This window comes from Mesocricetus auratus, unplaced genomic scaffold (assembly GCF_017639785.1).
Source record: "Mesocricetus auratus isolate SY011 unplaced genomic scaffold, BCM_Maur_2.0 Super-Scaffold_100007, whole genome shotgun sequence".
In the NCBI taxonomy this organism is placed as follows: Eukaryota; Metazoa; Chordata; class Mammalia; order Rodentia; family Cricetidae; genus Mesocricetus; species Mesocricetus auratus.
The window spans coordinates 38,380,418-38,439,650 of NW_024429191.1; the positions used below are offsets into that span (position 1 = coordinate 38,380,418).

Consider the following 59,233-nt stretch of genomic DNA (forward strand, 5'->3'; position numbering starts at 1 on the left):
GTTCTTTGTTTCTGACATCTGTTTGCCCCACCACGCGACCCTGGCTGCTGCCTGGCACCAAGTGGCACCATCATAGGTCTGATGACCTCCAGGGTTTGGTCTCCAGCTTTATTCCCAAGCCTGTCGCTGAAGAGCGGTCTCCTCTCCCAGCCTCCCTGCAATTAAGCTGCCCCTCCCCCCAGTGAACTGCACTGGGTACATTTCTGAGTGCTCAGACACAGAACCACAGCACATGGTTATACACGCTGGGTGCACAATGACCATCAGACATATAAGCACACATACACACTTGGCTATAAACAAAAAGTTAGTTTTATTTAATTTCATTTGTTCCGGAAGTTGGCTTTAAAACAGGGAGAAGGGCGCAAAAGATGGGGACAGGCTCCCCAGAGCTCTAATTTTTCCAACATGGCCAAAACCACAGCCCTGGACCACAGCCTTATGAATCTAAGCAGCAAGGCATGACAGAATTTCCAGGGTGTCCTAGAAAAGGCCCATGCCAGGCTACCTCAGCTCAGGGAGAGGAGGCTGTCCTCAACCCAGGCCTCCTTCAGGTCTCAGGCAGTTGTCTCAAACAGGGAATCAAGAGCTGGGAGCAGACCAAGGCTGTCGTCTGCTTGTCCCTGACCTGGGATTTCTATGGCTCTGTAAGGGCTGAAGGGGCTGCTGTTTTAATGAGGATAAGCACAGTCCCCAAACAGTTCATGCCAGACACCTCCATTCTATGGGGAAGCTACAGGTGAGCCTAGGAAGAAAGGCTGGCATGCCCAGGGAGGGGTCATCCTGCTTAACAGCCTAGAGGGGCAGTCAGTTCCGAGGACACAGCTCTGCCCCGTCTCCCCCTCCTTAGGAGCTACAGAGAAGACCCTGGTGACGCCCCTTCCCATCCTGCATGGGGGTATGGAGCCAGTCCCTCTTAAGGGCCTTCTGCTTCCTTTTCTAAAGTCCCGTAAGGGGGATCTATCAGCGGCCACTGGTTGAGAACAGAAAGATTTCCATTGAACCCTTATGCCAGGCACTCCCTGAGCTCTCCCCTATGCCCTCAGATCCACACCGTGGCCTTGCCATCCCTGCTGCCTGTACTGCCCTTCTCAGAGCCAGCCCTGGGCTTAGTAGCCAGCTGTTCCTGAGCCCCCGGCCGGCCCTGCTCCCCAACGGTGCCCCCCGATGTGGCGCTACCGGTTCCGGAAGCTGGGCCGCCCACCCTGGGTGCCCCCCTAGAGGCTGCATTGAGCCCTGAACATGGCGGGCTGTCCCGGTCCGCGGTCACCGCCGCCGCTGCCGCCCCATCGCGCAGTGCCTGCAGGGCCAGGTTAGCCAAATTCTGGTCGTGCGCCCGTGCCCGCTCAGCCGCGCGCACCACCAGGCTGTATTCGGGAGGGCAAGCCAGGCCGGCGGTGGCGGTCGGGAAAGCGCAGGGCGGCGGGCGCGGGACGGGGCCGGGACCTGGCGCTGAGGCTCCCCGACGGCCGCGCACAGCATCCTGCGCACTGCCGAGGCCCAGGTGCGCCATCTCACAGAGGTTGAGCAACAGGCAGAGGCAGCTAACCACATACATGACCAGCAGGAAGACTGTCTTCTCGGTTGGCCGTGACACGAAGCAGTCCACCACGTGCGGGCAAGGCTGGCGGCTGCAGGCAAAGAAGGGCGGCACCTCGAAGCCGTACAGCAGGTACTGGCCCACCAGAAAGGCCACCTCGAAGGCCGCCCTTACCACCAGCTGGGCCACATACACGCGCATCAGGCCCTCCCTCTGGATGCGCCGCCGCCCGTCGTGCTGCCCCGCTGGGCCAGGAGTCACCATCGTTTTGCCATCACCTCCGCCCCCCTTGGCAGCCACATCCTCTGCGCGCTCCTCCTCCGTGTCTTCCCCAGGACCCTCGGGCGCCCCTGGCTCCTCGTCCTCCTCTTCCTCCAACGCCAGTATGGGCTCCGCCTCTCCCAGATCGGTGGTGTCCGGCCAGCCAGGAGGCGGTGGTGGCAGCTGCGCCCTGGGCACACGCCGGGGGCCAGGGCGACGACGCAGGGCACGTCTGCGCTCCTGCTCCGAGGCACGCGCCAGACGGTGGACTGCATAGCCCAGGTACATGACAGATGGCGTGGAGATGACCACGATTTGGAAGACCCAGAAGCGCACATGCGACAGGGGCGCAAAGGCATCATAGCAGACATTGTCACAGCCCGGCTGTCGCGTGTTGCAGGTGAACTTGGATTGCTCATCCGAATAGATGGACTCTCCACCCACAGCTGTTAGCACAATTCGGAAGACCACTAGCACAGTGAGCCACACTTTGCCTACGAAGGTGGAATGATTGTGGATCTCCTCCAGCAGCCGCGTCAGGAAGCTCCAGCTCATGTTGGTCATGGGAGCAAGCAGGTGGGACCTACAGGCATGTATGACTGGTGGTCAGCGGGGGTGGGGGGGGCAACTGGGAACTGCTGGTGTGCCCAGAATTGAGGGGGCTGCAGGCTCGTCCAGCAATTGGGTTCTACTTACACACACCAGATGACCTTGAGCTCATGACTTTGCACTAAAGGTCCTCATCTGCATTCTCACCCTATGTGCTAAGGATGGAGACAGAGCATCTCCCACTGACCCCTGCTCCTGCCCTCCCTACCTCCTCTTTCCCAAGGCTCCCCAAGAAAGATCCAACTTGTGAGAAGTGCACCTCTGTCCCAGGCCCCTAGGGCCAAAGAGCCTGTGTGCTGCCTTTATTGGCAGAGGGGAAACAGGGCAGCACCAGTCCAGCTCAGCCCCAGACTGGATGCCACTCTCCTGGTGCTTACCCCAAGCCTGCCAGCCACTCAGACCTTCACAACCTCTGCTGCTTTCCCAGCCCTTATGGTCAGAATAGTACCCCACAGTCCTGAGGCCCCCATCTCCAAAGCATACATACCTTTTGGCCCCCAGCCCTCCCCAATGCTTTAGATTCCAACCTTCCAGCAGCACCAGCCTTTCTCCTTCCTTACCCTGCAAGCAGTTCCAGAAGTCCCTTCCATAAATGACCTTTATCCTCCTGCAAACCCTTTGCTAGTCCTGCAGCACTTAGCCTCAGTTACCCTTCCCACTGCTCATAGACCATTCAGGACTCTTTAACCAGTCCCAGATCTGTCCAGGCAGGACCATGTCTGGTGAGACTACAGACTGATACACAGCCACACTTGGGGACCTGTGAGCCTCAGAGATGGCAACATCTAGACCAACCCATTCTAGAACAGACATGTATCAGAGAAGGGCTCTGTGGTTCCTCGATGCCCGCCCTCCCTCCTCACAGCTATCACAGAGTTAGTACCTGCTGCTGGGAAGGCTTGGGCCAGGAGTCCCCCAAGCATTCAACACTGACACTTCAGGCTCCCTCCCCCAGGCAGGTCTTAGGTGGTAGCAGCAGCAGGTATGGACCAGCATCGGGAGTGGTAGCTCCAGGCCTCTTTATGTAGCTCGGGCCTCTCCTATCAGGGCAGGAAGAGGGGGCAGCCAGCAGGACAACAGGGGTTCCTGAGGAAATGCTCCCACATCCTCACATCTGTGAATCCCCTCTTGGGACCGCATATAGGCAATCAGAGGCACACACCCTCATGTGCATACACACATGCACTCACAAGTGTGTGTGTTATGTATGCAAGCATTCATGTGCACATACAGCATACACAGTTATCTTCATATGCACACAGGTGTGCATGACATAATGCATACTCATATGCATTCAGACACAATTGTACACACAAAGATGTGCACATTCATAAATACACATGTACACACACATGCTGGCACACACATTCATATATACTAACGCTCATAGACACTTATTTACCAACCCAACCACACATGCAAAGAATCAAGACTTAAATATCCAAATGCTCATTCATAAAGAAGAGTGAGCTTATGTGATCAGTTACACATGCACACATAGGAACACACATGCATACTCCCACAGCAAGAATGAACACACCCACGCACGCACATTCACAGGATGTTACACTTTCAGTGCCCACCCCTTCTGCCTCTCTGCCTCACACAGTAGGGCTACCTGGTGCCCTCTCAGGTGTGGATTCAACTCTCTTATCTCAGCTTCAGTCTTAGCCACCTCTTGAGATCTCAATCATAGGAGCCTAAAGCTTACCAGCAGGATCTGGAACAGGAGTTCCTGGGTAGACCTACCTAGCCACGTGTAGTATTTAACAACTGGATCTCTGTTAAAGCCTTGTTTGACAGTTTGCCATTTCTCTGGTATACCTACTTCTGTCATTGTAAGATGTGCACAGGAAACAACAAAGACATTGAAGCTTAGCTCTGGGCTGACTTTGGTCCTGGACAATGGGACTTTGCTTTGGAAGGACCTGTCACTCAATGCATGTATGCACAGTCATAGCTATTCACTCTCGGGCATGGCACTAAGAAGTGCTATGGTTGTAGAGCTGCCCTGGAAAAAAATAGAATCCTGGGCTCAGGCCATATACAGGGAATCTTCCAAACTTGAACCTCTAGCCTGTAACACTTTCTGCTAGTCCTGGCACTGGAATACCAGCAGGCACCTCTCATATGTCAATCTCCCTCTAAAGTGACCCCTCCACCCTTGGATTACTTTACCTGAATTGCTGTCCCCCGCACATCTTGGCTCCATCAATAAACCCTGAACCACCCACACTTGCCACCTGCACTGGCCTTCCAGTCCCAGCTGCTTCATTCTTCCCTATAAACCTGGCCCCATGCCCACTGGGGCACTTTGGAAGACACGACGACCAGATTACCCCTGCTGCCCATCAATGGCATTTTGCTTTGAGACAGGGTTTCTCTGTGTAGCTTTGTAGACCAGGCTGGCCTTGAACTCACAGAGATTCACCTACCTCTGCTTCCCATGCACCACCACCGCCTGGCTCTCAAAGGCTTTTTTTTAAGGCAAGGTTTCATGTGGCACAAGCAGACTTCAGACTCTTTATGTACTGATTTGTAAGAGTTCAGATGACCTTGAACTCTTCATCCTCCACCTTTACCTGCCAAGTGCTGGGATTTTTAGGCATATACTCAGCTCCTCCAGTGAGTTCTGACTAGGGCACACACTAGCCACTTCACAGAGAGAGAGAGAGAGAGAGAGAGAGAGAGAGAGAGAGAGAGAGAGAGAGAGAGAGGGAGGGAGGGAGGGAGGGAGGGAGGGAGGGAGGGAGGGAGGGAGGGAGGGGAGGGAGGGAGAGAGAGAGAGAGAGAGAGAGAGAGAGATTGATTTGCACCTGTGTATGCTCATTACTCTAGCCTGCCCGTCAGATGCTTCCCAATCACTAAAAGGGTTAATTTTTTGTACTGGGGACTCCAAAATGCATTTGTTTAGCTTGGTAAAGACAATACTTACAAACACACCATGGAAACCTGTAGTGTGCATATGTGTTGAGCCTAAGAAAGGCTTGGATGTGAGGCCCAGTGTAAGCTCCTGAGCCTGGCTAGAGTTTAGCGACCTGTCTCTAACCTGTAACCTCCACGTGGGGGTGACTCAGCCAGATCTGATACAAAATTGCCCCCTGCCTAGCTACCTGCCTGCTTCATGGAATCCTATTGGCCCCTAAGTCCTCATGTCACCTTACCCTATCCTAAGATTCCCATCCCCTACCTCAGTCCTGCGTGTTGGAATAGATCGAGATCCTGCTTCAACAGATTCCCACTCGTTAAAGGGCTGGACTGGCCCTTCCCCCGCTCTACCTGCAGGGAGGACCCTGCACATATGTGCTCTGGTTGTATCTTCTGAAGGGCCCTGACTGCAGAAATGCTTGAGTAAGAGCATTTTCTGAAATGGGTATGCTCATGCTGTCTACTATTCTAGTACTTGGGAGGTAGATGTAGGAAGATCAGGGTTTCAAGGTCACCCTCTGCTACATGGTGAGTTTGATGCCAGGCTGGACTACACTGAAACCCTTTCTCAAACCCCAGTCATAAAGTAAACAAAGAACCCATCTAGGTCCCAGGTTCTGGTTTCTAACTTCTCATCCAACAAGGACTGGGATTCTCCGGGGGAAGTGGCTGGCCAGATGGTCAGGTAGAGGAAACAAGAGCGTGGAACAATCTCAAAGAGGAAGAACATGCTAAGCACTCATGAACATTGATATGTGGATTGGTCACACTGAAGTTGCAACAATTTAACCACTAGACTAAGTAAGACTACAGGCTGCAGCTTTGGTCATATACCCTAGGTGACAGCAACTTCATGTTAGATCCAAGTGTCCAACACAGTAACCAGGCTGAGGAAACATGCCCTGCCTCCATCCAGAGGAACTGCCGACCAACCACTCTCTGCAGTATACACAAATATAGGAAGCACACACACACTCCAGTGGTTGCAAGCGGATAGCAACATCATTATCAGAGGACAGCATGAAAGAGGGACGTGCACCTTTGCAGCGACACCTGAGCCCTGTGACTCAAGGCATCATGGCCATTAAGTCTTGTTGATGCCATCTATAAAGATGGCTCGTTACCCTTGCAGTATTCTTCCTGAAACCCACAACCCCATCAAAGCAAGAGAGAACACAGGTCAATTTCTGAGAGGGACGTCCTACAAAATACCTGGGTGGTGTGCAGTAGCCATGGGTAGCTAAGACAAAGAGACTATCTTCCAAGAGCTGCCCCAGTGTCAGGAGGGGCCAAGTGAATGTAGGAATCACCTGGATTATGGCCTTCAGCTAGCAGAGGCTGCACTACAGTTTATTTTGGCGACATTTCTTGCTTATGGGGCCGGGGGAATGAGGTCCTCTGGGAACTTTTCTGTACTGTTATCCATTCTGTTATGACTTTGAACACGTTGAAGATACAGGGCTCCACTACAGAGGTGAGGTGCCATCCCCAGGATTCACAGGAGCTCCTGTCCCAAAGCACCTCCTACATTTTAGTCTAGAATTAGGCCCTGTGGTAGTGGTGGTGGTGCACTTCAGCTTGAGATGCTCCACACACAATACATAGCTCATTTGGCCCTTGCCTCTTTTGGAAAGCCTCTCCAGGTATAGGACTATCAAGAAATCCAAGTGAGGGGTGCAGTGACAGTTACTGTGACCAACAAGCATTAGGACTTGGCAAACCAGGTCGCAAGCTCTGGGTATCCAACAGAAACTACCCACCTCCTCCCCTAGGACCTGTGGGGCCAAACCTGCCACCTTTCCCCACTCGCACCCAAGCCACCCTCCTGGAAGCTCAAGCAGGCGGAACTACCTGTAGGAACCAGAAAAATAGATGGGCCAGCCTTGTCTGGTATGAGTCACAACTCTGAGTCTGGATAACTCCTACAGGTTAAAAGCTGCCTTCAGCTAAACTGCATTCCAGAAACAGAGGTGCATGCCTTCTTTTGGAATTGCCCAGGGAATACATTTGTGCCCAGTTCCTTGTAGAAAGTCCACACTCGCAACTCGCAGTGGAACCAGCATTTATCCCTAGTGCACGAACTGACTTCGGGAGCCCATTCCCTATGGAAGCATACTCTCTTAGCCTAGATACACGGGGCAGGGCCTAGGTCCTGCCCCAAATAACTTCACAAACTTTGATGATCCCTCATGGAAGGCCTTACCCTCCCTGGGGAGTAGATGGGGGGATGGGATGGGGGCATTGGTGAGGGGCACAGGAGGATGGGAAGGAGAAGGAACTGGGATTGATATATAAAATAAGATTGTTTCTAAATAAAATTTATATATATAAAAGTCCACACTCACCCTGATGCTTGTCTTTCCTCAGTCCTCCAGCCACACCCTCCAGCCCCTCCCACAGCCGAGCCAGGTCCCCCTGCCCACCTCTAGAACTTCTTCCCCAGCTGGGCCACTCCATATAACAGCAACTCCAGCCAATAGGCAGCAGGCCCTCCTGGGAAGGACCCCACCCCCACCCCATCCTTGAACTTGGTACCACCCCTTTTAGTTACCCATCCTCAAATCTCCCCCCTCTGCAGTCCCTGGACAGAGCAGGCAGGTGGGGAAACACTTAGAACAAACTTCCATGGCATCAAGGATTCTGTGCCAGGTACAGGGCCATACTAACCCAACAGCAGTTGTACAGGTTCAGCTGCTGAGAGGGTCTGCTTGGCAGCAGGCAGGTGGATAACGAGTAAGTTTGTTTAGTGTGAGGAGACTGGGCCTGGTGCCCATACTGCTCCCCTGGACACACTGCAACTGGCTGGGGTGGAATGGCCCGTCTTAAACACCCTGAGGGGTCTCAGCTGCTGGGGGAAGGACTGAATGCATCCTGGTTAGTTAGTTCCCCTCCCCCCCTCCCCCACCATGGGTACAGTTACCCAAGAAGAGCCAAGAAGCCAGCTGGACCCAAGCTGATAGATACCCCAAGTCCCTCAATACAGTGAAACAAGGTCTGGCCAGAGCTCCAGTGAGTCTTCCAGGGTAACACTGCCTGTGACACCCACCAGAGCCTGAGAGGCCAGTGAGGATAAGGGGGCCTGGGAAACATCACATTAACCATCAGAGTATAACCAGACAAGGCCTTGCCTATTTGCAGCCCCAGCAATGCCCTCCCTACCTTCTCCAGGCTGGAAATGCAAGCCTCTGTCTGAGCCCTTCCACCTGCCGGCTGGGTGCTGGTCCTCACTAAAGGCATACTGCCGGACTAGGGCTAGGGCCACCTCTCGCCACCAAGCACAATGGGGGGGTGGAGGAGAGGCCCTCAAGGGCTCCATTGTTCCCCCCAGGGTCTGAATCCATGATTGTCCCTGGGGGTGGAGCAGTGAGGAGCTAAGCAGGCCTGCTAGGGGCCTAAGCAGGTCCTGGCCCTCTTCTCCCCAGCCTCCACTGAGGTCCAGAAAGTTCTGGCTCACCCTTCTTGAGGAACATCTGTACTTTTGGAGGCAGCCCAGGGCTCCCCGGTCTCTCTGGCTACTTCTGCTTCAGTACCTGCCTGCCCTTTTCACACCCATATCCACCTAATCTGCCCAAGTCCTGGCCCAGGAGCGGCCTCACCTGGAGATGCACAGGGAGAGCTGTGGCTGACCACCGTGGGGGTAGCTGGCAACAACCACTGCCCTCACTGCAGGGATTGCTCTCTTGGGCGGAGCCAGGCAGCCTGGGCTGAGTGCCCAGAGGAAGAGGGGAGGACAGCAAGACCAGACACTCAGAATGTCTCATCTTGGGCAGGAGGGGAGGGACAGCAGCCCTCAACTTACAGACTTCTCTCTCAGGAATGCTGCACCCCGCTACAAGCCTAAGTTCAGAACCCTGAACCTCTACAAAGGTCCCAGGCTCTGCCCCTGTACTAGCCGGACAGGGTTCATTAGTCCTTTCTCGGGGCTTGGCTGGCTATCCACAAGGACAAGAGCACACAGCACCCACAGGTCCAAGGGCCAGCATTATGGCCTCAGTTTTCATGCTCTTCCTCTGTGGCTGGGCACTTTCCTTCCTGGACAGTGGTGCCTGTCACACTGGGTCCTCAAATGGCTCAGAAACAGCTCAAAGAGTACCAGGTTCTCCAGGGCTGAGCCACATTCCAATCCATGCTAGCAATCCCAGCTGCCTAGCTCCTAGGGAAAGAAGTGATCACAATCAACCCTAGCCAGCATTCTGATGACTGGTGGGCCCTGGATATGGGCAGCAGCAGGGGTCATCAGATATATGCAGAACCCCCTTGGCAGCCTTCATATGGGCTGACCAGATAGAAGTGGGCAGCCAGGGGTCATAGGCCCAGTGTGGAGGGCTCTGTCACTCTAACCCAATAGTTACTTTATTAGGATGTCAGTCCTGCTCCAGCAGGAGGACAGAGATGGGGGCAGGGAGAGCCCAGAGAGAATAAATGTGGGTACATTTCAGAATCCTTCAGTTTCAGCAAGCCAGCATAGGATAAAGAGCCACCATGTGGCCAGACAAGTGGCAGCTCCTCCTACTCCACAGTGGAAGCCTATTACAAGTCCTTGGTGCCTTTGCAAAGATCACCCCACTTCATAACCCAGGCAAATTTGGGGCACCGGCATCATTCTGGAATGAAGCAGGCCCTCAGGCATGGCCAGTTCCCTGAGCTTTCTTGATTTCCTGCCAAGGAAGAAGGAAAACAGAAAGTCAGAAGAGGCAGGGAAGCAGGGAGGGTTGGGTCTCATAGTCTCCCCTGGCCCCCAGAGACTCTTGGACTTTGCGCCTGTACTTGATCAGTCTGGCAAGTGGCAGAGCCTCAGCTTCTTATAGTGCAGCAAGGTGTGAGCCTTGGCCTCAGCAGGGTTTGCTGGACTCACGGGATGGCTTGTGCAGGGGACTGCCCCAAGAGAGGGCAGGTGGGGAGGGGCCCACCTCAGAGAGTGCCTGCTTCAATGTTGCATAGGCTTTATCCAAGTTGTCATTGATGATCACCAGGTCAAACAAGCCAGGCTCCTTGCCTGTGAATGGGACAAGACAAGAGTCAGGGACACATGGAATTTGGCCCTTTCTGGGCTTACACCATTGCAACAACCTGCTACCTGGCTATGTCTACTGTTGCCGGCCACTGAGTAGGATGGCCAGGGCTGGATGGAGCTCTTTCTTCCTTTCCTCTAGAGAATCTCAGCTGTTCCTGCTCCCATCAAGTTCTGAGTATGGACCATTGCCCCCTCCCCAGGCCTCCATTTAGAACTGGCACTGCATATGACAGGCTGCCATACACACACAGGGAAACAGCAAAAAGTCTCAATGACAATATCTGAATGTGGGCCAAGCTCAGACCCAGAAGCAACAGCGCAGCTGCAAAAAGATGCCTACAACTGTCACGTCAGTAAGAAAAGTGTGGCTGGCCCCTCAAAGGCTCTGCAAACAGGGAGGTCTGGAGCTCCTCCATCTTTGTTTGCCCTTGGTCCTCCCTGTCTGCTGATGAACAGGCTGGCCACATGCTCAGAAGGTATAAATGGTCTGAATGCACTCACTGCTCTCCATGTCAGCCCGTGCGGCTGCCAGTCGCTTTGCCAAACTCTCCTCAGTCTCAGTGTTGCGCAGCCGCAATCGTTGCTCCTGAAATGCAGGCCTTTTTTGGGTCAATATTCTCCAGGTCTCAGGGCTCGCCCTGCGGGTCTCCCCACACCAGGTACCCACCAGCACATCCAGTGAGGGAGGCTGCACAGAGATGTAGATGGGACGCAGATCAGTCTTCTTGATGTTTCGCACACCCTGCAGGTCAACGTCTAGCACGCAGATGCGATTCATGGCCTGCACAGCCTGAACAGCCGCCTTGCTGAGAGCAGGAAGGACAGTGAGCAGATGTTCAATGGGACCCAGGGGAAGACCTGGCCCTTAAGCCCTCATGAGTTCTTGCCTGCTGGCCATCCTCAAGAATGCATGCACTGGCTGCTAAACCTTGAACCCTGGTAGCTTCTTAAGGCTTCCAAAAGCTTCAGAGAAACTCGGCCCCTTCCTCCCAAGGCCCATTCCAAGCCTGGCCTGGGTAGGGCAGAGGCTCATTGAACCCAGCACCCTCTATATTTCCCAAAACTTCGAAGCATACCCTCGGCCCTTTAAGGCCCTCTGACAGCATAGCCCTTTGTAACTGTCCTGCAGTCAAAGACCAAACAAGTTTGGGCTTTTGGTCAGGTGAGCTGCCTGTCACTGCCTACCTCACCTATGTGAGGGATCTCATATGGCTCCTGCCACACAGGATGGCTTGAGGACAGATGAGTCTGGGGCATGACTGGGCCTGCCTGCTCCCTGGAGCCTATTAGCTAAGCTCAGAGACTAGGGGGAAATCAAGTCAGCCCAGCCAGGCAGGAGATGGGGAGGACATCATATGACAAAACGGACAGGCAGAAGAGCTTCCTTCTGCCACACTCCTGGGATTATCCTGATCCTTAATCCCGGACCCACACCCAACTCAGCCCACCTTGTCCCATACAGGTTCCCCGAGAACTCAGCATGCTCAATGAAGTCCCCTGCTGCAATGTCACGCTGCATCATCTCCCTGGTCACAAAGTAGTAATCTGGAGAGGAAGAGGGCTTTTCCGAGGATACCCAAAACCCAGACCTGCCTGGCCTGACCCCTCTCTCCATCCTACACAGGACTGCTATGGTAGATTCGCTGGAACAGACCCCACTGTCCCCACTGTCCCCACTGTGGGGCTGGAAATGGCCAGGTTCCACAGGCAAGTGGGACACTCCTGTCATACACCAAGCAGGAGAAGGTCCAGCCCTCACTCTGAAGATATACAGACTCTAATCAAGTCACTAGTCTAAAGGCAAGAGACACTCTCCTGCTGGGGACTACAGCCAAGGCACAGCGCAAACCCCCATGCGGCTGCCCCCCCCACACACACCAGTTCATCCACGAGACCTGTGGATTAGCAGGCCAGCTCACCTTTGCCATTTTCCTCACCAGGTCGTGGGTTCCGTGTAGTATCTAGGAAAAAGACCTATCACACACTGAAGGGTGGATGTACAACCCTTCCACCCTACCCAGGGTCTTCCCTCACAGGCCTGCTCAGTTCTCTAACTGTATAGCAGCAGGTGGTGCTCACAGCCAATGGAAAGCCCAGACCAGATAGATCAAGAGGTCACTGGGGCCAAGATGCTTACTCTAGATGGAAGCCCTGGGAAGGGAAAGGGTAATGGGGTTGAGGAGAGTGAGGAGAGCATCTCTTAGGCTGGGTGTATGCATTTGGAACTCTAGGAGTAGTCCAGCACTGGGATAGCCTCTGAGCTCCTTGCCATTCAAGGTCCTGGGGCACTCACGGGACACGCTGAAGCCAAAGATGCTGTCATGCTCCTGGAACAACTTCTTGAGCAGGGTGCTCTTCCCTGCACCCGATGGTCCACTCAGCACCACTGGCCTAGGACCCGCCATGCCTGCGAGAGGAAGGACATCACGGACATGAGAGGTTCTGTCCTCAGTGGTACTCTGGCACTGCCCTAGAGAAGGCAGCGGCATGAGGGATTCCCAAGGACAACCTCCCCATAAAATGTGAACCCTCCTCACAACAGCAGTCAATTGCCAAGATGGTAAACACAGGCAGGAAGGCCAACAGGATTCCAACCTCCAGCCTCACCCACACCCAACAGGATGTCCACAGGCCAAGTGACCCAGAAACAGACAATGCAGCAGTCACTGGTCCCACCCCATATAGGCTGCCCTCCAGAATCTGACCTCACTCTGCAGCCTGGGCTTTGGTGCCCACAAATGGCACCACCCACTGGGAGTCCTAAGTCTGAAAACAGAAATTCCCTGCCCCTGTCACTATAAACATGTCATCCTCAAGTCTGTTCAATTCAAACCTGTTTGGGAAATTTCCAACTAGATGTACAACCTTATTTCTGACTTGTCTGGAAAGGCAAGCTGCTGCCGAGAGTTGGAATAGCGCCCCCTAGCCTTCCAAGGGGAAAGTGAATGCAGCTCAGGGATCAACATCTGCCGCAGGTAGGGGCTGTTGCGGAAGGTATGAAAGCAAAGCAGAAACCTCATCTATCACTGTCTGGTCTGGGACCTGAGCCTCCTTCCCTTAATCTCTGCTGGCATCACCCTAGGACCATCTTATCTCACCTGCCCCCCAAGCTCATGCGTAAGCACCCAGCCCCACCTCACCCTCAGCTCTATTCCTCCCACCAGCCTGGCCTCTGAGCAGGCCCTCATTTACACAGCCAGGACCCTGTCCATGAAAGCTTTCCTGCATCCTCAGGATGGCACCCACCTACCTGAAGTGTTGCAGCCTCCGTGGTTAGCCTGGGAAGAGTCAATGGCTGCTCTACACGGAGGGACAGGGGACTAATCTCTACCAAGCCCATACCCCGCCCTTCTGAACAATAAATCCCTGGGGCACCCAGCCCTGCCTGCACTGATTGCAAAGAGATCAGCCCTGTTCTTCCACTGTGCAAGAAGGAAAAGGAAGTTATTTGTCCTGCTCCTGAGACCTACACCTGTCCAAATAACTGGGCAGCATCCTCGTACACTGACAGATGGGGAAGGGCCACCACAGGGCTGTGAGACCTCAGCTGCTGTTCTCTTCTGAGGTAGAGGCAGAGGGAGACCAGGGAAAGCATTTGGGAGGCTGAGGGGCTGCCTGCCAACCCAAGAACCTTTGGCCTGTAAGGGTGAGCCACCAGTTTCTGGTCCAAAAGGCATAGGCTTCAGGAAGGCCATCAGCTTACAGAAGTCTTGTGTTCTTAATCTTCTATGTAGGCCACGAGGTAATCTTACAAAATCACTATTGCTGGTATTCTATCACCCACATGAGCATAAGCACATGCACATCATACATGCATATTGAAAACACACACACACACACACCCTTGAGAAGTAACATAGGACCACCTATCAAAAAAGACACAGTAAGAGGGACCTAAAGAAACTCACTCAGTGTCACCAACGCTGCCTCTCAATAAAACTCTGCTCCCTTGTGGCTCTTCACCAAATGCATATGAGCCCAATCACACTGACCACTGTATGTTATTTTCTGTCTGGACTCCAGGCTTCCTCTGACCCATAACTCATCACCACCTTTTCTTTTTTTTTTTTTTTTTGCTTTGTTTTATGAGACAGGGTTTCTCCATGACTTTGGAGGCTGCCCTGGAACTAGCTTTTGTAGACCAGGCTGGTCTCGAACTCAGAGAGATCCACCTGCCTCTGCCTCCCGAGTGCTGGGATTAAAGGCAGCTCTCATCACCACCTTTTCATAGTTATCCTCTTCCCTAGTCACTGAGCCCTGCTGCTTCCTCCACAGCCTGGCCTTAGAGTGTGCACTACAAACCACACAATGCAGCTCCTGCAAAGCTGCCTTCCAGTCTGCCTGCTGGATCAGGAAGCCAGGATGAGGTCCTCAAGGTGCTGCACTGGCTCCAAATTCCCTGTGATGACCACAGGTTGTGACCTGCAGCTGCCAATATGGGTTCTACATCTGCGCATTCCAAATGGAGCTCTTGGTTCCCTTGAGTTTAAAAGGAGCTCAAGGCAGTGCTCACCATGGGGCTTTGCAGGCTCACTGCACAGGTGTATTCCAGAGACTGAGAACATAGGATCTGAGACTTAAAGAAGGACAAGTACCATGACAATAGAGGAGAACCAAAGCTAAGAGAGATGTGCCAAAGTGCATGAGGTAAGAAAGCTTCTGAGAGCCAGGTGGTGGTCGTGCACACCTTTAATACCAGCACTCTTGAGGCAGAGACAAGTGGATTTCTGTGAGTTCAATGTCAGCCTGGTCTACAAAGTGAGTTCCAAAACAGTCTGGACTGCTTCACAGAGAAACCCAGTCTCAAAAAAAAAAAAAAAAAAAAAAAAAGGAGGGAGGGAGGGAAAGCAAGCACGCTTTTCTGAGAAAAGGACCCCAGATCAGACAACCAATAAGAGGACATGCATGAGGGACAAGTATGGGTGAAACAGATAATCTGCCATCCCATCAGACAATGGGACAGTCTGTACCTATCCCTCACTCTATACCCTGCCTCAAACTACAGGTAATGATGAACTAGTATCCCCAAATTCCAGCCTCACATTTCTGGGACTGTAGGCCATGACCAGACAGGGAGAGGACAGACACTGGCATGCACATGCAGCACACTGAACAGCTGAATCCTACCCAGCTCTGCCCCGACTGCACCCTGCTGAGCCACTAGCCTCTCAAGCCCAGACTTTCAGGAGTCATAGTGTGTAACTTCTGTCCTCCTGGGGCTGAACCATGAGACAAGACACAGGAAAGCAGCTCCACCCTGGTGGCACCTTGGTTCTGAAGAGGGTCAGCAGGTGTCACCTGGCACATGCAGCTCATGGATCTTTGACAGACCTTGGTGACCCTCTATGACACTACACTTGCTTGGATCTACACAAACCACTGGGTTTTTTTTTTTTTCTGCCATTGTACCACACAGCTAGCTAGCCAGGGTACAATGGCAGACAGCAAGTCCAGTGGTGGCCTAGCATGGTCAGTTTGGAAGAGCCCTAGTCAGCAGCCAGGTGACCAGGCATTTACTCATCTCTACAGGGCTGCAGGTATTGTCAGAAACTACAGATCTAGCCTTTGCGCTAGCATTTACAGAAGTGTGTGTTGCTCGGAGGCTACTTCCTTTGGGGAGACCACTGAAGAAACTTTGGACCCCAATCTCTTTAGCTCTTCTAGCCTCAGACATCAACTGTCTGACAAAGAGCCCCAAGCCCTAACTGTAAGACAAGCCATGATGCAAGTGAGTTCCACGGGAACACTGGGAGGGAGCATCCTCTGCTGAGACATTCCCCAGACACAACTTCCTACAAGGCTTCTTCCCGTCCTTACCTTAGGGCCCCTAGGACTAGAAGTCTGTCACAAATCCCTCCTGTCAATTGAAAACACAAACAGCACTAAGCAGATGAGTGACACATCCCAGCCCCAGAATTTAGGAGCCTCTTCCAAGAGTAGCACCAAAAGCAGCCAAAGCATCTTCATTGTGATTCCTCTACCTGAGTCAGATGGACATACCATGGTCTCCCAAAGAAGTAAAGATGGAGGAGGAGTAGCCAACCATGAACAGGCTGCCGCACCTTCCTGGTACTACCCATTTCCACTTGTGTCTCTTTCCATCAAGAAGAAAAAAGAAGAGGCTGAATCTTGAACAGGGTCCTGGATGCCATAATCACGAGGCAGAGTGAACATAAAAGAAAGAATGGGTTCAGAACCCAAGGAGAACAAAATGGAAAGACCTAGGACGTTGCAGAGTTTGTCATCTACTTGGTTGTATAGAAGGGAAACTGAGGGAACAGGGTCAGGGAAGACTGAGGGTGAATGAGGCCCGCCCAGCAGGACCAGGGAGAAGGGGGTAGGTAGGGCAAAGGACACTGAGGCCCAGTACATGTGGGAAGGGATGGGTAGGGCAGGGCTGGGGGAACTGGGGACCAACACATGCAGTCAGAGAGAATAGGAGACAGGGCAGGGGAGACTGAGGTCTACTGCAGGAAAGACCAGGGGAAACTGAGGTCCAGAATACTCAGGACCAGGGACAATGGGGACAGAGTGGGGTAAGGAAGACTGAGGCCCAACCAGAAGAGTCAGGGATGCTGCAAGAAGTCTTCCTCCTACAGCTGCCTTCCCTTCTTTGTGGGGCTCTCCCCTCCCACACCTCCTTCTGCCTCTTCTTCAAACTACCTCAACATGTTTCCTGGAGATTCTGTGTGTTTCAAACAGAAGACAAAGTTTAAGTGTGGCTGAACAGAAATACACTGCCCAAATTTACTACTCCAGAAAACTACTGGTCCCCCCTAGACAAAGATCCAGTGCCAGACCAAGGAAGGCCAGGCAAACTGTAGCAACAACTGATGCAGCATCCACTGGAATGAAAAAGCCTAATATGTAAAAGCAGGGGTAAAGTGGGTAGACAGGAGCTAGAATAGCAGGAAAATCTGCTCCTTGGTGCCGAAACAGGAAACTGCCTCAGTGGTAGCTCCCCTAACTAACCTATGACTCCTGGAAGGCGAGCTGGAGGAGCGCCCACAAAGGCAAACCTCCTTCTTCCCTCTCTCCTTGGACCCTAACCAAGGCTGACCAATCCATTTATTTGCTTTCTCCTTCGCTCCTCAGGTACCACGTAGCTAATGTCACCTGCTCCTCCAGCCACCACCTGAAGAAACCTTCTCACTAGAGACCGCTTTCCCGCCCACTTCCACATCGGAGAAAGCTCATAAGTGGCTTCAGAAACCCCAACCCGGGACAAGCCGAGCTCCAATATTCACACCCAGGCATCAGGAGGGCCTGCACCACTTGCAGACACCGAAGTCCAGCACTGGCAATGGAGGAGTAAAGCCAGGTGCTTGAGCCTGCCCAGGATGCCCGGTGGGCAGGGCGCCGAGGAAGAGCACCAGCTAGGCTCAGGCTGCGCGGGTTTGCGGGCGGCTGGGACTCCACGTGCCTATCCCCGTCGTTCTGAGGACCCGGAAAACACATTCACCAGGTGTCTCCATAAGAACAGGGGTCACTGGAGGCGACGCGCAAGGGACGCACGCTGCTGCAAGTCCCGCTCCAGGGGCAGCCGGCTGTCAGCAGCTCAGCGCACTCACCGTCCGCAGGGACCCGACCCAGGGCGGCCACAGCCAGCCCGACCAGCGGGCGCCGCAGCATCAGGGACAGCCCGCAGGACTACGTCACAGCGGCGCGCCGGCCCACTAGGCCACACCAAAGCATGGCACAACTGAGTACACGGAGTGCGCAAAATCGACAGCGCCGGCCACTTACCGCCTCTGTACGCTAACATTAGTCACCCGGCCCGCCCACTCCATATCGCCTCAACCCCCGCTAGTCTTGGCCGCTAGACTACGTCACAGCTGCGCGTCGGTCTCCGAGGGCCTACGGGAGGGGGAGCGCCGCATTCCACACACTGCTTTTTTTCTAGGCTTAGACCCCGCCTCCCCACAGAGAAGACCCCCCCCCACAGAGGAGCGCATTAAAAACCAGTGTCTAGAGGCTGCAGAGATGACTCAGCGGTCAAGAGCACTGACACCTCTTCCAAAGGACCTGAATTCAATTCCCAGCTCCCAAATGGCGGCTCACAACTGTCTCCAGTTCTAGGGGACCCAACACCCTCACACAGACATACATACAGGCAAAACACCAACGCACACAAATTGAAACATCAGCGAAGGCCGGGCGTTGGTGGCGCACGCCTTTAATCCCAGCACTCGGGAGGCAGAGGCAGGCGGATCTCTGTGAGTTCGAGGCCAGCCTGGTCTACAGAGTGAGTTCCAGGACAGCCTCCAAAGCCACGGAGAAACCCTGTCTCGAAAAACCAAAAAAAAAAAAAAAAAAAAAAGAAACATCAGTGAATCATGTGGCTACTTGCTGCCAGCATGACTCTTTGCCACTCTCCTTCCTTCCAGGTCTCAGGTCCTAAAAAAATCTCAAGACAAATGACTAACTGTGGTGCCTATTAGCATACAAAGTGTAAGCTGGCCTCATGCTGTCTTAGCATCACAAGTATCCTACCAGTTCCCAATGCTGGCACCCAGGCTTCTGTCTGCTCTCTCTCTCTCTCTCTCTCTCTCTCTCTCTCTCTCTCTCTCTCTCTCTCTCTCTCTCTCTCTCTCTCTCTCTCTCTCTCCCTCTCCCTCTCCCTCTCCCTCCCTCTCCCTCTCCCTCTCCCTCCCTCCCTCTCTCTCTCTCTGTTGTTTTTTGTGGAGACTGTCCTGGAAGTAGTTCTTGTAGACCAGGCTGGTCTCGAACTCACAGAGATCCGCCTACCTCTGCCTCCCGAGTGCTGGAATTAAAGGCATGAGCCACCACCACCCAACCAGTCTGCTCTTCTTAGACCTGCCCCCTACCCTAAACCTCTCCAGCCCAGGGGCTTTGCTTCCCTTCCCAGCTTCTCTGTCCTATAAAAACTTGCCATTTTAGCCATGCTCTGTCTTGGTCCTCTCTCTTCTCTTTACCTCTTACTCTCCACCTTCTCCACCCCGCCCTTCTCATGGCCCAGTACAGTCTACTGGTCATGTTTAGTCTACTCTTCTCCCTGCTCTGGACCCTTCCAGAGGCCTCTGGTTGTACTCTCTCTCATAGCTACAATAAAACCCTTCTCCTCAATCATAACCTTGGGATGGTCATGTCCTCATTTTCATTCACCAGGAACTGAAATTTACACTTTGCTTGCCTGCCTTGTGAATTCCTTCTAAACTATAATGAATTGTCCTTGAACTTCTGTTTGAGGCCATTCTCTGTCTTTGAGTCTGTTTGTGTTAGTTCTCACCTTTTATTAATAAAAATAAGAACTTCAACAGGATACACTGATTTCCCAGGTGTTGATAAATATGGAATAAGGACGGAGCACAAGCCATGGAGAGCATATTAACCACAGTTTATTATAGCGAGACCAAAAGAGGGGAGATGGACATGACAGAGAGAGAAGATGAGAGAGGATGAGATAGAAAGACGAGAGTAAAAGAGAGAGAGAAGAGTAAGAGAGATAGAGATGATGAGTAAGAGAGGAGTAAAAGAGAGAGTAAGCGGGCAGGGGTCAGTCCTTTAAAGGGGTCCTTTGCACCTGCGTGGTTCTCACAGAACTCTGGGCTGGCCAGAGTGTGGCCTGAGCACATCCTGCCAGGTAACAGGGCAGGCCAGAGTAATGCCTGAACCTTTCATTCCCACCTTTATTTATGATTAAAAAGAGGTGGGGGTGTTAGACGTGGCAGGCTAGGGAATAAAGATGTTGAGTTTTTACAACTGTTTCCTGCTGACCTGGGGGCATCAACCCTCTTTGGGGGAATCTGAGAAAGCTGGGGTGTTGCCACATCTGGAGTAGCTGGTTGCTCCATTGTAGTCCTGGCTGTCTGGAACTCTGGCATCTCTGTAGATCTGGCAAGATGTTAGCAGAGTAGAGGACAAAATAAGGCTTAATTTTTTTTTTAGGTCCTGGTATTTGAGGGGAGGATTGTAAGATGAAGGAGGGGTTCTCGGGGATCCCAAGATGAGGGAAGGGGATCCCAGGACCAGGGAGAGGTTGAATAATATCTGGAATGAATCTGACCAGTTTGGATGGGTCCAATTTGGCCTTCTGGAACTTACAAGAATCCTTTGAGTTTGTGAAAACACAAGTATTAGACATATTAACAGCATATTAGAAGTAACTTAGCTGAAAGCATTAACATTTTTTAAAACTTGACAGTTAGCACAATGAAAAGTACCTTAATTTTGAGCTTGTAGTTATGATCATATAGTGTTATAGTTGTTTAGCACTCTGTTGGAGTTAGATTAGTAGCTTATCAGAACTTTTTTGATTAATGTTAAGACTATGAAAAGTAGTATAATGAAAGAGAAACCTGGAACATACTTTATTTTTTTAATGTCTCAACTTACTTTATTACATTATCATCTTATATAGATAAACCTTGCAATACCTGTTCCTGAAATCTGTTTTATTAAAGAGCTTTGCCTTGTCTGTTACTTTAAGCTGGCAAAGCTACCAGCCGTCAAAAGCATCAGAGTTCTTGAGATGGATAAGATTTTACCTGAGATTGGAGAATGACAGACTTAGTAGCTGACTGCATGGACAGCCACCCCCAAGGTCCTCCACAACTGTTGAAGTCAGAGGCTCCAAGAACACCTGCCTTTTGCTGATAGTGAGACCTGTGGATTGGAGACTTTTTAGGAAGGCTTTCCTACTGTTGTCCCAAGCAACGTGGACGAAGTCGATTCCAGTGTCCTCTTGTTCACAGCCTGAAGAGTCCTTTGAAGCAGTTGAGGTGGAGGGCAGGGTTGCTTGCGTTGCTTGAGGGAGCCAGCGTTGCCACTTTCATGGGCGGAGTTTCTTCAGTGTCCACCAGTCTTCTTGGAGGAAATGGGGTGGTGCCAGCAGCTGGCCTGTCTCTCTGTTATAAAAAGCTTTTAAATAAAACATTTAAATGCCATGTTCTCTAGATCTCTGAGCATTTGAGGGCTGTCTGTCTACTTAGCATATCTCAGTAGACAAAATTTATCTTTAGTGACTTGCCTTAAGTGTACAGGTGGCTAGAGAATAGAATAGAAGCTTTACCTTTGTAAACATCCTACAGGAAGGACTGGGTGCTATATTCTGTCAATTTGAAATAGACCTTTATAACTTTAAATGTTTACCATTAAAAGATATAATTTAGAAATATTTGATATTTAGTATAGTTGAATTTAAATTGTATATAAAGTTACCTTATATTTTTACACATACATATAGTTGCATTAAACAGGATTGGGTAAAAGTGTTTGATCTACACTTGTAACAAACAGACAGATTTAAAGAGACAGTCAGTGATGAAAAGAAAGATTTGTTGTAGATAGAACATGGGACCCTGGAAAGGCACAATATTCCATAAACACGCCATGTGGAACAGGACCAGTGAAAGATGAAATTAGAGACAAAAATAAAAGTGTAAAAGAGGCAAAAAGTAAATGAATTCTGTCAGCAGGCTTTGCCAGCAAAAGCTGGCTAGACTGAGTGGGTGTGTCTACAGCCAGGTCATGAGGTAAACATGACAGCCTCTGTATGATGCTTCTCCTAAGACTTCTCAATATGTCCAGTAACACATCTTTCCTATTAACTTTTTGTTTTGTTTTTTGAGGCAGGGTTTCTCTGTATTGTTTTGGAGGCTGTCCTGGAACTCACTCTGTAGACCAGGCTGGCCTGGAACTCACAGAGATCCGCCTGCCTCTGCTTCCCGAGTGCTGGGAGTAAAGGCATGTGCCACCAACGCCCAGCCCTATTAACTCTTTTTAAAATTATTTATGTATGGGTGTTTTGTATGCATGTGAATCTGTGTACCATGTGTGTGCCTGGTGCCCTTGGATGCCTTGGGACTGGGGTTGTAAATGGTCGTGAGCCATCATATGGGTGCTAGGAATTGAATCTGGGTCTTCTGGCAGGCAGTACTCTTAACATCTAAGTCATTTCTCCAGACCCCACCCGTCCTTAAGTTCTTTAACTGACAGAGACATTTAACCTGTTCTTGAACCTCTAGATGATATCAAAGCCACAGAGTAGGGCCACAGCTAAGATCCCAAATAGAGTCAACATCAGTGTGTGTGATGCCAGTCATGGCCCTGCAACCAGTCACACTGTGTGGGGAAGGGTAGCCTAGACTATTCCCATCCTGGTATACACATGGTGCCACACCCAGAGGATTTAGCAATTGCCCACATGCAGATCCCACTGTTCTTGGGACAAAGCATTCTTCCTGTCTGGTGTGGAAATGTTTAACTTGTGCCTGCCTCATCGTTTTATCTTGGAGGTATATAACTTGTTTAAAGGAACCTTCAGTCTAGGGGGAGAATTTAGACTTGGGCTTTTAAACAATGTCTTAGTTAGGGTTAGTATTACTATGATGAAACACCATGACCAAAAGCAAGATGGGTTAGAGAGGATGTAGTCAATCATTGAAAGAACTCATAATAGGACCAAAACCTGGAGGCAGGAACTGATGCAGACTGAAAAGTTTCTACACCCCGATAAGCCTCTCCACCAATGCAACAATACAAATCAGACCAAATCAAACCAAATTAGAAGAAGCCCACGTTTAATGCATAAGGGCTCTTGGGTGGCCTTCCAGCCCCCCAGAGAGATGGGAAAGAGAGACCTGGAAAACCTCGAGTCTGGTTTTGGGGGGCAGGGCAGTTTAAATACCCTATGGGAGTGGTCTTGAGCATCTCTGGGGGAGGGGCCATCATTTGGCAGGCTTTCTGAGATGCAGCAGGGTTTGGAGGGAAATGGGGAGGGGGCTTGGGTGGAACTTCCACCATAACATCCCAGACTCTTTAGGTATATGGATGCCAGAGACTGGGGCAAAGCTTTTATCATAAGAGGGTATATGGATACCAAGGGCTGGGGTGAAGCTTCCACCTTAACAGAGGCCATGGTGGTGGTGGTGGTGGTGAGGTGCTGCTTACTGGCTTGCTTCTAATGGCTTGCTAAGCCTGTTTTCTTTCTTTTTTTTTCCTCCTAAGCTTGCTTTCTAATAGAACCCAGAACCACCAGCCCAGGGATGGCCCCATCCCAACGGGCTGAGCCCTCTTCCATCAATCACTAATCAAGAAAATGCCCCACAGGCTTGCCTACAGCCTGATTTTTTGTTTGTTTGTTTGTTTGGTTTTTCGAGACAGGGTTTCTCTGTATTGTTTTGGAGATGGTCCTGGAACTCTCTCTGTAGACCAGGCTGCCCTCAAACTCAGAGATCTACCTGCCTTTGCCTCCTGAGTGTTGGGATTAAAGGCTTGCACTACCAACACCCGGTCATACAGCCTGATCTTGAGGTATTTCCTCAACTTAGACTCCTTTCTCTCTGATGACTCTAGCTTGTCAAGTTGACACAAAACCAGCCAGAATAGTGACCCTCATTGTAACTCACTACTGATTTAAAAGACACGAGAAGCCAGTTTTCATACTAGAGTTCCTAAGAAGAAGAGGCCCCTATCACATCACATCTTGCAACCTGGAGTTCCTATTCTAGTCCTTATCAACCTCTCCAGCAAAAAGAACCTTGTGTGTCCCTTGTGGAAATGGGACATGGTGGCAGGATGCTGTCGTGGATACTCATTTTGCTTGGTGGAAAGTCCCTGCCTCAGTTGTCCTACCCACCAACAGGGGCCTTGGTTGTATGAGCATTTCTTGGAACTGGGAGGCCCACTGTGCTGATCTTGGCTAACATTCACCTTTCTGCAGGGTACTCATTTGGAGACGGATACTCACCTTCTCCCTCCCTCCCTAATCCCCCATCAGTATGTGATGTGTTCTCACACACCCACATGTATTTTATGTAAGTCACAGATCAGCGTCAAGTGTGTCTTCTCTACTTTATCCTTTGAGATAGAATCCCTGAACCCAAAGCTTCGAGTCCCAGCATGGAAAAGAAGTAACCTAGCACAAGCAACATTCATTCAGTCCTCACACAAACTCCACATTCTGACTTCCTCTCTCCAGACACCGTGTTCCTGTTGCTTGCTTGCTTGTGGTCTCCCTGGAAGCACACAAACACTCCAGTGAGCTCCAGTAGGCTGGATCAGAATGGGGCAGACTTTGAAATTGCAGTGGACCAGCAGGAAAGCTCAGTACTACCATGGGGACAGGTCACGTCTACTGCAGGCAAGGTGCTCAAGTTACAGATAAAATCACAGCAGCAAAGACACAATCTGTTAATTACCAATGTGGAAGGAACATGAAGAGAAGAGGTTCTGGTTATTTTTAAATTACGTGTATTTATTTTCTGTGTGTGTGTGGTGCCCTGTAATGTGATGCACATGTGGATGTCAGAGGATAATCTGCAGGAATGAGTTCTCTCCTTCCATCACATACGTTTCTGGGATAGACAAAGCTAGGCTGGAACTCACTACGTAGCCTAGGCTGGTCTTGCCCTCCTGACAATATTCTTACCTCAGATTCCTGAGTGCTGGGATTATGGATGTGAGCTACCAAGTCTGGTTCATAAAGAGAAAGTTTGCTACTCACGGCTGGTTCTTTTGGAAGAACATTGACAGGTGAAGTTCAGTGCAAAGGAAACCAAGAGCAAAGGACTTTTCCCTCCTCCTCTTCTGGTTTAAAGTTGTGAGTTTAAAAAATGGCCTTATTGGGGATGGACGGTTGGCTCAGAGGTTAAGTGCACTGGCTGCTCTTCCAGAGGTCCTGAGTTCAAATCCCAGTAACAACAAGGTGGCTCACAATCATCAATAATGAAATCTGGTGCCCTCTTGTGGACTGCAGGCTTACATGCAGATAGATCACTGCATACACAAAAATAAAGAAATCTTAAAAGAAAAAAAAAAGACCTTATATAATGGACATGGTGGCTCACACCTTTAATCCCAGCACTCATGAGCCACAGGCAAGGCAGATCTTTGTGAGTTCAAGGTCAGCCACGACTACACATTGAAACCCTGTCACAAAAATAAGTAAATAAACAAATAAATAGCCCTATTCTTTTGTCCCTTCCACTCTCCTGCTTGTAACATAACATATTCAAATTATCTTTATTAGTGTATTCAAAGTAATTTTTGGTTCCCTAATTGGGACAACAGACAGAATCTCAGACAGTGAAAATGAATCTCAGAATTTAGTGATAGGTTCAGTGGAGAATAGAAGGCACATCTAAGTTCTCAGAGCCTCAAAACTCAAAGCTAGCCTGTCACCAGGTGACACCCTCCATAGCAGAGCTTTCTTTGGACTGCTGGCTCCTGAATAATGACATTGAGACTTATTAATCATGAAAGTTTGGCCTTAGCTTAGGCTTATTCCCAAGTAACTTTTAAAACTTCAATTAACCCATGTATATGAATCTATGTTCTGCCACGTGACTCCTTTACCTCTCCTCAATACCATATGTGCTACTTCCTCCCCATCTGGCTGACCTATCTCCCATGCCTCAGATTGTTTCCCAGAGTTCCTATTTCTCCCCGGGAGTCCTCCCTATTCTCTCCTGCCTAGCCAATCAGCTATTTATTAAACCAATCAGAAGGTGTCTTAGGCAAGTGAGGAAGACAGAGGCTCATTCATCTTCACATGGTATACAAAAAAATTATCCCAACATTCAGTGCACTCTACTGGAGGTCACTTATCTATAAAATCAGACATTTTCGATAGGTGTTGGGGCATGCCTTTAATCCCAGCTCTCAGAAGGCAGAGGCAGGAGGATCTCTGTGAATTCAAAGTCAGTTGTTCTACAAACCGAGTTTCAGGACAGAGAAACCCTGTCTCAAAAACAAAACAAAACAAAACAAAAAGACAAAAAGGTCAGATACTTTCAGTAGTACCCAGAGGAGTCCTCCCCAGCTGTTCTGACAGCATGACTATAGGACAAGCAGCTACTGGGGGACAGCAGGCTAGAGGAGAAGTAAAAAAGCTTAACAGCCCTTTCCTCAGACAATGCCAATGGGGTTCCTAGGCCATTGCCAGGGCTCACTGGCTGATGGGAGACCACTTGGCCTTTTTTATTTATTTTTATTTATTTATTTTTTATTTTTTTGGTTTTTCGAGACAGGGTTTCTCTGTAGCTTTGGAGGCTGTCCTGGAACCCACTTTGTAGACCAGGCTGGCCTCGAACTCACAGAGATCCGCCTGCCTCTGCCTCCCGAGTGCTGGGATTAAAGGCGTGCGCCACCAACGCCCGGCCACTTGGTCTTTGAAAGGAGGCTGGACTGGAGCTTCCTGTTGGGGATCCTATAGGCACCAGTTTACAGCTGCATGAGTTAGCAGTGAGGGCAGCTCTGTGGTCCATGCTTTCTAGCTCCAGATAATACTTGCAAAGTCAGCATGTGCGATTAGCTCTGAAGGCTGACTGCTAGGCAGCAAAAACAAATCAAAACAAAACACGACTTTTCATTTTGTGTCCCTTGGCAGACCTCTACCTACATTCAGGACAGCTCTAGGAGGAGACAAGTTAAATAAACTGACCAGAGCAACCTAAGAGGGATGAAAAAAGACAAGGACAGGGAAAGGAAAAAGTTCTGGCACAATGACGTCAGGGGCCCAATGTGGCAAAAAGCCTTTAGAGGCAGCACGAGAAGTAAAACAGACAACCTTCTGCAGTCTTCCTGAGAAACTCTGGAAAGAGTCCTGCAGATTGCATAGCAGCACACCTTCCAGGGTTCACAATAACCGTTACCACAAATTCAAAACAGTGGAGACCTTCACGACCCCTTAGGGTCGGGCTACTCAGGAGATACCAGTCGAATGCTTGAAAAGTTGTGTAGTTTAGCACTGGAGAACCGATTGTTCTCTAATGCTACTCCTCACGGGGTGACTCCAGCTCCTTCACGTTGGCTGCTTGGCCATCCCGACTCGGCGCTTGGATGTCTGTCTTCCAGACCTGGACCCACTACGAGTCCCCAGACAAGCCGCGTACTTTCTGAGAGAAAGGGTCCTAGGGGCGACCATTGGCTCCGGAGCAAACCTGGAAAACAACCAGGCGTGGAACTTATGATACCAAGGGCGCACAGGGGCGCGCAGCAAGGCTGTCCTGCTTCCATCCACGCTCTGCACAGCGCCATGCAGCCTGCACCCCGGAAAGTCCCAGAGTCCCGCCCGCCTCCCGTCCACTCTGAGTGGGGCCAGGGTAGCGCGCGGGCCGGCTACTCAGGCTTCGCCACCCGCAGCAACGCCGAATCAGTACCATCCAGCGAACCTGGACAACTAAGCAGGCTTCCCTCAGCCTCAATCACGCCCACCTGATCTTACCCCGCCCTCAACGGAGGACAGCAGCCTCGCGTTGCGTGACGTCATCACCGTGCGCCCCCCCCGAGATCTGGGTCACCGTGGAGGGTCAATCATCCTCTACAGAGACGGGTCCCTGCGTGGCTCCGCGTGGTCCGGACTCAGTTCCCCACCTACTGAGTAAAGTTCTGCACGGCGGGTCCACGAGGTCCCTCCAAAGCTAAGGTGGCGGCCGCAGGTTGGAGTCTCTTGGGCGCCGGCACCAACCGGCCCATCACTGAGGAGTGAAAGGGAGGGCGACTTGTGCTGTCGTGTGGGGCGAATGGGAGGGGGCTTCTCCATAGATGACGCCGGGCCTCGTCGTGGTAGCTAGAGAGGAGAAGGTCCCGGACTTGGGACATTGACCAGCAGGGTCGCCTCTTTCGAGGCGGCGGGCTCCTCGGTTCTTTCCCAAGGTGGGAACCTCCTAATCTATGTACTCTCCCACTGGTTTAATCCTGATGGGTGTAGGACACTCGACTTCCACCTGCCTAGACCACTCTGGGAGTTTGTGGCATTGGAGAAAGTAGCCCTAGCTTCTTTTCCCGTCCGTAAGCAGGCTTGATAATGGTCACCCCGCCGTATTGTTATGAAAACTAAAACTATGTTAAAAAATAAAAAATGAACCACACACCGCACAGAGAAAGGTTCAGATTCCATAGCCTTCAGGAATGGGTGGCCCCGGTCCTGCTGAAGACTGACTCGTTCTTTGGAGGATAGGACCTTGGTAGCTGCTTTTGAAAAAAGCTGCCACAAGCTGTTCTAATTCGAGGCCAGAGAGCTGGTATGGTAGACTGGCAAGAGACACTGACCTCACCCTGGTCTTCTGTAACGGAGAATTCAAACCACAGATTGAAACTGTTTTGTTTTTGAGTCTGCATTGAGCGTAGGGGTTTTTGTTTTGTTAACAAAATCGTTTAATAACTGTTATATGGCTTTTGTATACTCTCAGGTTGTTTGCTTCAGTCTTTTGATACAGTCTCAAGTAACACAGCCTGACCTTTAATTCCCTGTGTAATAGGATAGCCTTGAACTCCTGATTCTCCTGCCTTTGCCTCCAGTGTTGGAAATACAGGCGTGTCCTTCCACACTGGCTTTGTATTCTTTTAGGTATTATAAGTGACTTAAGGCACATGAGAACCAGTGCACAGATCATATGCAAATACTAAGCCATTGTACAGCAAAAGGCTAGCAATCTGTCAGTTTATCTGTAGGGGGCTCCTGGAGCCAATTCCCTATGAATACTGAGGGACACCTGTATATGCTGCTTGAGATGCACCTGGGTCTGACTTAGATCCAGGCCAGGATTTAGGACAATAAGTGGAAAAATCAGGTTTTTGTTTTTTTTTCCCTTGTCTAGCAGGTCCTACATCTGGGCTAGTGACTGTTTCCTCGTGCCACCACAGCTCTAAGGAAAACAATGCCTTTGGTTAGCCTGCTTGGGTAAGCATGGAATTCCAGTCCCCTCAGGTATATTCCAAGACACCCTGCCCTCTCCAGGAAGAGGCTGTTATCTCCTTTCCTCTGTGCTGGAAGGCTTGTGCCAAGTCACCCACAATAGACTGCTTTGACTATGCTAGTAGTTCAGCAGAGGTCCCTAAATATGAGTTATCAGTCTTTGCTAGTGTCTGGTTGCTGGGAAGTTCTCTGTCATACCCTGACAATGGCTGGCTGACTTGGCACTTGGTGCCATCTGGCTCACCACTATCTATCACCCAGCATTTGTTTGTCTGTCTGTAGCCTGCTGAGGCACTGTGCTGTGAGGGCAGCCTTCCCTGCACCCTGCCACCTCCACACATCCTCTCGGACAGCTGACAGCCACAGAGCTTCACTTACTCGACTGCACCGCCAGGCCTATGCTCGCCTCTACCCTGTGCTGTTGGTCAAGCAGGATGGTTCCACTATCCACATCCGATACCGGGAGCCACGACGCATGCTGGTGGTAAGCTTCCTTCAGCAGGTACTTGCTGAGCCATAGTGTTGGGACTCAGTGCCAGTAATTGAGATTGAAGTTTGCATATGTAGCTAAAGTCACTATACTACAGCGGAGGACTAGGGGATCAAGTCGTCAGAAGAATTTACACCAAAAACTCCAGTCACCAAAATTAGAACAAACAAATTAGTTATATTGGGTAGGGGGGTTTTGTTTTATTGGTACAGGGTCTTATGAAAACCAGGCTAACTTTGAACTTACATACTGAGGCTGACCTTGGCCTCCAATCTTCCTGTCTCTTTTTTTCTCAGTATTGCTTTGAACTCACAAAGGTCCACCTGCCTCTGCCTCCCCAGTGCTGGGATTAAAGGCATGTGCCACCAACACCCGGCTCTTCCTGCTTCTTTAAGTGCTGAGATTATAGGCCTGTGTCACCAAGCCAGGCTTAACAAGTCCGTTAAAAAAATAAAAATAAAAATAAACCAAGGGGCTGGAGAGATGGCTCAGCAGTTAAGAGCACTGATTGTTCTTCCAGAGGTCCTGAGTTCAATTCCCAGCAACCACATGGTGGCTCACAACCATCTGTAATGAGATCTGGTTCCCTCTTCTGGCGTACAGACATACATGGAGGCAGGATGTTGTATTCATAATAAATATAAATCTTTAAAAAAATAAAATAAAAATAAACCAAAATACCAAATCTGGGCTAGAGTGTATTCTAGTTGGTAGAGTGCTTGCCTACAAGGCACAAGCCTTTCATTCCAGGACCACATAAAACCAGGTGTGGTGGCACACATCTGTAATTGTAGCACTCTGGAAGCTGAGGATGATTGTGCTGAGTTCCAGGCTTTTTTGGACTAATTAAAACTCTGTCTTAAACAAACATACACTAAATCTAGGGGAAAGGAGTAGAAAAACATTGTTTGTTTTGAAGGGAAAGCAAGGCTAACCAAATCTATAAATAGTAGGCCAGCACAGGATAGAAGGCACAGGTAAAAGAGGTCCAGGTGTCTTCCCCAGGCACTCTCCTGACTCTCCTCAATGGCATATACATACCTTGACTTGTCCCCATGCAGATGCCCCTAGACTTAGATGCCCTATCTCCAGAAGAGCGCCGGGCCCGGTTCCGGAAACGTGAGGCTCAGCTTCTGCAGAAGAGGGAAGAAGAACCAGAGATGATTGACAGTTTTGACACCGAACGATACAAACAGTTTTGGACCAAGACCAAGAAGTAACTATGTCAGCCGGGCGTTGGTGGCGCATGCCTTTAATCCCAGCACTTGGGAGGCAGAGGCAGAGGCAGGCGGATCTCTGTGAGTTCGAGGCCAGCTTGGTCTACAAAGTGAGTTCCAGGACAGCCTCCAAAGCCACAGAGAAACCCTGTCTCGAAAAAACCAAAAAAAAAAAAAAAAGAAGTAACTATGTCAGGGAGTCGCACCAGAGACATTTTGTAAGAATAGAGAGGCATCTGTCTGTAAATTATACTTATCTGAAACCATAGCCTCCTGTCATTGTCTTCTTTTATGTAGTAAGTCCAGCCCTGAAGCTCATCATTTCTGGAAAGTACGTGCTAGCTCAAAACCAGATTGAAAGACTCTGGCGTTAGAACAGATCAGAGGGTTTAGGATTCATTTAGGTTGAACCTGTGGGTTTTTTTTTTTTTTGGGTTGGGTTTTATTCTTTTAAGACAAAAGTCTCATCCTGGTTGGTCTATAGCTCATTATGTAGAGCAGGCCTCACTCTGCTTCCTAAGTACTGGGATTAAACGTGTATGCCATAACACTCGGCTTCAAACCCCTGGGTTAGACCCTGATACAAGGTTAGTTGTAAAGTCACTGAACAGGAAGCACCCAGCAGCTAACAGCTCTGCCTGCCTGCCCCTAGGAACCTCCAAGTTAAACTCCTAGATCACACGTGGCCTGCAGTGATCTTTCTCACCCCTTCCCTTTACAGGTCCTTCCCTAAAAGGCTTTCCAGGGAGAAACACTTTCTTGCCCTTAGGAGTGTGGCCAAGCTATGTGTCTCTTTTGTTTGTTTTCAAGACAGGGTTTCTCTGTGTAGCTCTGATTGTTCTGGAACTTACTCTGTAGACCAGGCTGGCCTGAACTCAGAAATCGGCCTGTCTCTGCCTCCTGGATTAAAGGTGTGTGCTGCCACCACCAAGCCAGGCTGTGTCTTAAGTCCCTCGTCTGCTCCAATCTGCAGAATAAGTGGCCACACAAACAAAAGCCTATAAACAGCTGCCTGAACCTTTGTACATCTTGATGTAGATGTAAAATCCCACAGGCTTCATCCAGATACAAGAGTGCATATAATACCTAACTTCAAAAGCAGGCCTGTGACCATTTACCCCTTCACGGCTATAGTCAGTTGCTTCAAACTGGTGTGGACACTTGTCCCATACCCTCCCAGCCTGATAGCCATACTCCCTTCTTAACTTCACCTAGTATGCATTTTGTGGTCAGACAGTGCAGCTGAGCCTTCTATGTCCTTAGCATACCTGGTCAACAGTGAGGGCCCCAGAAGTTGCTATCTTGCTTTCTGGAGATCTTTCCTAGGAGATGGCTGGTTTGCTCCTTTTATACTTGGCCCACAAGAATGCTGCTCCCTTGTTGTGCAGCTCCGCTTAGGTCCATCCATGTAATACATCCGTCCCTAGTGTGATCTTGTTCTGAGGGATCTAGTTCCAGCTGTGTCCTCCAAAGCCAGGACATGAACTCAGGGCGTGCACCAGGTGACTCACAAGCTGTTGGCAGGTACTCAGCATGACCAAAAATGGGGCTGTCTTGGTCTGTTTGGGATGCCAGAGAGCACCAGGTAGGTAATTTTTCAGACTAGGCATGGAACTTGAGACCTCTCTATCATTAAGATGTAGCTCTGTTTCTCTTTCTTATGTTCAGGCAGGGCCTTGCTAAATTGCCCAGACTAGCCTTCAAATCTCTTTATAAGCCTAGGCAGTCTTTGAACTTCCAACCAACCTTCCTACTTTGGCCTCCTGGGAACATAGGATTACAGACTCTTGTCACCAGGCCTAGTTCAGACTGGGTACTTTAATTAGCACAGTGGAATACACTCTAGGGCATGTGTGTGGTCAGATGACAAATTGTGGAAGCTGGTTCTCTCCACCATGTGGGTCCTGGAGATTAAACTTGCTTTAGCTGGCTTGGCAGCAAGAGCCCATACCCACTGAGCAATCTCACTAGGCCTGGGTACTTTATAAATAGTAATTTGTTCTCACAGTTGCAGATTTTATACATGTTTTGTCTTGTAGAATATGTGAAGTTTCCCCAAAAGCAATGGCAGAGGAATTCTCACAAGGGAGTGATCCAGCTGCTCTCAAGATAGGTCTATAAATACTAGGGTGAGGTGTGGTGGTTCACATATGCTTTTAATCGTAGCACTTGGGAGGCAGAGGCAGATGGTTCACATATGCTTTTAATCGTAGCACTTGGGAGGCAGAGGCCAGGAGCACATGGTGAAACTCTTATCTCAAAAACAGAGAGGTTGGCCAAGTTGCCTCTCCTGGTTAATTTGGGAAGAACTAGAAACCAGGAGGCTTAAGGCAGCCCAGCACTTAAGTGCAATCTGCATGACGACTTGTTTTTTGTTTTTCACCTCCTTTGATAACAAGAGTTAACAAATTTACAGTTCTGCAGGGGAGCCTGCTTCACAGGCCAGCATGCTCAAGGTTATATAAATCACAACAATGTCTTCAGAAAAATAGTCGAGGTATAGGAACATCATTTACCCTATTTTATAGAAGCTGAAGGTCCCAGGCATTCTTGTGTTCCTTCCCACATCTGATATTCCAAATTCCCTTTCATTAACATGGGATGTTCCCATCTTCATGTCAAATTCATTATATCCTCACAAACAAAATAACCTCACCACTCCCCCAAAACAATCTGGATGCTAGCACTATTAAGTTCAGACAACAGATCTGTTCTGGTTTCTAGACAGTCAACATCTCATTTTATACTCGAGACTGAAGGTAAGAGTTCTCCAGGATTCCTTTCATAGAGGCACTAATCTGTGAGGCTCTACCTCATTACCTCAAAGGCCCAGCCTTCAAGAACAACCCTAGTGGAAGATTTAAACATAATAATGGTGGTGTGGTTTGCCACACAGTCTACTACAGGCAGTTAGGGCTAAGACTATCATGCAGAAAAATTGCACTCATTTAAGTTTTAGTCCAGACATCGACTTGGTCGTTCATTGGCTGTCAGCTAAAATTAATTATTCTTCCAGGGCCAAATGACAGTGCTAAACCTACATTCAAAGAAGCTGAGTTACTCTTTATTCTTGGTCATGCCCCATCAGAACAAATGCAATTAGCTCTGTTCTTCGTCAGTAAAGTCACCTGCAGGGACCACAGATTGCTCTGGTTTAGGAACGCTTGGGCTTTGTGGCCTTTATGTCACTTTCGTAACACAATCTGCCATCCAGTACACAGAAGAGTTGATCTGCGTTTCTTAGGGGGCTTTATCCGCCCTTCATTGTTCCAGGGAGGTTTGTCAGTATTTTACTTCGTCTCAGCAGTGACCTGGAACCTCAGTCCTTTGGAGTTGGCACGCCTGGCTTTCGCCCGACCCTAGCCCCTCCTGTTGTCACTAAGGTTGTGTTGGCATCCCAATTCACCAAGTAGCCTAACAAGCATGACACGTGAGATCGCAGAGCAGCCGTTTCTTCGAGGAGCTAGCGCGCAGGCGCACGTGGTGATGGGATGAAGATGCGCCTGAGAATTACTGCCTGAACACCAGGTGAAAAGAGGGACCTCGGCTGAGGCTGCTCGAGCCACGCAGTGCGCAGGCGCGCAGAGACCTTCGAAGCGCAGGCGCGCAAGTGACGTCACTGCGAGCGTCCGGAGGCCGAGTGCTGCGTGAGTCCGACGGTCGATGCTACGGGTACTAGGGATTGTGCAGCGGCTTCGTCGCCATGTTCGGCTCCAGTCGCGGCGGAGTGCGTGGCGGACAGGACCAGTTCAACTGGGAGGATGTGAAGACCGACAAGCAGAGGGAGAACTACCTAGGAAACTCGCTGATGGCGCCAGTGGGCCGCTGGCAGAAGGGCCGCGACCTCACCTGGTACGCGAAGGACCGCGCGCCGTGTGCCGGCCCGAGCCGTGAGGAAGAGCTGGCTGCTGTGCGCGAGGCGGAACGCGAGGCGCTGCTGGCCGCACTGTGAGTTTCTGGGCTGCGGAGCGACTGCGAGCGCCGGGGATGGCATCTGGGTGGCCACGGGGCGGGGCTAGATGTAGGCAGGGCAGAGGGGGGAAGGCCAACAGGGGTCATGCCCGTTGACGTGCACCCTCGACCCTTGCAGAGGTTACAAGAACGTGAGGAAACAGCCCACCGGCCTGAGCAAAGAGGTAAGTCTGGGGTGCGGGTTCGGGGTTCGCAGGGCGGGCAGGGGTCCATCTTTACCGGCCTAGAACCTCTTCCCCCCCTTCCCGGCTTCCTCAGGACTTCGTAGAGATCTGCAAACGGGAAGGAGGCGATCCTGAGGACAAGGGTGTGGACCGGCTGCTGGGTCTGGGCAGCGCCAGGTGCGGCTGGTTGGGGAGAACGGGGCAGGACTGGGTGGTGTTTCAGAACTGTCCTCAATGTTCTGCCTTCTGCAGTGGTTCCGCAGGCCGTGTGGCACTATCCCGGGAAGACAAAGAGGCTGCCAAGCTTGGGCTGTCAGTGTTCACGGTAAACTCTTGTCAACCCAAATGCGCAGGATCCTGGGCTTGGGGATGTTTGGGGAGACGCGGGGCGGGATTCCCTGGGTGTCCCTACCCACAGTTGCGCATCTCATATAGCACCACCGCGTGGACAGCCAAGGCCCAAGCACCAACCCATCTGCTGCCAGGAAGAAGCCTCGTGCTGAGGACAAGGCCGAACTAGAGTAAGTTGAGTCTGAATCCTTACTCTGCCTACTCGTGTGTGCGCTGATGAGTCTCTTGCTGGTATCCTATGCGAGTTGTGCTGGAAGTGGGCACACTGCACTAAGAGTGTATTCACAGAAGAGACTGGGTGTCCAGACCCATAGGTATACTGGGAGGTTGAATGCAGGGTCATTTTTTGATGGAGCTAAGCACTGCCTTAGCTCTTTTGGCTTTGCTGAAGTTGCCTGCCCATCCAGATGCCCAGCAACCTGAAAGTGGATAGTCTTCATAGCAGCCATTGAGGGCCAGCAGGGTGATGGTTGCAAACAGGAAGGTGCCACTCAGACAGTGCCATGATGCGGGCCAGTTTGATGAGAGGTGAACAGTTAAAATATGAGGCTATAAGTGGTGGTACTTGCCTTTCTATAATCCTAGCACTTGGTAGACAGAGGCAGACTGATCTCTAGTTTCCAGGCCCTCGGATTTAGTTGTGTGTCTGGTTACTTCCACTTTTGTGTCAACTCAACTTTGTACTCAAATAATGAGTTCTGTAGATTGGATGAGGAGCCTAATATTAAAATTAAGCTCATTCACTAATATAAGCCTACATTATCGATGCACAGTGCTATAGACCCTGCCCTATCCTGCCTTGCACTACTCTGATGAGACTATACCAACTGCTTTCAGCTGTTTCAGTCCTTCAAACTTAGACCATTATATTCTCTCTTGCAGTACAGACAGCCATAAGAAAAGCAAGAAAGAAAAGAAGAAAAAGAAGAAGAAACACAAGAAACACAAGAAGAAGAAAGACAAAGAACACAAGAGGGAGACTGACAGCTGTCCATCCTCTCCCTCTCCTCCTCGGTAGGCTAGGCCCCACTCTACCTTGAGGGCCCTAAGAAAGTCGGGGGCAGAGCTGGCCAGGCCTGTTGGGATGCTTGGGAGGGTGAGACCCTTCAAGTGTCTGGTTATCCTTGTCTTCCTAGGCCCAGACACCAGAGACATGATTCTGACTTCTCCCCCAGCTGTAAGAGGAAGCGGGGACATAGCCAGGACAATGGAAGGAGTCCACCCCGCAGACGACAAGACAGAGGCTCTGATGACTGAGAATGTGGCTAAACCAAAGGACACCAGAGCTGGTTGCCCTGAGCTGGGACCTTGCCCACCACCAAGCTCTGTAGGGTCTATAAAGAGTAGTCATTGGATGCCAAGTGGCTACCAGCCCCCTTCCTACTTGCCCAGACTAACCATCCCATCCCTGTCTGGGCTAAGGCAGGAGGCTGCTCCCTGGTAGGATTCTGAGCCAAGCTTGTTGGACCTTGGTATCTGTCTTGCCATTTGGAGGCAACTTATGTGGCAACCACTCCATGTTGCTGAAGAGTGGGTCCTGGGTGACTAGAGCCTAGTGATTCTGTGAGGGGAGTGCCCTTGCCTCACCCCCATGCCAAGGAAGATACAGTTGCCTAGAAGATTAAGGCCAGATTGCTGTTTGTGCTGCCACAGTGCAGGCCCTTGAGGTTTGGGTATGTGTGTGTCTATGTATATATATCTGGTCACGTTTTGTATCAACCCACTTTGTACATAAGTAAATGTATTTTAAAAGTAGAGTGTATCATCTCACTGAGGGCATGTTAGGCTGGGAGCCTGGCCTTAGCATGGGGCATCCATCGAGTATACCTGAGGGCGCTGGATCTAGAGACCAGAGTCCTGTCCTTGAGGCTTCTTCAAGGCCAAGGAGTTAGAACAAACTTCTGTGAATATGAATGCATCTGCAACCTGCCCAAGAGGTCCAATCTGGTTCCTATCTAAGCAGAGGCAGTGGGTTCCACAGCCATATAATAGCAATTTTAGAGCCTGTGCACACAACATGGGCAGACCATAGAAATTAGGCTGGATTCAGCTATATATGCTGGGCGTGTGTACTCTTGGGCAGACCCCAAAGTGTCTTGAGACTCAAGCTGTGGCTTGTTTGTTGACCTGTGCTCTGCAGGTAGCCACCTAAACATGAGTGAAGATTAGTTATCTAAAACACCACCTCAAGGGGGTGAAGGTCTATCTACTTAGGCAGGGGCCCACTCTGGATGGTAGACTTTGTATCTCCTAGTGGCCACACCTACCCAGAGATATATGTACCACCCCAAGGCTGGCTGCCTACTGAAGGGACAGGAGGCACACCTCAGTTGTCACAAAGCACCCCCAGGCTGGTAGTAACCCTGAGATGTTAAGGGAAGCCACCAGGTCTTACTTCTACCAGGGCATAGAGGGTACCTGTTTTCTCTCAAATTAAAAAGGGCTCTCTTAGGAGGCAGCCTGGCAGTAGTGACACTGATACACAAGCCCATCAAATAGTTAAGAGACTTTATTCTAATAGCTATAATTACAGTGCTTGTCGAAATGAAAACTGAAAACAAGTATACAAAACAGTTGATTACTAATTGTGTATTGAAAGCAGTAAGAGGTTCCACGACACCAAATAAACCAGTTCTGAGATTTCCCCAAGATAAATTTAACAGCTCCAGCTTCTTCAGTGTTTATCAAAATACAAAAGAAAAAAGTAGAGGTCGTCTTTCGATGGCAAATCGGACCCTTGCAGGCTGAGGGAGAAAGCTACTTCACACATGGAGATGGGGGTGCTCCAGGATATGGGTCTGGAATGGATCGACCCTCCCAGCTTGCACGCGCTCCTGCTGGTGAGACCCAGGCCTCCTGCCAGCGCGTCCAAGTGGGCCCAAGAGTAAGCTGGGTATGTAGGCTGCCATCTGGCCCGGCCACACACCAAATACAAGCCGGGCCCTGCACCCCACAATGACCCCCCAGCCAACCCCTAGGTGACCATGTGAGCACAAGTACAAGCACAATGCTATGGAATGCAGGTGACCCAAAGACAGGCGAGTCACGGGGGCTCTACTGTGACCATGCAGCGGATGGTGGTTTGTCACCTTCTCTCCTGTTCCCATAGGGGAATAGGTGATCCGATGGACTAGCATTCAGGCCATTACTGCAAAACCTACACTAGGCATAGTCTCCGTTCTGTGTGTTCAAGTGTTCTTGTCCTGTATTTTTTTTTTACTATTTAAAAAAATGCACTGAGTTTGGGTTAAAAACCAACCACCAAATGGATACTGACACCAGTCTACAGCCCAATGGCTCCCGGAGGCCAGGTGCCCCTACACCCAAATCCCTTCTCAGTACTGACAGTGAGTTGATTCTCTTTTTACAATAAAAAAGCTAAGTAATATTGCATAGGAGTACCAGAAACTGCCTCAGTGGAAACAGAAACTATTTACATTAAATAAAAACCTGGCTGCAGGCTGCGTCTGCACATGTACAGCATGGTGCGATGCACACTGTGACCAACCCATGGAGACAGCTTCTGGCACTCAGGACCACAGAGTCGCACGTTTGCCACATGAGAGGAAAGCGGAGGGCGGAGAAGAGGAAGTGAGGGGGAGGGAGGGGTCTGGTTCACTTCTGGTTCCGGAGCTGATTGGACAGCCAGTCTAGTCCTTCATAGAGCCCGTCCCCGCTGGTGGCACAGGTGGCCTGAATGTACCAGTTCCTGTGGCGTAGAGAGTGCAGCCCCAGCTTGTCTGTGATTTCGGCCGCATTCATGGCATTGGGAAGGTCCTGGGGGAAAGGAGGAATTAGTGACAGGGACTACCAGCAGCCAGTCACCTGGGGCAGCCTCTCACCCACCCTCTCTTCCCTGACACAGGTTCTCCATCAGGGAAGGACCTTACTAGTGCCTACCTGCTTGTTGGCAAACACCAAGAGAACGGCATCTCGGAGCTCATCTTCAGCTAGCATCCTCATGAGCTCCTCACGGGCCTCATTCACACGCTCTCTGTCATTGCTGTCCACTACGAAGATCAAGCCTGCAACAGGGCCACATTACTGCACATACCGAAGACTGTTCACCTGGTCTACCCACAGGCTCTAGATTCAGTCCTCCCACTGGCCACAATGTTCAGTGTGGCTTTATGCCCTGAAACTGACAAGGCCATGAGGCTCAGTGAGAAATGCATCCCTTTAAGACAAAGGAATCTAGGACAAGGAATGGCCCCTCACCTTGGGTGTTCTGGAAGTAATGGCGCCATAGCGGTCTGATCTTGTCCTGGCCGCCCACATCCCACACGGTGAAGCTGATATTCTTGTACTCAACTGTCTCCACGTTGAAACCTGGGGGCAGGGTTACAGTTGAGTGCCCTCTATACTCTGGAACCTCAAATTCAACCCCCACTCTGACCCTCGCCCAGCCTCTTACCAATGGTGGGAATCGTGGTCACAATTTCACCCAGCTTCAGTTTGTATAGAATTGTTGTCTTCCCTGCAGCATCCAGGCCCACCATGAGAATGCGCATTTCTTTTTTGCCAAAAAGGCCCTTGAAGAGGTTTGCAAAGATATTCCCCATGCTTGTGGACAGGTGGAATCGATACTGGCCAGAGACCTGGGGAAGCAAGTTGTTCCAGTCCTGTTATGTGCTGCCAGTTTAGGCCCTGTGGCAGGCCATAGACACACCTACCTAGGAGTCCCCAGCCCCAAGCCTTCTCTCATCCCTCATGAGATCTCAATTCAATTCCAGGTCCCAAGTGGCAGAAAAAGAACCCTGTCCACAAGACTCCCTAGGCATCTAAAGGCCACATACTAGTGTAGGAAGGCAGAGATAACAGAAAAGCCCCTTGTTTCCCAAGTCTATCCACCTATCAGAACATCTAACTACATCCGTGTACACTCACACTTGAGACCTGGCATGTTCACTCTCTAAAAAGTGCTCTGAGACACACATGAAGCCCTCTTACAGCCAACGGAGGTCTTCACAAGATCAGAAAGAACCACTTTACATCTCTCTTTACTTCAAAGTAGAACAGATTGCAACTAGAGAGCTGGTCACACTCTAGGATCAATACTGGTGACAGTAGTGGTATCACATCTCCAGGCGTTTCTGTCATTCAGGCCATGGGAGACAGTTGTTAAGGCAATGTTCTATCCATCTCAAGCAGCTCAAGAAGGTAGAGACCCAAACAGTAAACCAATGGCAGCACATTCCATTCAAGACCTATACAAAAGGATGCTCCTATGAGGACAGGTAAATGTGAAGACTTGTTCCAAGAGCATGTACACACACTCAGTAGGGTCCACTGGCAGAACAGAAACACTAGAGGTGCCAATCAACTAAGCTGGCACCAATTTACCAGAGCCTATCAGGTGTTTAGGGCTTCTGGAAAGGATACTAAGGCTGTTCTGGTCTCAACATCTGGTGGCCACTTGTTTTTCATCCAAATGGATTTTACTGCATTCTTGAATGCTGACTGTTAGCTCCTAATAGTAACAGCAAATAGAAGGCCATGGAGCCTTCAGAAAGACGTATGTCTGTGTGCTATCCAAGGCTGCTAACCTCACAGGAAAATGAATTAGCATGGTGTGAGACAGGATGACAAGGCTTCCCTGTAAACTGTCCTTCTGTGCTACTGTAACAGAACACCAAAGCTGAACAACACATGAGCTGGACATTCCAAATCATGGCCAGGTAGGTTAGATGTTTGGCTCTAAGATATGGCCTTGAGCTGTATCCTCCACAGGAGAGGAATGCTACAATCTCATATGGAAAGTGAACCTACTTTCAAAGCCCTTCTCATGACAGTCCTTATACATTCGTGAGGGTGGAACCCAAACACCTGCCCAACATTATTGCACTGGGGTTCAATTTCCTATATACAAACTTAAAGGACTACATTCAGACCACAGTCAGTATATTCAAAATGAAGGCTCCCAGAAAGAAGTACAAGAAAAATATAAGGATGGCTGTAATTCGAATATTTGGGAGGCAGAGGCAGGAGGACAGAAAGTACAAGGCTGGAACATGTAGTACAATTGCCAAAGGAAAAAAAAAGAATCTGGGCATGTTGAGTCATGCCTGTAATCCCAGCACTAGGGAGACTGAGGCTGGCAAACTTTCAAGTATGATGCCAGCCTGAACTAGTGTGAGATCTTGTCTTAGAAGAAAACTAAAAAAACAAAACAAAACCAATTGGGGGATGGGACAGGATGGGAAAACGTTGACAGGAAGACAAGATGGGAGAGAAGAAGAAAAGACAGATGGATAGGGCAGACTGAAAAAAGTACAGAAAAGAAACTCTTAGCTAGGCAGCAGAAGCACATGCCCTAAGAGCTGAGGCTTGCTGCCAAAACATTCTGTGACAATGCACTGCTGGTGGGAGGAAACTCTCAGGCAATAATCTTTAAAATTCTGAGATTATGGCTCTCAACCTTCAACTCCTACCAATTATTGATAGGGAAGAACAACTAATTTCAACATAGCAAGGCATCCCCTGAACATCCAAACCAGGCAAAAGGGAAGCGAGCCCAAGATGAATTAAGAAGGAGCCTCTAGTTGTCATAGAGCAGGGAGCACACCACTTAGCTATTTCTATCATGAGGTCTGGTGATTTTGAATTGAGAGGGCAAAAAAGTACAGACATAAGTCCAAGGAGGCAACACATAATTTACTTTAAGGAAAAAAAAAAAAAAAGAAGAAGCAGGTGGCTATCTTCTCAGCAATCAGTCGTTCATGCAAAAAATTCTACCTTCTAGCCAGGTGGTAGTGACGTACACCTCTAGTTCCAGCTGAGACAGGCAGATCTCTGTGAGTTCAAGGCTAGCCTGGTCTACAAAGCAAGTTCTTAAGACAGTCAGGGCTGTTACACGGAGAAACACTGTCTCAAACAACAATTAGAAAAAATTCCGCCTTCTTTCCAAATCACAAATGGTTATCAAGAGAGAAACAGTGGTATCCAGGGTGTACATGGGAAGCTGGTGAGGCAGAGAAGGTATAAGACAGCTCTTTATGTTCAAGTGCTGTGTGGAAACCAATAGTATCTGGAATATGTGGTAGTGCTCACCTATAATCCCAGCACATGTAAGGTTGAAGCAGAGTTCAAGAATAATCAATCCTTGGTAATAAATAGTGGGCTAGTCAAGGTTAATCTGAACTGCATGAGACCCTGTCTCAAAAAGAAAAGCATCTCCCAAAACCAACAACAACAAAAATCACAAGAGCACAAAAAGGAGGCAGAAAGGAAGGGGTACCTGAACCCTAACAGGTTCCAACAGTAGCAGACAGACACCCTGAATAACTGTGCAGTGGCGGGGATCTCAGCCAAGTTTGATTGTGTAGCTGCATGACTGCCTCATTGTCCATGACTACTGGCAATCCAGTGCCCCACATGATCTGACATGGCCCACAGCTGAGTGTGCTGGGCCTAACTTGCCTTCTCTACAGAAGGGCTATGAAAACCACAGTGAATATTTTCCTTCTTTCTTTTTAACAAGAATCACCAAAGAGAAAAGCAGTCAGTCATACAGGTCAATGATGAGATGAGCTCCAGATTTAAGACACTCAACAAACAAGCATAGTAGATCCCCTGCTACACAGGCAGACACAATCAGCACTTCTGCATTGGCATTCTTAGTGTCCTGGTAGTGCTCTAGCTCTATCTACCGCTTTTAAAACAGACCCAAACCCAAGAGAGCCTCCACAGAGAGAAAAGCCCAGTGGCTACACGGGCCAATCACCACCAGGGTTCTGGGCACAGGCCAACTGCATGAAGTCCAGTCAAGGTGTTGTGACCTTCCCCCTAGGATCCCACATACAAGCCAAACCTGCTTTTCAGGTTCCTCTGCATTACGTCATTAGCAGGCAGTGAAAACAGACTTCCCGGAGAGCTCTTGCTGGCTAATTCTGCCTCCCAAGCCACCAAAGGGAATGCCTTACTTAGGAGGGAAGACCAACAGCAAAGTTGGAATGGGGTCAAGAAAGTTCATCCATTAGGGGAGGGGAGGACAATGAAGCAGCCTCGCCTTTGACAACCACACTCCCTACAATGTCTGTCAGTAGAAAGTCCTTCCTGACCTCTTGAGTAAAGATGAGAAAACACAGCTGAGTCCACACCTATTCCACAACGATGAATGAATGCAACCTGACTGGTTTAGCAGCTGAACAGGAGCCTGACTGGCAGTCAGGAGGGTCCAAAGTTCAGACAACCTTCACCAAATCAGACGGTGCAGTCTTGCCATTTCCCTCCAACTGCTGACACTACTTAGAATCCCAGTGGGGAGGTTTTTCTGTTCTGGCCTGTAGAATACTCTTTCTTGAAAAGGATTCATACTTACTACCTGGATGAGAAGTTGGTGACATTTAGATACTGTTAGGGAGATAAAGAGATGGCTCAGAGGGTAAGAGCACTAGCTGCTGTTGCAGAGGACACCAGTCATTCCCAGCACCCACATGGCAGTTTACAAACCTCCTTAGCTGTTCCAGGAAATGTGGAGCCTTCTCCTGGGCTCTGCAGGCACTGCATGCACATGATACATGCAGACAAAACACGTGTTTTAATACTATCTCACTGACCCTGGAGCGCACTAATTCAGCTGGAATGGCTTAGAAAGTCCTAGATATCCTCCTATTTCTGCCTCCTAGTGCTAGGATTAGAAAGGTATGTATGGCTATGTGTGTTAAGTGGGATTTAACTCAGGTCCTCATGCAATAAGGATGTTACTGACTGCCGGGCGTTGGTGGCGCACGCCTTTAATCCCAGCACTCGGGAGGCAGAGGCAGGCGGATCTCTGTGAGTTCGAGACCAGCCTGGACTACCAATCGAGTTCCAGGACAGCCTCCAAAGCCACAGAGAAACCCTGTCTCGAAAAACCAAAAAAAAAAAAAAAAAAAAAAAAAAAAAAAAGGATGTTACTGACTGAGTCAATTTCTTAATTTCTCCCTTTTGCTTTAAGACAAATTCATTGGCCAGGAGGTGGTGGCACACGCCTTTAATCCCAGCACTCGGGAGTCAGAGGCAGGCTGATCTCTTTGAGTTCGAGGCTGGGCTGGACGACAGCCTCCAAAACAATACAGAGAAACCCTGTCTCGTAAAAACCAAAAAAAAAAAAAAAAAAAAAAAGAAGAAGAAGAAGAAGAAGAAGAAGAAGAAGAAGAAGAAGAAGAAGAAGAAGAAGAAGAAGAAGAAGAAGAAGAAGAAGAAGAAAGAAAGAAAGAAAGAAATTCACTGCAGTATAAATCACATATATTTAGCCAGGCATGATGACAGATCTCAGCACTTGGGAATCAGAGGCAGGAGGATCTCTGTCAGTTCTGCCTGGTTTACATATTTGAGTTCCAGGATAGCCAGTACTACAGTGAGATCCTGTCTCAAAATTAATTAATTACGTATCTTCAACCACACAGATCAATAGTGTATACTCTCAGCTGTCACATTTGAGGAAAATTACCAAATCTGAAAGTTTTCTGAAAGAACCTCAACACAGTATAGAACATTTTTTAGCTAAAGTTTTTAGTAGAGAGTACCAATGTTCCAACAATGACACAATCAAATGCATGAAAACCTGAACCATCCCCAAAACGGAGATTTGTTTAGTCTCGTGTGCAACAGGGCCACATGCTGACCTCTGCACATAGTGCTTTTTGTACTTCAACAGGGATTGGGTATGACTGTTCCTAAAGCCTCAGGTCTTTACCCACCCCTCAGCCTCACATTCCAGGCTTGTAGGTCTGGTATGTTCATGCAATCCAACACTGCCCTACATTTGGTCATTACTTCATAAAATCTGCCTAAGAGGAAAACTGAATGAATGTGGTGTTACTAGGACATGCAGACACTACTGTAAGGGCAAAACTGTGACTCAGTCAACATGTTCCAGGATAGGAGCTGGAACACATCTTCTAAGTCAAGGGAAGGGGAAACCCACCAGGTCTGATGTGTGTAGGTGGGGTGATGAGTGAAAATGAAGTTAGATCACTCTTTGCAAACATAAGGTTAACTTCCCCATCAATGTGTATACCCACATTCATGTAAATCTCTGAGCTGAGTTCTTCAACTAAAGTAATGAGAACGCTAAACCTTCCCTTCATGTTATTTTTCCCTTTATTCTACTTTTAAGCATTACCATTTCTTAACCTAACTACCCTCAAAATATGTCACCATACACACTGATAAACTCTAAACATTAGCAGCTCCGAGCAAATACTAACTGAGCTACCACATGGCCTGTACCAAGAACTACAATGAGTTCCTGACATACAGTTTTTGAGACTTGTAAAGGCTCCAACAGGGAAACATCTTGCCATGTATCTCTCCGTATGTTCTTGTAACAGATACCTGTTGTTCTCTGTGTCTCGTCTTCCTCTCAGCAACAGAATCCTGACTTGTAACTGGGAATCAGGATTTCCAGAATAAAATCTACATTTTATGAAGTTTCTTGCAGCATTGTATGCTCACAGCACATACCCAGGAGCAATAGAACACACAACCCTAACACAGCAGTTTTCAACCTGTGGGTCGAGACCCCTTTGAGGTCTTCTATCGACATCCTGCAGATCAAATATTTGTAATTCGTAACAGTAGCAAAATTACAATTATGAAGTAGCAACAGATTTTATTTATTTATTTATTTATTTATTTATTTATTTATTGGTTTTTTCCCCAGATAGGGTTTCTCTGTAGCTTTGGACTGTCTTGGAATAAAATAACTTTGTGGTTGGGAGTCACAACACAAGGAACTCTATTAAAGGGTCCAGCATTAGAATGGCTGAGAACCACTGTCCTAACACACACTATTACCATATTTCTACTTTGGCAGGGGGTACTTCTCTAATTGGAAAGGCTCCAAAAACACAGATCTAGAAATGGAAACAGCTCAGCAGCAGAACATTAGGTTTCCTCCCCCAAACATAGGCAAGACAAAACAAGAAACACAAACATGCATCAACCCAGAAACACTTCTAAAATGGTGGAAAGCACAGTAATAGGACAACATAAGATACATGTGAAAAACCACCATGACTGAAGTCAGGAGACAGGCTCAGCCCAACCCACCCTAGTGACCCTATAGCCACTGTTTTGACTAGCAGTCTTCACCCCTTAGTCCACCTGGCAGGGCCTGGGATGAGTCTGGTGCTTCCAGGGAAGACCCCATGCTGACCCCTTGTAAGGCCCAGGTTAGCTGTGCCCCCTTTACTCTTCTTCCTTCTCCAGCATGTGAATGGAGCATGCACTTGTGTACAGGAGACAAGTGCAGCTTGTTTTTGCCGTAGACTGGAACTGAGGGGAAATGACCCAAGATCATACCCTGATCTCCCACCTTGAGATCCACGGAGCATTTGTTTGCTAACATGTACATTCTCAAACCACTGAGGGCTCCTGCTGAAGCAATTGAGGCTGAGCCTCAGGGTGGCTGTGGCTTCTCCAGGGCACCCTGCTCCACTGTTCCTTACAGAGGGCAGAGTAGGCACAAAGTCAAGCCAAGTATCACACACCCAAATTAACACCACCATCCCTGGGCTCAGGAGGAGCAGAAGGATCCAGAAGAGATGGTAACCAGGACTCTTAATTTCTGTCACAAGGCAAATCAAAGTAATGCAGCTTTGCCAGTTTAGCTCTTTCTTTATGGGCTTCCTATCAGCAACACACACACTTCACACATACTGGCTCTCACACTCTCGGCCAATGAATCTGGACATGGCACCCCAGAGGCTCTTTCCACACTGAAGAAAAAGGGAACTGGAACAACCAACAGCTAGTTCTCAGTGCTTTCATAAAGTAAGTTCTTCCTCAAACCAGCCACAGTGAGCAGAGCACTCTTCTATGCTACGTCCAGTCCTACTTCAGAAGCTGACAGCTACAGGGGTTCTTACTGAGTAAGTCAAGCTTCAAACTTGACTTCTGATGCTAGCTACCATGACTCAAATCTGTATTCCTAGCACTCTTGAAACTGAGGCAGAACTGCCCTGAGATCAGGGCCAGCCTGGGCTATAGTTTGAGATAGTCTCATGACAACAAAAATTAGGGGCTAGAGATGGCTCAGTTATTAAGCATTACTCTTGCAGAGGGCCATAGTTCAATTAGCAGCACTTTTGTCAGGCTGCTTACAACTGTCTGCAATAAGCTCCAGAAGGGTCTGACACACCTCTGCTTCCCTGAACATTTCACTCACTTATATATCCACATGCAGACCAACACGATTAAAAAAAAAAGTACATATTTTTAATGAAAAAACAAAAACCTTTATTTCTATCTTCAGGTAACTTTCATTCAGAGGGTAGGGAGTGCCCTGCCTCCTTCTTTTGACACTTACTCTTCAGGAGGAAGCAAAAGAATAAAGTGTACAGGAAGGCTGAGCTGTCACTAGCGCCCTCAGCTTTGCTGCCCCGCCCTGCTGGAGTGAGGCCCGCACACACACAGGACAAAGACCACATTTCCCTAAGTCCACTGTCCTCACTGAGCCAGGCACTGCTGACCACACACTACTCAACTATTCCTCCACTATCCTGACGGCATAAAAGCTTTGCTCTAAAACACATTTGTAGATGCCTCCTCGCCTTAGCTGTCAGAGGCTTCCCCTCAGGCGGCCAGCACCCAGGGTGTTCTCTAGCAATTTCTGGTTAAGGATCCTCCACATTTCCACAGCCAGCTTTTCCACTAAAATCTCCCTTCTTCCCAAGTTTCCCCCCAGTTCTCCAGACTCAAACCATGAAGACTTACTGCTACCACCCCCACACAACAACTGAATTAACCAGGTGCAAAGTAGCACCTGTGATGTCAGGACCCTCACTCACAAACAGTAGCCATGGGACTGTGTGATGGTCCACTAAGTCAGTCATCTGGAAAAGAAGCCAATAGATAACCTGACATTTGCACAAGACTGAAGATCCCCATGAGTCTGCCTCAACAATGACATCATAGGGACACAATGGGAAGTAACTTCTACTGAAACTATGCTTTAATGTTAGGCCCAGCCATTCCCATACATAGGACAAAGGGAGGTGGCTACTGAAGCACTAAATGCCAAATACAGCAATCTCAAGGGCATGCCACCACCACCACAGAGAATTAACTTTTCCTGAAAACAAAGAACAACTTTTCGTAAGGCACTGAAGAAAAAACAATATGCACTGCCCTTGCCTTACAAAGTAGCTAAAGTTGGGTTTCTGGAAGACTTGGAACATCTGTTACTATTATGCCAAAGAAAAGCATTATCCTTCTGTGACCAAACTTAGGCTATCACAGAGGGATTTTCCACCTACATGAAAACCACACAAGCGGCTAAGTGCCAGACACTTGCCTCCCTACCTGAGAGAAGCAAAGGGTTCCTTCCCACAGATTTCAAAATATCCTTTCTGAGGCAGGGACCAGGACCACCCTCTCTAGTTCTCCTCTCCTTCACTGCTCCTGGCTGGTTTCCAAACTCCAGTACACTTACGCGTCTCAGAGCCCTTGTGTCAACTGTCCTGGCCTACTAAGAGGTCCTCTGGTTCCTCCCTCAAACTTGCCAATCTTTCTCTATCATATTTCTGCATAAATGTCACCTATGAGGTGACAGTTCTGCCTCCTTGGATAGGCCCCAATGCCTGCCCATGTCACTCTAGAATGGTTGGGATGAACACTCCAATAGCAGACATGGGCAAGTAGCTCTGCATCCAATGCTAAGGCCACCTCCTCCACCTTCTTCCATTAGGACCCTCACAGGTGACTCCTTATCAGAAGAAACAGAGAGCAATGTTGTTGTTTTTTTAAAAAAGGTTTTTGTTTTGTTTTGTTTTGGAGACAGGGTTTCTCTGTGAAAATAGTCCTGGCCATCTTGGAACTCATTCTGTAGACCAGGCTGGCCTCAAACTTACAGAGATCCACTTGCCTCTGCCTCACAAGCACTGGTATTAAAAGTGTGTGCCACCACTGCCTCACCTTTAAAAAAAAAAGTTTACGAAGGCCACTGGGATTAAAAAAAGAAAAAACAAATCACACACTTGCAGAGAGTCTAATTCTAATGACTGTCAGGGAAACTACAGGATCAACAAACAATGTTGTATTATTTTTAAACTATGCACAAGTGTGCTTCTGTGTGAACATTCCTACACCAACAACATCTAGAGACTCAGGCGTGCAGACCTGGGAACTGAAGATGAAGATAAAGCCACAGAGGAAGCAAGGTGTGCAGCAAACCTACCTCAAGAACTGCTAGCCCTAAGCACAGTTCAGTTGACCACCTGGTTACGTCCAAAGTCTGATAACACCTTAACAGAAGAGAAATGTTAAAAGAAAATAGTGTCAAGCCAAAGTTCACCATCTAGGTCACTAGAAGACAGAGTATTTTAAATATAAGCTCTTGGAATCAAACAAGGAAGAAGAGCATTCTTTTTTTTTAAATAATCCTTTTTTTTAGTATTTTATTTATTGTGTATACAGTCTTCTGCCTGTATGCCAGCAGAAGGCACCGGATCTCATTCAAGGTGGTTGTGAGCCACCATGTGGTTGCCGGGAATTGAACTCAGGACCTCTGGAAGAACAGTCAGTGCTCTTAACCGCTGAGCCATCTCTCCAGCCCCCGAAGAAGAGCATTCTTATCTACAGAGCAGAAAGCTTCAGAGGAACACACACTGAAGGCCATCTAGCTCTGCCTTCATTCTCATTTTTCAGCAATGACTCTCACTAAAATCTAGAAGCCCTTTTCTTGGAAACATGCACCTAAATCATACCAACAGAATTTTAAAAAGGGGGTGGGGAGGAAGAAAGAAAAACTTGTCAGAGGACATATAGAGAATTTGGGCCACAAACTTTCCTGTTTCAGTATATGCCATTGCAAAAACATTTTGACAACTGACACTCAAGCCATCAATCACAGGGAACCTTTTGGAAAGAACTAGTTTGCTAGCATCCCTTTAATAGGTATACTTACCTCTACAGAAACTGGTTAAGAAGGTTTCCTCATGCTATACTGCAGCAACTCTCAGATCCTCAGAAATACAGGGAGCTGTTTACCACTTGAATCACTCTCAACTGCTGTCTATAAAAATATGCCTGCCTAGCATGGGGGCACACACCTTAATCCCAGAAGGTTGTAATCTCCAGGGGCAAACTTGTACTACACAGTCAAACTCTTCCCCATAAACAGCTTATCTTCCTATTGTCTGTCAATTCCTCTTATTACTGAAAACTTTCCATATTATCAAGGCCTGCAGGGAGTGCCACTCTTCCTAGTATATTGGCTACTGACAGGCAGCCAGGTCCTGTAACCAATATGAGTAAAAAAAAAAAAAAAAAAAATCAGGGAACAGGATCAGATAAGATGTTGTGAAAGTTGGGCCCTAAGTATCACCACTTCTTTGTAGCAGGACAGGGTGGTGAACACTTAAAAGGTCCTACACTAACAAGTATTCCAGGTAACCAGGCCACTTGACCCCACCTGAGAAGGACACTAACAAGCAATACCACAAGCTACTACCTGTAATCTGTATCACAATCAATATTGAACACAAACCTGTGTGTAGTGAGGAGTCCCAATGCTTGTGTTCGTGTACACACACACACACACACACACACACACACACACACACACACACACACACAGAGCTATCCTGTACTTAGCAGCAGCAGGCAATGTCAAATCTTTTTCAACAGTAGATACAGCATACACACAAAAAGATGCTCTTAATGTCATATCTCAACACAAAAGAATTTTCATGTTTCCTCAACATCACTGACAATTTCATGAAGATCAAAAGTCAAAGGGATTCATTCATGAGAGACAACAGGGACAGACAGACCATGAATGACATAGCACCTAGAGCAGGCTGGGGTCTGATGGGCTCCTCAGTGCAAATGACACACATAGACAGCCCTTGTGATTAAGAGTAGATTTAACGGGAAGCAGAGGCAGGCAGATCTCTGTGAGTTCGAGACCAGCCTGGACTACCAAGTGAGTTCCAGGACAGCCTCCAAAGCCACAGAGAAACCCTGTCTCGAAAAACCGAAAAGAGTAGATTTAAACCTACACATCAAGCTGGTCAGTGGTGGTTTAGGCCTTTAATCCCAGCACTAGGGAGGCAGAGGCAGACAGATCTCAGAGTTTGAGGCCAGACTGCTCTACAGAGAGAGAGAGAGGTCCAAGACAGTCAGGGCTACACAGAGAAACCTTGTCTCAAAAGAACAAAACCCTGCACATCAATGTAACATTTAATTCAAAAAAACTGAAAAACATTGACCCAACACTCTCAAACCATTGTTAACAAGTGATTGCATGAACCTGCACAAGTTTTTTCTCTTGGTTAGATTGCTTGACACTGGTTCACCACAGTAACTGCTGTTCTAATGTACCTTTACCTAAAAAAAGGTTGTAGTTTGAAGCCTTTCTGGTCCTAGGCAGAGGCAGCAATGGAGATTTTGAAGATCCTCTCTATAAGGAACTATTGTACAAGAGGTATAGTGGACATCTCAGCTACATGACTTACAATCAGAACTGTATGTGAGGGGCACAGAACTAGTTATTGCTATCTTCCTTCCAGGATAAGTAGACTGAGTATGAGTCAGCTGTTATTCACAGTTAAACCTTGTGTGTGCAGTGCTGGAGAGCCAAACCATTTATACAAGCTAGGAAAAAATCTCTACCCCTAGCTCTTAAACCTCTCTGAAGTAGCAATTCTGTACATCTGCCTCACAAGGAAGACAACAGTGTTGGTGATCCAGTGAGTCAGACTCATTTTCAACAAAATACCTAAGGATAAAAGTGATAGGCATTCCATTAAGAGAAACCTCCATGCCAAGGAGACAATGTGACTGGCCCTTACACCACACAACTCTGGAGAAACAGAGAAATCAGGTAGTGACACTGTTCATCCAATCTCACAGTCCAGGCTATTTGTGACAGTGCTGCTGAAAGCTCAAAGATGAGGACATGACAGGCAGTCACCCATGTCAGACACTGTAGACACTGGTTAAGACAGAAGGGACATGGAGCCAGCACACAAAGCACATGTCTTCTGTCTGACACTCACTGCAGAGTCAGCCTGCAGGAAAAACTGCTGACCACTAGTTGTGAAACAAGAACTACAACGGACTACTCCAACATTGGTTGTGGCATCAACTACTGGGCTCTCTGATGACTTCTAGGACCAGGAGCAGCTGCCCTTTTCTTTTCCAGCAAAACAGCCACCTGCTGGAAGGAAAAATTCCTCCTTGATAAGAGCAGATTTCCTAGCACTTAGGTACCACACAACGGTTCACCTACATACAGTCCGACATGGCATGGCCACCCTGACTGGACAGCCAGAACTGTGCACTGGATCTGGCCCCTGTTACAAGCGGATTGCTCAGAGACTGGGTGGGTGCAGGTTGTCCCACGGCCAGGTTAAAGATTTCCAAGCTCAGAAGAAGGGCTCTTTAATCCACCCAAAGGGGCATCAAGGGAGTCAGTCAGGAGGTGAAACAAGGTTCAACTCCTGCAGAGGCCACTGGGCCCTTGAGTGCAAACCTCAATGAAGATCTCACCAGAGAAGTGTGGGGCACAAATCACGACTCACTGGGGATCAGAGTGGGCACCTGGGATCCACTGAAATCCGCATATGCGCTTGTTAAATCCCAGCACCCGCTTCAGCAGTCCGGCGCCCCGATCCACCTGTCCTATCCCTTCACCTCCTACAGCTCCGGTCCTCCGGGCCGACAGGAACCGGACTCGAGACACAGAGGAGGAAGACCTCGCCACCCGAGTGACCTTGACGCCGTCTCAGGGCCACCTAAGCCTCAGTTTCCCCCGCCCCAAAGGCCGTGCCATATCTGAAGCTATCCGCTAGCCCTTCTAGCAGACCCCGTGCCCCCGAGCCCTGTTCCCCGTTCCCGAGCTCCCGGGCCGTGGAGCCTAGGAGAGGCGCAGAGAGGAACAGCAGGAAACCTGGCTTCCTGGAGAGGAGCCGGCGTCCCGGCCGGACTTCCGGGCTGCGGCCCGCGGCGGGCGGCCAGGAGTATGGGCCGCGGAGTGGGGGAGGGCCAAGCGGCCGTGGGCGACGCGGGACTGGGGGAGCCCCGATCCTCTGCCCGGCCTGCAGTCAGGTCCACTGGATACAGATCCCGGCCCGCCGGACAACACTCGGCCCTTATCACTTGAACCGAGCGCCCCTCAACGCCCACGATGACCAGCCCGTGGCCTCCCCAGCTTTGGCCCCAGCGCGCCCCGCGCCTCACCTCCGCGGCGGCTGCTCCCAGCCAGGCGTTGGTTTCGCTCCCACAAGATGGCGGCGCTGACGGCAGCCACGTCAGCGCCTGCCGCGGGGCACGCCGGGGGAAGAGGGCGGCACGCTTAAGGCCCCGCCCCTAGGTAAATGGCGCTTGCGCGTCTGCACCAACTTGCCTTCACGGGGGCGGGGTCAAAGTCGCTCTGCTTCCGGATCGCGGCCCCGGGCTAGCACACACCGGTTCCCCGGACTAGAACGCACAAGGGTGTGGTGTGTGGATTTCCGTGTCCATCGACGCGTGCGCAGGCGCGCCTTCCTGCGGAATTCCTGCCCATTCCGCAGATGCGGGGGTTGAGGACAGTACACGTTCTAGAGCACCAAGGTCGGAGTAGGAAGGTCGTGTCAGCACTGAGGGGGTGTGATGTTCCTCTCAGAGGTGTATTCCAGCTGGCCCTGGGCACTGACGATAATGATGTGACTGACAGATAGCCAAAGCGGAAAGAGGCACAGACCCAGTGTCAGATATGCACCATGCCCCTAACCTTGGCCCTGTGTGCACTCTCAGAGCTGACCCAAAGACTTGTGTGGAGTTAGCATTGCCTGAGAGGGTACTCTAGGTTGCCCTGATGGGGTGGCCTCCCGAAGGGTGCAGGTGAGGAGGAACCTGTTACATCTCCCTGAGAAGCCTTCCCTGCCTGATCAGATGCCGCAGTAAATCTGCGTGCCTCCCCATCTATGCAGGGATCAGACCACGCTCTGTCAGGCCTGTCCAGTTCTTCCACCCCATTTGTTGTGAGGAATTCCACAGGCAAGAGATGTTGAGGGACCTAAGGCATTTGTTTTTTAACCTGGAACCCTATTTGCTGAGTTGGCAGGTGGCAGTTCTGTTAATCTGGACCTCGATCTGTGTCCAGGCATCCTTGCTGTGTTTGGGGGGGGTGTTGAGACTTCCAGAGCTTTCTCTTGGAGTTGTGGGTGCTAAACCTGTCAGGGTTCTAGGAAATAGTCACCTTCTTGGTCCTAAACACCCCTTTCTACCACTCAGCTCTTTTCCTTTTGGTTTTTCTAGATAGGGTTTCTCTGCATAGCCCTGTCTGTCTTGGAACTCACTCTGTAGATCAGGCTGGCCTTGAACTCAGAGATATGCCTGCTTCTGCCTCACAAGTGTTGGTATTAAAGGTGTGTACGACCACCACCGCCGCCTAGCTTCAGAGCTTCGATTTTAAGTGCCACTTCTGTAAATTTCTATGGAGATACCTGCCTGATCTCCCACCCTCAACATACAGCAAGTATTCATGCAAAGTCTTGGGTGGTGCTGGCTCTTCATAACATGGAGAAATGGCAGGATATGCCCAGAGGCCTGTGATCCCAGCCATATAAGAAGCCTGTCACAGCCACTTTACAGATAAGAAGACAAAGACACAGAGTATGAGGAAAACCACAGGTTGCCAATCAAGAACAAACTCTGTTCCTAAAAAGATAAAATTGTGGCACCTCCATTTATCCTAACCTGGCAACTGTACATCCTAGTCATGCCCAAAAACTCACTATGTATCCTGTAAATAGTTTTTTTTTGTGTGTGTTAATTAAAAACTTAGGGGGGTGCTGGGCGGCGTTGGTGGTGCACGCCTTTACTCCCAGCACTTGGGAGGCAGAGGCAGGCGGATCTCTGTGAGCTCGATGCCAGACTGGTCTACAGAGCAAGTTCCCGGACAGCCTCCAAAACAATACAGAGAAACCCTGTCTCAAAAAACAAAACAAAACAAAAACACTTAGGGGGCTGGAGAGATGACTATTCTTCCAGAGGTCCTGAGTTCAATTCCCAGCAACCACATGGTGGCTTACAACCACCTTGAATGAAATCTGGTGCCCTCTGCTGGTATGCAGGCAGAAGACTATACATAATAAATAAAATATTTAAAAAAGAAAAAACCTTAAATAGCCATTGTAGATACTTAATAATGTATTATGGATGTTAGGCTCTTCCCACCTCCCCAGGTCAGGTTTAAACCTCCAGTGAAATTTTCATGTTTCATAAACTTTGAGTGTTGAATTGTATATCCACTTACGTATATATATCTTTTTCAAGATTTATTTTATTTATGTATGTGAGTGCCTGCAAATATGTATGTATACCACAATACTGCCTGGTGCCCAAGGATGCCAGAAAGGGAGTCAGATCCACTGGAACTGGAGTTACAGGTGTTTATGAGTTGCCATGAGGGTTCTGGGGACCAAACTCAAGGCCTCTACAAGAGCATCAAGTAGTCTTATGCACAGAGCCAAGTGTATATTAAAAAGGAAATTGGACAGCTAAGTTGAAGGATGGCTAAGCCCTTAAGAGAACATACTGCTCTCACAGGGGACCCAAGTTCTGTTCCCAACTCCCAACTGCCTGTAACTCCAGTTCTGGGGGATCTGATGCCTCTGGCCTCCACAAACATCTGTGCTTACTCACTCACACACACATACAATTAAAAAGTATCTTTTAAAGATTTTAACATGAAAAATAAAGGACCCAGTTACAGAGATTGGGATTCAAGCTGAAGGTTAGAAAAGCAGTCAACCACTAGCTCTTACTTCTACCTCAGACCGAAAAGGGTGCTCCTGTCTCCACGAATCCTCAGAGTACAATGCAGACTGCACTGCTCTCCACCAGGCCTCAGACTGCAAACCTCTGAGTTTCTGTCTCCTCCCATCTTATATTCCTCTCTGCACCCAGCCACGTCACTCCGGTCTCCATCTCCCTAGTGCTGGGATTAATGGTGTGTGACCCCAAGTGCTGGGATCACCTTTATGTGAGCTGTTTCTCTTTTAGACAGATTCAATTTCATGTAGCTCAGTGTAGCCTTGAACTAACAGAGATCTGCCTGCCTCTGTCTCCTGAGTCCTGGGATTAAAGGTGTGTACCACCACCGCCTGGCTCTCTGGCTGTGTCTAGCTTTGCATTTTGATCTCCAGTTGCTTTATTAGATCATAAGCAATATATCACCACAAAAATTTTTAAATAAAATCTTTGTTTTAGAAAATAAAATCTTCCAAAAATGTTTAAAGAAATAGAAATCCAAAGAAATTTTTGGGGGGTTAGAGTTTATCAAAATGAAAAAAAATGGATACAGTTTTGAAAATGATAGACAGATTGCTGTGTGCCCACTCCCAAGTTAAGAGCATACTTCCTTCTTTCATCTGTGCTTCTGTTTTGGGCCCTGTCCCAGTGGGCGAGGGTGGGGGACAGAACAGGCATACGTATCTGTGGGAGCCCTGCGTGGGTATGTCTGAGGACAGACCCTACCAGGAAATGTCAGTTGCTTGGGTAAACTGAGTCTAACTCCTCCACAAGGTTGCGTGGGGCCAGGAGTGCCTTTTCCTCTCTGAGGTCCCTGCATGGACCAGCTCTGGCCAGCAGGGGGCGAAGTGAGCTGACTGAAAGAAGGGGCTTAGCATCCTCAGCTACCTGTATACTAGGAAGGTAGGAGTGCATATGGCACCTCACCTCCCTTCAGCTGCTCATACACCAGGGCAAAGTCCAGGCCCTTCCCTTTAGACCAGCCTACTCCTGAGGACCTGGTCAGAGGCATGGATGCCAAGTGGCCTGACTCCTTGTTCTCTAGAGTAAGGACTAGAGACAGGAATGCCCACAGGAGGTGAAAGGAACTCTGTGCCTTGAGGACCCCATCAGGTCCCCCAGACAGTTTGTGCAGTCTCTATATGTAAGATGGGTGGCATTCATGTCAGGCTACCGATGCCTAGAATTGTAGAAGTCTTACTCCATGTATATATACCACATACATAATACATACATACACATGCACGCGCGCCGCACACACACACACACACACACACACACGAACACACATATATCTGAGGTGGATCCCACTGATAAGGGGTTTAACCTCCCCATATGACTATTTCCAGTCCTGTGACTCTTTCCTTGGCCCCTTAGGACTCAGGTACTTTGGTTCTTTTACAGACTACAGTGTTCTCCAGGATTCCTATGGGATCCCACCATAGGATTCCCAGGGAGCTCACCACTGTACCAGGTAATCTAACCTTTTGGGGAAGTTTTATACACTGAGCAGATTGGAGTGTACCTGTAGTATTCCCTGATCTACTCTTCCTGCCCTCAAGCTCTCAAAAGCCCTTTCCAGCAGGCGTCTCTGAGCAGGCTAACTGGCTAAAAAAGTAACTTCACAGTCTTTGTAGGGATATTCTGCACAGCACTGAGTCTCATTTGGGCTCCACTTGGTATTTTGTCTTATGTTCAGCATGCTCATATAATCAAAACCCTGGACCTCTAGTACCTGGTTACAAGAGGAACTTTACACCCTTAATGACTTTCCCAGAGGAAGGGATACAGGGAGAGCCCTGCCCTTCCCTAAGTCTTTTTATTTTTATTTTTTGTATGTATTTATTTATTTGTGTGAGACAGGGTTTCTTTGATTAGCTCTGGCTATCCTAGAATTTGATATGTAGATCTGGTTGGATTTGAACTCACAGAGATCCACCTGCCTCTGCCTCCCAAGTGCTGGGATTAAAGGCGTGCGCCCCCAAACCCAGCTTTTCCCCTAATTCTTATCCCACTTCTTTCTCCAGGTTTGGAAATTGAGGGGAAAAAGTTTTTTCTCTTTCCTAGAATACAGTTCCTAAAGTCCTGGGAATCTGCAAGTGGAGTGTATTCCCTGTGCTGATGAACCCTCTGCTGGCCAGCAGCTCCTGGATAGCGCCCAGGTTGGGCTGGTCACTGAAAGATCAAGGCTGGATCAGAGGGTGGGGACCCTCAGCCTCATCTCAGCCCCAGAGAAGGAAGAAGGGTTGAAGGTTGAGGGGGTCATTGATGGACAGTGTAATGAAATGTCTGTAAGACCCCCTAGAGATACTTCAGAGTTTCCCAGGAGCTGAAAATGAGGAGGATCCTGGAGGCAGTGCCCTGGGAGGACATGGAAGCCCCACAAACATGACTTCTTATATGTCTTCATCTGTATCCTTGCTAAGTATTCTCATGGTAAACCAATCATCACAAGTTCTGTGAGCTGCTTGATGAGTGCAACCCAAGGAAGAGTTGAGGGAGCTGTTTTACAACTACAGGACATCAGAATAAAAGGAGATGCACCATGGGCCTACTTCAGCATGGAAGTGGAGATAGCTCAGAGACTAATCCCCCAACTTTGGCATTTGAAGCTCCAGGCAGACAGACCCAGGGCTGACCTAAATTAGCAGATCCTGCTGGTGTCCACTGCTAAAGAACAAACTGCTTTCTGGTGAGCAATAGCCACCATACCTTTGGGGACCCCAGAAGTCTCCTATGCTGATTATGATATGAGACTACAGGAAAAACTGACTTTGTTTTTCTCTTTAAGACCCTTCTCCAGCCGGGCGTTGGTGGTGCACACCTTTAATCCCAGCACTCGGGAGGCAGAGGCAGGTGGATCTCTGTGAGTTCGAGGTCAGCCTGGTCTACAGAGCGAGTTCCAGGACAGCTTCCAAAGCCACAGAGAAACCCTGTCTCGAAAAACCAAAAAAAAAAAAAAAAAAAAAAAAGACCCTCCTCCAGACCCTCCTACTGCCTGCCACTCCAGATGCATGACTTTAATCCCAGCACTCAGGAGGCAGAGGCAGGTGGATCTCTGTGTTTGAGGCCAGTCTGGTCTACAAGAGCTAGTTCCAGGCCAGCCAGGGCTACACAAAGAAACCCTGTCTCAAAACCAAAAATGAAAAAAAGAAAAAGAATACTTGGAGCTTCACTGTGTTTATTGGAATAATAAAATGCCTATCTCCCCACAAGCAGTGTGCAGCATGTATGCAGGTGTTTGGCAATGGCCTGTGTTTTCTTTTGTGATATTTATGTATTTTAGGCCTTAGCAAGAC

At 49.1% G+C, this 59,233-nt stretch overlaps 5 protein-coding genes across 17 annotated transcripts; 2 read left to right on the forward strand and 3 right to left on the reverse strand.

Moving 5' to 3' along the window:
• Positions 1 to 294: 294 nt before the first annotated feature.
• Positions 295 to 9,567, reverse strand: Gjc2 (gap junction protein gamma 2). Of its 4 annotated transcripts, none has more exons than XM_005067705.4 (2): positions 8,935 to 9,567; positions 295 to 2,384 (listed from the first exon to the last, which is right to left on the reverse strand). In XM_005067705.4, exon 2 carries the CDS (start codon positions 2,363 to 2,365, stop codon positions 1,043 to 1,045), a length of 1,323 nt encoding a protein of 440 aa, XP_005067762.1. In that variant the 5' UTR covers positions 2,366 to 2,384; positions 8,935 to 9,567; the 3' UTR covers positions 295 to 1,042. The 4 variants fall into 4 exon arrangements, with proteins under 4 accessions (XP_005067762.1, XP_005067763.1, XP_040604663.1 ...); XM_005067706.4 differs by lacking the exon at positions 8,935 to 9,567 and adding an exon at positions 8,498 to 8,928; XM_040748729.1 differs by lacking the exon at positions 8,935 to 9,567 and adding an exon at positions 7,684 to 7,798.
• A 102-nt stretch (positions 9,568 to 9,669) lies between these two features.
• On the reverse strand, positions 9,670 to 18,229 carry Guk1 (guanylate kinase 1). 4 transcript variants are annotated; one of them, XM_013111551.3, is made up of 8 exons: positions 18,099 to 18,229; positions 12,646 to 12,759; positions 12,272 to 12,313; positions 11,801 to 11,897; positions 11,020 to 11,158; positions 10,854 to 10,938; positions 10,249 to 10,334; positions 9,670 to 9,996 (listed from the first exon to the last, which is right to left on the reverse strand). In XM_013111551.3, the coding sequence occupies exons 1-8, from the start codon at positions 18,115 to 18,117 to the stop codon at positions 9,961 to 9,963; spliced, it is 618 nt and encodes a 205-aa protein (XP_012967005.1). In that variant the 5' UTR covers positions 18,118 to 18,229; the 3' UTR covers positions 9,670 to 9,960. The 4 variants fall into 4 exon arrangements, with proteins under 4 accessions (XP_012967005.1, XP_005067760.1, XP_021081525.1 ...); XM_005067703.4 differs by lacking the exon at positions 18,099 to 18,229 and adding an exon at positions 17,924 to 18,075; XM_021225866.2 differs by lacking the exon at positions 18,099 to 18,229 and adding an exon at positions 16,170 to 16,197.
• A 9,343-nt stretch (positions 18,230 to 27,572) lies between these two features.
• On the forward strand, positions 27,573 to 30,988 carry Mrpl55 (mitochondrial ribosomal protein L55). Of its 6 annotated transcripts, none has more exons than XM_013127084.3 (4): positions 27,573 to 27,971; positions 28,916 to 28,998; positions 29,296 to 29,497; positions 30,565 to 30,988. In XM_013127084.3, exons 2-4 carry the CDS (start codon positions 28,976 to 28,978, stop codon positions 30,721 to 30,723), a joined length of 384 nt encoding a protein of 127 aa, XP_012982538.1. In that variant the 5' UTR covers positions 27,573 to 27,971; positions 28,916 to 28,975; the 3' UTR covers positions 30,724 to 30,988. The 6 variants fall into 6 exon arrangements, with proteins under 6 accessions (XP_012982538.1, XP_012982537.1, XP_012982536.1 ...); XM_013127083.3 differs by having other exon boundaries at positions 28,919 to 28,998; XM_013127082.3 differs by having other exon boundaries at positions 27,573 to 27,754.
• Positions 30,989 to 33,247: 2,259 nt separating this feature from the next.
• On the forward strand, positions 33,248 to 36,962 carry CUNH1orf35 (chromosome unknown C1orf35 homolog). Its single transcript, XM_005067702.4, has 7 exons — positions 33,248 to 34,668; positions 34,811 to 34,856; positions 34,951 to 35,033; positions 35,109 to 35,181; positions 35,292 to 35,377; positions 36,090 to 36,221; positions 36,344 to 36,962. The coding sequence occupies exons 1-7, from the start codon at positions 34,424 to 34,426 to the stop codon at positions 36,462 to 36,464; spliced, it is 786 nt and encodes a 261-aa protein (XP_005067759.1). The 5' UTR covers positions 33,248 to 34,423; the 3' UTR covers positions 36,465 to 36,962.
• A 739-nt stretch (positions 36,963 to 37,701) lies between these two features.
• Arf1 (ADP ribosylation factor 1) lies at positions 37,702 to 53,519 on the reverse strand. 2 transcript variants are annotated; one of them, XM_013111553.3, is made up of 6 exons: positions 53,379 to 53,442; positions 49,372 to 49,438; positions 39,622 to 39,805; positions 39,426 to 39,536; positions 39,108 to 39,232; positions 37,702 to 38,984 (listed from the first exon to the last, which is right to left on the reverse strand). In XM_013111553.3, exons 3-6 carry the CDS (start codon positions 39,767 to 39,769, stop codon positions 38,823 to 38,825), a joined length of 546 nt encoding a protein of 181 aa, XP_012967007.1. In that variant the 5' UTR covers positions 39,770 to 39,805; positions 49,372 to 49,438; positions 53,379 to 53,442; the 3' UTR covers positions 37,702 to 38,822. The 2 variants fall into 2 exon arrangements, with proteins under 2 accessions (XP_012967007.1, XP_005067757.1); XM_005067700.4 differs by lacking the exon at positions 49,372 to 49,438 and having other exon boundaries at positions 53,379 to 53,519.
• Between the last annotated feature and the right edge of the window lie 5,714 nt (positions 53,520 to 59,233).

Excerpts from the sequence above, each read along its gene's own strand:
- Arf1 (XM_005067700.4), bottom strand. The coding sequence starts at position 39,769 with ATGGGGAATATCTTTGCAAACCTCTTCAAGGGCCTTTTTGGCAAAAAA. Across the intron at positions 39,537-39,621 it reads GACCACGATTCCCACCATTG|GTTTCAACGTGGAGACAGTT; the intron begins GTAAGAGGCTGG and ends CCCTGCCCCCAG. Across the intron at positions 38,985-39,107 it reads TGGTGTTTGCCAACAAGCAG|GACCTTCCCAATGCCATGAA; the intron begins GTAGGCACTAGT and ends CCTTTCCCCCAG.
- Guk1 (XM_005067703.4), bottom strand. The coding sequence starts at position 17,984 with ATGCTGCGGCGCCCGCTGGTCGGGCTGGCTGTGGCCGCCCTGGGTCGG. Across the intron at positions 10,939-11,019 it reads CTCCCTCACTGGATGTGCTG|GAGCAACGATTGCGGCTGCG; the intron begins GTGGGTACCTGG and ends CCTGCATTTCAG. Across the intron at positions 9,997-10,248 it reads TGAAGCAGGCACTCTCTGAG|GAAATCAAGAAAGCTCAGGG; the intron begins GTGGGCCCCTCC and ends CTTCCTTGGCAG.
- Mrpl55 (XM_013127084.3), top strand. The coding sequence starts at position 28,976 with ATGCCTTTGGTTAGCCTGCTTGG. Across the intron at positions 28,999-29,295 it reads CCTTTGGTTAGCCTGCTTGG|CCTGCTGAGGCACTGTGCTG; the intron begins GTAAGCATGGAA and ends GTCTGTCTGTAG. Across the intron at positions 29,498-30,564 it reads AGCCACGACGCATGCTGGTG|ATGCCCCTAGACTTAGATGC; the intron begins GTAAGCTTCCTT and ends GTCCCCATGCAG.
- Gjc2 (XM_021225849.2), bottom strand. The coding sequence starts at position 3,406 with ATGCTGGTCCATACCTGCTGCTGCTACCACCTAAGACCTGCCTGGGGG. Across the intron at positions 2,385-3,293 it reads CCAAGCCTTCCCAGCAGCAG|GTCCCACCTGCTTGCTCCCA; the intron begins GTACTAACTCTG and ends ACATGCCTGTAG.
- CUNH1orf35 (XM_005067702.4), top strand. The coding sequence starts at position 34,424 with ATGTTCGGCTCCAGTCGCGGCGGAGTGCGTGGCGGACAGGACCAGTTC. Across the intron at positions 34,669-34,810 it reads GAGGCGCTGCTGGCCGCACT|AGGTTACAAGAACGTGAGGA; the intron begins GTGAGTTTCTGG and ends CGACCCTTGCAG. Across the intron at positions 35,034-35,108 it reads CTGGGTCTGGGCAGCGCCAG|TGGTTCCGCAGGCCGTGTGG; the intron begins GTGCGGCTGGTT and ends TGCCTTCTGCAG.